This window comes from Populus trichocarpa, chromosome 5 (genome assembly GCF_000002775.5).
Source record: "Populus trichocarpa isolate Nisqually-1 chromosome 5, P.trichocarpa_v4.1, whole genome shotgun sequence".
NCBI classification, from domain to species: domain Eukaryota; kingdom Viridiplantae; phylum Streptophyta; class Magnoliopsida; order Malpighiales; family Salicaceae; genus Populus; species Populus trichocarpa.
The window spans coordinates 9,506,349-9,567,296 of record NC_037289.2 but is presented as its reverse complement, the minus strand read 5'-3'; the positions used below and the strand labels follow the sequence as shown (position 1 = coordinate 9,567,296).

At 31.6% G+C, this 60,948-nt stretch overlaps 4 protein-coding genes, 2 long non-coding RNA genes and 1 pseudogene across 9 annotated transcripts; 3 read left to right on the top strand and 4 right to left on the bottom strand.

The window, feature by feature from the left end:
* Positions 1 to 330: 330 nt before the first annotated feature.
* On the bottom strand, positions 331 to 2,116 carry LOC18099318 (geranylgeranyl pyrophosphate synthase, chloroplastic). The gene has a single exon (XM_006383187.3). It carries the CDS (start codon positions 1,694 to 1,696, stop codon positions 596 to 598), a length of 1,101 nt encoding a protein of 366 aa, XP_006383249.1. The 5' UTR covers positions 1,697 to 2,116; the 3' UTR covers positions 331 to 595.
* A 9,598-nt stretch (positions 2,117 to 11,714) lies between these two features.
* On the bottom strand, positions 11,715 to 16,170 carry LOC18099317 (dolichyl-diphosphooligosaccharide--protein glycosyltransferase 48 kDa subunit). Its single transcript, XM_006383186.3, has 13 exons — positions 15,742 to 16,170; positions 15,455 to 15,591; positions 15,245 to 15,370; positions 15,112 to 15,165; positions 14,904 to 15,017; positions 14,534 to 14,589; positions 14,403 to 14,444; positions 13,572 to 13,647; positions 13,301 to 13,372; positions 13,068 to 13,193; positions 12,868 to 12,972; positions 12,239 to 12,322; positions 11,715 to 12,140 (listed from the first exon to the last, which is right to left on the bottom strand). The coding sequence occupies exons 1-13, from the start codon at positions 16,016 to 16,018 to the stop codon at positions 12,093 to 12,095; spliced, it is 1,317 nt and encodes a 438-aa protein (XP_006383248.2). The 5' UTR covers positions 16,019 to 16,170; the 3' UTR covers positions 11,715 to 12,092.
* Positions 16,171 to 21,217: 5,047 nt separating this feature from the next.
* Positions 21,218 to 22,507, top strand: LOC18099316 (uncharacterized). Its single transcript, XR_002981849.2, has 2 exons — positions 21,218 to 21,432; positions 21,901 to 22,507. It is a non-coding gene; the product is annotated as an uncharacterized LOC18099316 (long non-coding RNA).
* Positions 22,508 to 23,193: 686 nt separating this feature from the next.
* Positions 23,194 to 23,761, bottom strand: LOC18099315 (uncharacterized). The gene is made up of 3 exons (XR_002981850.2): positions 23,500 to 23,761; positions 23,355 to 23,410; positions 23,194 to 23,257 (listed from the first exon to the last, which is right to left on the bottom strand). It is a non-coding gene; the product is annotated as an uncharacterized LOC18099315 (long non-coding RNA).
* A 971-nt stretch (positions 23,762 to 24,732) lies between these two features.
* On the top strand, positions 24,733 to 30,081 carry LOC18099314 (uncharacterized). Of its 3 annotated transcripts, XR_002981791.2 has the most exons (11): positions 24,733 to 25,630; positions 25,720 to 25,775; positions 25,867 to 25,924; positions 26,039 to 26,078; positions 26,611 to 26,709; positions 26,791 to 26,840; positions 27,008 to 27,068; positions 27,334 to 27,425; positions 27,502 to 27,738; positions 29,026 to 29,136; positions 29,220 to 30,081. XR_002981791.2 is itself a non-coding variant. In XM_024600946.2 (10 exons), the coding sequence occupies exons 1-10, from the start codon at positions 25,595 to 25,597 to the stop codon at positions 29,041 to 29,043; spliced, it is 747 nt and encodes a 248-aa protein (XP_024456714.1). In that variant the 5' UTR covers positions 24,733 to 25,594; the 3' UTR covers positions 29,044 to 30,081. The 3 variants fall into 3 exon arrangements, 2 of the variants coding, with proteins under 2 accessions (XP_024456714.1, XP_024456711.1); XM_024600946.2 differs by having other exon boundaries at positions 29,026 to 30,081; XM_024600943.2 differs by lacking the exons at positions 29,026 to 29,136; positions 29,220 to 30,081 and adding an exon at positions 28,108 to 28,434 and having other exon boundaries at positions 24,735 to 25,630.
* Positions 29,057 to 34,505, bottom strand: LOC18099313 (cytochrome P450 CYP72A616-like; annotated as a pseudogene).
* A 16,162-nt stretch (positions 34,506 to 50,667) lies between these two features.
* Positions 50,668 to 53,278, top strand: LOC18099312 (NEDD8-conjugating enzyme Ubc12). Of its 2 annotated transcripts, none has more exons than XM_006383180.3 (6): positions 50,668 to 51,034; positions 51,554 to 51,667; positions 52,210 to 52,318; positions 52,489 to 52,567; positions 52,695 to 52,811; positions 52,923 to 53,278. In XM_006383180.3, exons 2-6 carry the CDS (start codon positions 51,559 to 51,561, stop codon positions 53,058 to 53,060), a joined length of 552 nt encoding a protein of 183 aa, XP_006383242.1. In that variant the 5' UTR covers positions 50,668 to 51,034; positions 51,554 to 51,558; the 3' UTR covers positions 53,061 to 53,278. The 2 variants fall into 2 exon arrangements, with proteins under 2 accessions (XP_006383242.1, XP_052308664.1); XM_052452704.1 differs by lacking the exon at positions 50,668 to 51,034 and adding an exon at positions 51,098 to 51,118.
* The last annotated feature ends 7,670 nt before the right edge of the window (positions 53,279 to 60,948 follow it).

Below are 60,948 nucleotides of genomic sequence, written 5' to 3'. Positions count from 1 at the left end.
CAGGATATGAAAAGGCACACCAGCAGGGGAAATACAACAGAAAAGGAAAACCACTTAAGAATATATCAGAACAGCAAACTTCAAGCTTTCATCAATGCAGAATGCCTCAAAATCTATGAATGCATTCTTCATCTAGACACGTTACAAGAACCAGGAGAGAATTACGTTCTGAAATATAATCTTTGTTTTCTTTGCTTTGCAGTTCTTTAAACACACTGAATAGCTTGACACACTGTCACGAGACATTCTTATTGCAGTTAATGCCTAATGCATTCACTGAATGGACCGCTACTCTTGTAAATGAAAAACATGAAAAGCAAGCAAAAAGAATGACAAAGCAATAACCCCGATTACAAGGGGAAATTCCAGTATTACTAGTACACAAATGATACAACATGCTTGTTTTATGAGCAATGAAAACTTGAGCACGGAGAGAAAACTAAGCTGTCCCTATTGCTATTAATCTGAGTCGCAATGTTGTTACAACCTCTCTGTGACAACATTGATGCAATAAGCTTTCTTTGAAAATTGTAGAGAGAGATCTAGCTTTATACGAAAACAAGGCAACCGAGAAACAATTGAAATACAGCATAAATTAGTTTTGCCTGTAAGCAATGTAATTAGCCAAAGCAATCAACGGAGCCGCCTTCTCTTGATCAAATCCAGCAAGCAACTCCCTAGCTTCGTTAAGCAACTTCTCAGCAAACTCCCTAGACTTCTCAATTCCCATTAACTTAGGATAAGTAACTTTATCCGCAACCAAATCTTTCCCTGCAGTTTTCCCCAATTCTTGTGAAGATTTGGTAACATCAAGAATATCATCCACTACTTGAAACAACAATCCAATACTCCTCGCGTATCGCCTCAATTTCTCAACTTCCTCATCGGTCCCTCCACCTAATATAGCCCCTAAAACAACCGCACCTTCCAACAACTTAGCAGTCTTATGAATATGAATAAATTCAAGCTGTTCTAACCCCACTTCGGACAACCCTTCAGAACAAATATCCACAACTTGTCCAGCAACAAGTCCTTCAGCACCAATCACTTTCGCCAATTCACCAACTGCACGAACAATTCTAAGAGGCGAAACATTGAGTGTAGACACTGCAATATGTTCAAATGCAAATGCCAGTAAAGCATCCCCTGCCAAAACCGCAACATCCTCACCAAAAACAATATGATTGGTGGATTTTCCGCGGCGAAGATCATCATTATCCATGCAAGGAAGATCATCATGTATTAATGACATAGTATGGATCATTTCTACAGCACAAGCAGCAGGCATAGCCATGGATTCAGACCCACCAACAAGCTCACATGCAGCTAGACAAAGCACTGGCCGAACCCTCTTGCCACCAGCCAAAAGAGAGTAACGCATAGACTCATGGATTTTAGCCGGTTCTTTAAGAGTAACAGCAGTATCTAATGCTTTGTTAACAGAATTGGCTTTCTGTATCATATAAGACTTGAAATCAAAAGTGGGTTTGTGTTGATCTTCTTGAAGAGTCTCTTCTTCTGTAAGAACTGCGCAAATTGAAGACATGGGTTTTCTCTGTCTTTGATGTGTTGAAGCGATTTGAAGGGTTTTAAGGCCCGGGGACAAGAAGTTTGACATGGGTCTGGATCTGGATCTTGTTTTTTTGTTGATGATTGAAGTTATCTGAACCCATGGACCCAGATTCACAGAAGTCATTTTTTTTTCTTTTTGCTCTTCTTGTGTGTGTGTGGGTGGGTGTGTGTGTGTGTGGGTGGGTGAGAGAGAGAGAGAGAGAGAGAGATTGCTGCAACTCTGTGAGTGTGAGTTGATCAAACCTATGGGGGATTTGCTTTGGTGGGTATCTATATAACTGTAATAAAAAACTGAAGTGCAAGTGAAAAACAGGTTTGGTTACGTCTGAACAGTAGTGCTAAAGTTCGGCAATAAGAGTTCATCTTAGCAACAAATGCGTGATGACTTTTCTAACAACAAGTACTGAGAAACAAGGTACCCAGAGAAATAGGAGTCTAGAGAGCGATTGGAATCGGAAAATTTAGACAGACAGAGTGGGTGTAGGAACTGTGATGCCTGAGGCTAAGGCCAACGGAAATGAGAAGTGACAAAGATAAGATTTTGGATTGGATTTTATTGGATGGATCTTATAGGACGCATTATCAGAATCTTTCCATAAGCTAGCGTGAATTGTCAGAATTTATTTATTTTTTCTTATTGAGACATTACCGGTTTTTAATTAAATTTAAGAGGTAATTCTACCTCTGGTGCGCAGAGGTTAGTCTAATTCTGTGTTTCCAGATTGGCTTTTCGATTGACATTTTAGAGACATTGGTCCTTGTTGTTTCGGAAATCCTTGTTTTTTTTTAATGTTGAATTTAATTTTCATCACTTTTTAGTTTTTAAATGTTGAGAAATGAGAAAAAAAATTATTAAAAAATTTAAACAACCAATATTTATCTCAATGAATATATCTTCTCAAAATTAAACAATAACATTTTAGTTATTAAGAAAGTTAATATTTATATATATAAAAATATATTCTCGAGAGGAGTTTAAATTCCAAGATATTTCAGAAACAAAAAGGGATATATTTTTCAACCTACTTACAGCCTTGTATTTGTCAATTAAGTACTAATTAGATTGGCTGAAAGGGATAGAAAATGCTACTAAGTATTTGGGAGAAATCATTGAAACTTGAAGAAGATGGTGTAATATTGAAATCCTAATCGTCTGTCTAATCAACACGAAAATTCAACCGCAACCATCACAAGTTCTTAAAAGTGGTGAATTTGACCCTTTCCTAAGAACGATAGGAGTAGAACCTAATCAGATCCGACAACTTAATAACCGTAGTGTTTAAGAATAGAATAATAATTATTTTTTAAAATATTTATTATTTAAAAATATATTAAAATAATATATTTTTTATTTTTTAAAAATTATTTTGATATAGCGGATGATAACAATTTTTGAAAATATAAAAAAATTAATTTAATTTATTTTTTAAATTTATCCAATTTTTATTTGAACCGGGGAAATGGAAATGTTAACCGGGGAAATGGAAGTGCTAAATAACGAGATTTCCTATATATAACTTTACTATGTAAGCTAGTTTTCATGTTTTTTTTTTCAAAATAAATTGTTTTTCATGTTAAAATCTGACCATATTTACGTTGCATACTTAGAACCAACAAATTGTTAGATAATTAAGAAATTAATGGTGACTGTCATTGTGTTTTGCTTGCTTAGGTTGCGTGGTGCGTTGATTTTACTTGAAATATATTAAAATAATATTTTTTTTGTTTTTTTAATTATTTTTAATATTAAAACATAAAAATTATTTAAAAATATAAAAAATTATTTAAAAAAAAAAAAACTTGATTTCAAACACGTTCCATTACACGGAATTAGCCGTCGTGAGAGGAATAGAAAAGTAGTACCGCAATAGATACTCAATAAATAGCTAATCTAACTTTTATTTAATGCATGCAATTTTTTTAACCAATCAGATGAAGATATGAAATAATTGCTTTCCCAGCGTATGCATTTACAATTTGTGGATTCAACACCTGTTCCACGACATGAAAAAACTGCCCCTATCCAGCCGGGACATGTTTCATGCTCATATCATTTATTGGGTTGAAATGTGTTTCATGATTATTATTTTTTTATTTTTAAATTATATTGTTATTAAAAATAATTTATAAAAAATAAAAAATATTATTTTCATGTATTTTCAAGTAAAAAAAACTTTAAAAAACAACTGTTATCACAATTTTAAACACTATTTTAGGCCCCGTTTGTTTACAGGAAAGTAGTTTCCTTTTAGAAAGTGGTTTCTTTGGAAAGTGAATTCTGGAAAAGTAAATTATTTTTTGATATTTGGTAGTGTCATTAAAAGTAAGTTAGAAAACACTTTCTAAAAGGAAACTACTTTCCTGTAATAACTTATTAGTGTTTTATTTTTTTTTCAAGTTCATTAAAATAATAAGGAACAAATCTTACAAATTAAAAAGTTGAATGAGAATGTAATTGAAAAAATCTAATTTCATAAATTATCTCAAATAAAATAAATAATAATCAAAATAATAGAGATCAAATCTAACAGATAAAAAAAAATTAAAAGATGATGAAATTAAAATAATAATAATTATAATTTTATAAATTATTTTAAATAAAATAAGTAACAATAAAATAACGAGGACCAAATTTGATAGATAAAAAATTTCAATTTAAAAAATGATAAGAAAAAAGTAAATAACAATACTAAAAATAAGGATCAAAGTTAATATAAAAATTAAATTAAATCAAATTTTAAGGGATGAATTTGAAAAAAAAAATATTCAAACAAAATACATAGCAATCAAAAGTTTGAGAACCAAATTTGATATAATCAGCAAATAATATAATATTTTTAAATTTTTTATAACTTCTGAAAAGTGTTTTCCGCCCAAAATAAAAGGAAAATGCTTTCCTGGAAATCAAGCCAAATTTTTCTTTAACATAAAAGTGTTTTCTGTTGACTAACTTTTCTAATAGCAAACAAATACAAAAAAGTTTGGAAAATTATTTCTCGAAAACCACCTTCCAAAAAACAAACACACCAAGAGTATATTTGATTTTGCATTCAAAAATCATTTCTGAAAATTTGTTAGTTTTTTCAATTTTAAATTAATTTTTTTATAATCTTGAATTACTTTAATGTGCTGAAAATAAATTTTATAAAATAAAATAAAAATATTATTTTTATATATTTTTATATAAAAAAAATTGTAAACACAATCGTATAATCAAATCAAATCGTATCATATTCCTGAACACTAATTTAATACATGAAATTGATTTGACAAAGTCAAGACCTGTTTTTGGTGGAATAGCTTGAGCCGCAGCCGATAACAAATACGGCTTCAATTAATGACGGAGGACATCGAACTAATACGTACGTTCAGTAGTCAGTAGCTATAAATGTTTGGTGTTATCTGAAAATTCAATTTTGGATGGAAGTTTCAGGATAATATGGAAGCATTTACTTGAAGGAGATGAGCACCTGTCCACATGTACTATATTATAAATTATAAATTATAATTAAAACTAAAAAAAATGGAGAGTTATGTCCCCAAGACACAGTACACCATGAATGAAACAGTTAATTCCCTGTTTCTTTTTTACTCATGAAAAAAAAAAAAAAAAACTTTGCCTGTAGGATGAAGGCATGATTGTTTTCTCAATAGAGATATTTTGATATTTTTAAATTTATTTAGAACAAAATAGGTATTTGTCTTTAAATTTCTACGTAGATTATCATAAATATCTTTAATGTTAATACATTGTTTTGTGTTATTTAGAGGTATATTTATATTTTTACTTATAAAGTGCACGGTAAAGTTACTAATCTAGCCTTATAAATAAAAAAATCCTTTGGCCAGCTAGGAGGAGTATTTGCCTCTTATCCTTTATATTTGCGATAAAAATATCTCATTGTACTTAGGTTTTAGTTTTTTACATGCCTTAGATTTAAGGGTATTTTTGTTACTGTAGCATTGGTTTTTTTTGTTGTTATTTGGTAAAGTAATGGTTATTTTGATCTTTTAATAAATTAAAAGGATTTAAAAAAACACTAGCGAGTGCTGAGCACACGTCAGCTCGTCAACTGCTCCTTCTTCTTTAGACGACACATGCGGTTGATTCTAGTAACTAAAAATGATATTATGGGATGTCATTAGATTTGTCTCGGTGTTTTCTCCGTATTGAGGTGGCGTGCGTAGAAAATAGAGCTCTGGTTTTGCTTCAACAAACATTTATTTTTCTTTTTTTTCCTCTCTCCCTTGATTCTTGCGCCCTACCCTATAATTTTTCAAATCAGCCCTTTTGCTTCTTTTTGTTTTTTATTTTGTCCCTGATCTTTTGGTTGATATTTGTTTTATTTCAAATAACTTATGAAAATCAAAATTTGCTTTAATTTCATCCTCATTTGAATTTTTTTTTACTTTTCTTTGTTTTTTGATTTAGTTCTTAGTTTTTTGGCTAATATTTTTTTTATTTGAAATAACTTATTTTCATTTCAATTTCATCCTTTTTGATTTTTTTTTTAATTTGACTTATTTAATTCTCGTTTTTTTAATTGCTATTTATGTCATTTAAGATAATTTTTATAGTGTAACTTTTTTGGCAATTTCACCAACGATCATTTTTTCCTATTAGATTTTATCTTTTCCTTTGATTGTTTTTTCCTTTTACTTTGCTAAAGTTTTTAGTTTGGTTTTTTTACATTCAATTTTATCCTTCAACATTAAATTGATTTGAATTTAAGCTTCCTGGTTAACCTCATATTGAAATTTCACATATTTCAATTTGGAAAACTAACCCAGCTTAAAAACATTTGTTAAGGGTTGCTTTTTCTTTTTATTGTTCTTTTAAGCTAATGTTTTTTTTTAATATATTTTATCTTTTTATTTTTATTTTACTGGAGATTAAACTCATTATTTTTTTTTTAATTTGGTTGAGTTATCTGAGATCTTTTTATGTTTTGTTCCATTCTATATATATTTTCTAAAAAAAAAGTTTTAAATTAAATATAATTGATTGATTGAATATAAATGGATATCCACTACATTATGTTTTATTCTGTTTGTTTTTATAGGCTATTGCTCTAGTAAACCATGTAATTGTTTTTGATGTCGTCTTGCATTCTTTTGCAGTTGAGTTTAAACCAACTCAGCAAGTTCTTTTGGTTGTGGATGATGTTGACAATAGAGTGTTTTTTTTAATTTTAAATTAATTTTTTTAAAATTTTAAATTATTTTAATATATTAAAATTAAATTTTATAAAATAAAAATATTATTTTAATATATTTTTAAATAAAAAATTATATTTAAAAACCACCACCAACCAATCTTATCGTACGAACACTAATTTAATACATTAAATTGATAACAAATAAGGCTTTAATTATTGATGGAACTGATACGCACGTACAGTAGTTAGTAGCTATAAATAATAAATGTTTGGTGTTATCTGAAAAATTCAATTTTGAATGGAAGTTTCTGGATAATAAGGCAGCATTTACTTGAAGGAGATGAGAAAACAGACAAAACATAAAGCACCAGTACACATGCACATGCATAGTTATTAAACCTAGTCTGGGTTGACCGGTCAAGGAACAGATCTTGGGTTTCATGAATCAACCCGAATCAACTCAGGTTAACCCAGAAAAATTAAAATTTTAATATTTTATATGAAAAAATTAAGAAAATCCATGTAAATATAGGCTATATATATTATAAATAATGAAGTTTAAAAGAATATTTTAAAAAGTTTTTTTTATCTCACATTAAAAAGATATTATGTTAAACTTTGAAGTTAAAGTATTTAAATCAAAAAAGTTTCTTATCCCACATTGAAAAAACATAGTTTTTTTCTTGTGAACATAGAATATATATACTAATGGGTTTCAAATCTCACATTGAAAAAAAATAATTTTTTTCTTGAGAACATAGAGTATATACTAATGAGTTTCAAATCTCATATTGAAAAAACATAGTTTTTTTTTCTTGTGAACATAGAGTATATATACTAATGAGTTTTCAATCCCACATTGAAAAAATATAACTTTTTTCTTGAGAACATAGAGTATATATTCTAATGGATTTCTAATCCCACATTGAAAAATATAGTTTTTTTCATAGAGTATATATACTAATGAGTTTCCAATTCTACATTGGAAAAATATAATTTTTTTCTTGGGAACATAGAGTATATATACTAATGGGTTTCAAATCTCACATTAAAAAGATACTATGTTATCCTTTTAAGTTGAAGTATTTAAATCAAAAAGTTTTTTATCCCACATTGAAAAAACATAATTTCTTTCTTGGGAACATAAAGTATATATACCAATGGGTTTCAAATCCCACATTTGAAAAAAAAAAAAACACCGAGTCTTGGTCGGGTCTCGCCCGAGTCACTAGTTAACCCGCCGGGTCGACCGGGTTTGACCGGGTCGTTGCACTGACCAGTCTTTTAACAAACCCGGACCGGTCCAACCCCTGGGTTGACCTGCAAGGCCGGTCCGAGTTTAATAACTATGTACACATGTACTATATTATAAATTATAAATTATAAATAAAACTATAAAAAGATGGAGAATTCTGTTCCGCAAGACATAGTACACCATGAATGAAACAATTCATTCCCTATTTCTTTTTTACTCATGAAAAAAAAAACTTTTTCCTAAAAGAATGAAGGCATTATTATTTTCTCAATAGAGATATTTTAATATTTTTAAATTAATTTAGAACAAAATAAGTATTTGTCTTTAAATTTGCACTATAGATTATCATAAATATCTTTAATGTTAATACATTGTTTAGTGTTATTTAGAGGTAAATTTATAGGTAAAGTTATCAATCTAGCCACATAAATAAAAAAAACCTTTGGCCAGCTAGAAGGAGTGTTTGCGTCTTATCCTCTGTATTTGCACAATAAAAATACATCATTGCCTTTGGGTTTTAGTTTTTTACTTGCCTTAGATTTGAGGGTTTTTTTGTTACTATAGTATTGGTTTTTTTGTTGTTATTAGGTAAAGTATGGGTTAGTTTTATCTTTTAATAAATTAAAAGGATTTAAAAAAAACACTAGCGTGTGTTGGGCACGCGTAAACTCATCAACTGCTCCTTCTTTGAACGGTACGTGCAGTTGATTCTAGCAATTGAAAATGTCATTTTGGAACGTCATTAGATCCGTCTCGATGTTTACTCCATGTTAAGGTGGAACATGTAGAAAACGGAGCTCCTGTTTCGCTTTGAGGACATTTTTTTTCTTTTTTTCCTCTCCCCCCTCGATTCTTATGCCTTGCCCTATAATTTTTCAAATTAGCCCTTTAGCTTCTCTTTGTTTTTGATTTTGTCCTTAATCTTCTGGCTGATATTTGTTTTATTTCAAATAACTTATGAAAATCAAATTTTGCTTTAATTTCATCCTCATTTGATTTTTTTTTTGCTTTTCTTTGTTTTTTGATTTAGTCCTTGGTTTTTTTGTTAATATTTTTTTATTTGAAAAAAATTATGAAAATTGAAACTTGTTTCAATTTTGATTTTTTTTAAAAATTCATCTTATTTAATCCTTATTCTTTTAATTGCTATTTATGTCATCTGAGATAATTTTTATAGTGTAACTCTTTTGGAAATTTCACCATTGATCATTTCTTTTCTATCAGATTTTATCCTTATTCTCTTTATTGTTTTTTTTTCTTTTTGCTTTGTTAAATTTTTTAATTTGGTTTTTTTGTTACACTCAATTTTATTCTTCAATATTAAGTTGATTTGGATTTAAACTTCTTGGTTAACCTTATTTTGAAATTTCACATATTCCAATTTGAAAATTAACCCAGCTTAAAGACATTTGCTAGTGGTTGCTTTTTCTTTTTATTGTTCTTTTAAGCTAATGTTATATATATATATATATATATATATATATATATATATATATATATATTATCTTTTAATTTTTATTTTATTGGAGATTAAGCTCATTATTTTTTTTAATATGCTTTTTACATCCTTTGTTTTTTTTTTTGGCTGAGTTATCTAGAGTCTTTTTATATTTTGTTCCTTTATAGCTATATGTTATCAAAATATTTTTTTCTTTAATTAAATATAATTGATTGATTGAATATAAATAGATATTCACTTCATTGTGTTTTATTCTGTTTGTTTTTATAGGGTATTGCTCTAGCAAACCATTTAACTTTTCTCGATGTCGTCTTGCATCCTTTTGCAGTTGAGTTTAAACCAACTCAACAAGGTTTTTTGGTTGTGGATGATGTCGACAATAGAGTGGTGGTAAGTCTCTAATGATTTTTTCTTTCTTCTCCTTGCATGTATGATATTGATGACTTATTTTTTATTTATTATTGACAGGTGTTTTTTTACAATTCATTTTATGTTGTTGCCTTTGATTTAAATAAGATATTAAATTAATGGATCTTATTGGATATAATTAAGTTAATCACCCGAGTATTGGGTTCTTCTTGCTTCTTTCATAACACAATCGTCTCGCGGCGTAGCGCGGATTCCAAGTCTAGTCTATAACTATATTTAAAAAATATTAGAAATTTTGTCAAAATATTTTATTTAATAAAAATATTCTTAAACTTTAGAAACCATATTGAATATAGCAGAAAAAGTTTTCTTCGCAAATACAATACAAATAAAAAAATAGGAATTTGTCAAAACATTTGATTTGGTAAAACTCCCTTAAAACTTTAGAAATCATGACCTATATTTGAGAGGATTTTATTGGTACATATAAAAATTATTTTATTACCTTAAAAAACACATGCTCTTGATAAATGATGTTCCTCGTACTCGAATCAATTTCTTTTTTCATTATCTAGGAAACTTCTTTATCACTATATAGGAAAAAACATACGAACTATCATGAGGTTTTTTCCTTTTCTTTTATTCCTATTATATATATAGCCGTTTGCCATGCAATGTTAGGAATCAATTTCCTTCTTTATTCTCTAGGAAAGAGAAGAGGAAAACTTTCATATTCCCTTTAATCCCATTTCAATAATTTCTTAATTGATATTGGTGTATTATATATTCGGTTATGATGCATAGCTAATTAGGCTTGCTACTTTTTTTCCTAGTGTTTATAACTTCATCAATTGACACTATAGTTAAAAAGCTCGGACCGCCTTAACTGGTTAACCCGAGACCTGGATGATCTAAAACTTAAATCAATCTGAATTCATACAAAATTCTATTGAGAAATTAGCTTAATTAAATCTAAGTGACCTACCGAGTTAACTCAAGATCGAGTAATTTGGCAAAACCCAAATAAAACCCTACTTATTTTTTAAATGTCACCATTTTGATTCCAGGATAAAGCCCTACTCAGGCAACCACACGCAGAGGGAAAAAAAACCTTTCTTCCCATGAAAATTGTCCCTCCTCTTTTCCCATCAATTCAAGCTTATTCTTTCCGATCCACACGCAAAAGAGTACCTGCCTTCAATTTCCAGCAAGTTAACTTCTTCTTTCATCTTCTCCTTGTATATGTGTGTGTGTGTGTGTGTGTGTGTGTGTGTGTGTGTGTGTGTCTGTGGTTGGCTTTCGGGATTGATCTGATCTTGATCGATCATTTGAGGATTGTTCTTATTTAGTTTTGGCGTATGGAATTTAATTAACTTGTGTATGTTATGATTTGTAGCAACTTGCCTGGACAAGTTTTCAAAGTAGAATTTTTTTCATTTGTTTATTAATTGAAAATAAGTTTTTTATTTATTTTAGCTAAAAAAAAATGGCAAGTTAATGTAACCAAGTAGAGTTTCGATACAAACATATTCATATATATATATATATATATATATATATATATATATATATATATATATATATATATATATATATATATTTATTATTCTTTTTCACGCATTCATGTTACCACTAGAAGAAAACTCGAGTAATTAGCGATGCATGAGATTTTTTTGGGAAAAAAAATATTTCCATGATTAATTTTATTTTTTTCTAGTTTTGTTTTCTTATTATGTATTATAATGCTTTTCTAGTTTTCTCCTATTTGAATGGAATAATTTTCATAGTTTATTTTTTCTATTTAAAATTATTAAGCTAAAATATAAAGGCACTAAAAAGCCCATTTTCCAAAGAGTGCCTAGAGACCTTTCAAAGAGGGAAAGAAAAATTGACTTGAGACTTGGTACTATCACTGGCAAATTTATTAGACCAGAATCTAGATGTTTGTTTATGTAGTAAAACTGTGTCGGGCCTATAATTTTCTGGCTCTGGTGCTCGTCAACAGTTTTCTTCACGGAGAACGAGAGAGACATTTCGATACCAATGCTCTCTGGCCTTGCGGTTTGTTGTAGGAAAGCTCCAACTACCTGACCAAGGTTCAAGCTTTGGCACCACCTCAGAAGAGCCATACTAATGCCGGATAATTTTACTACAATAAATTCTTCCTAAATAATGAAACTGAGGGGGAAAACTGTTACAAGGCCCTCGATATATTCTCAGTGTATATCAGAAAGAACCATCTTCATAGCAGTGCAATCCTCTCTATTACAATAGGGCCTCACTTGTGGTATAGGTAGACAAAGCTGAAGATAAAGAACCCGGCCATCTGCCAACGACAGGAGAATATGTGATTAGCATGCACACATGCAAATACTATATGTTCACAAAACAATAATATTCCAGTTTCTTTTTTATAGAAAATACCATAGTAAAAGAAGCCCCATAATAGGGGAAAGCAGCTGTAATGAATCTCTCATATTCATTGTGTCTGAAGGGCCGAACTGGAATCTGCATTCACAATTTCAATTGGTTTTTTAACTGTCTTTCAGGCCATCCACCACTATAATGAAGAATTCTGTGCGGAGGATATATTAACAACATACAATAATAGATGCAGGAATCTTCATAAAAACAATTCACATTTTATAAATTGAAGCAATACAATTTGCAATCAATTGCTTCTTTGGGATTCGTTATCGTTGTCCCATGAATAGATCTTTGGACAGGTCAGCACACAATAATATTTCTCAAAGTGCTTTTCCCCAAATGAGCATAATTATGTCCTTCCAGCAAAAAAATTAAGCAACTGAATTGATATAGCTGCACCACTTCTACTATCTATTAAGTCAGTACACTGCACCCGAACTAACCATCCAAATTCCTTTTTATAAGACATCCCAAATATGTTAAATTTGGCTATATCACTATCATCAAATTGCAGCCAGCACTTTTAACATCAATCATAATCACACCAGTCAATCCACTACAGTAAACCAGGTAAGTTGCTAAGTTGATTAAGTGAAGGAAAAATTATCCAAGTCCAAGAAGCTTACCTGTTTGGAGAGAGACAGGCTAGTATATCCAAGCCTGTGATACTCAACCTTAAACTGGAAAACCCCATAAACATCAGGAACCTTGAATGATGTATGATACAAGCCCTGCAAAACCCGGTGCAAAAAAGATCAGACGTTGGCATGGGGCATGTTTGTAACTTGCAAGGTAAAATGAAAATGGGACCCTAGGAAAAGTGTACCTTCTTGTCATTTGATAGGGTTTTCAACACATAAGGGCTCATCATGTAAAGCTGGACCTGGACATCATTGGCCACATATGGTTCCCAGCTCTTTCCAGACCATTCATATATCTCAACAGAAAAATCCTGCACTCATATACAAGTTCAGGGTGATTGTCAATACTCTCTCTCATCAGTAGCTTCTCCAAACAAAATTTCAAATAACTAAATGAGTGCACAGCTTGACAAATTACCAGATCATCTTTGATCCTATACATTGCTGGCTCATCTGTTTCCCCAGCTTTGTTGTGTCTAAGATTCACAGCCTGGAGGCAACTTGATATTATACAACAGATGAAAATGCAACAAAACACAATCAAGTGAAAGAAAGAAAGAAATCCTAAAAGTTGCCATTATATCAACAACCTAAAGAATATTCTTTAGCATGTCTCAGAATGTTGCAATATAATTACACATTAGCCAGACAAACATAGTAACTCAAGACGACTGGAATAAAAACCTAACCTTCAGATGACCTCTTACATGGAAGACCCATTTGCTAAGTTCAGTCACAAACTGCTCGTTACCAGATTTATCATATCTGTCAACACATGGTCACAAATAACGTGACTTTCTTCCCTTAAAAAATCAGAATATATGAATTTCTGTTCACAAGCTAAACAATTGGCCAGCAGAGGGAAAAATAGGCAAGTGGATGAAAATTAACAAAACCATCCAACCAAAAAATTTCCCCAACAAAATGAGCAATGACCCCCCCACCCCCACCCGACACACACACACTCCCTCTCTCCCAATGTGAACTCAAAATCAATTACACTCTCTTTCATGAGCATGCAAACACAAACATCATGGCTTTGTGGATCTTCAGGGAAACTATGCCTCATCTTATTGCAAACATATGCATATTGAGAATGGGAATCGACCAAGAATAAATAGAAGATATATGGGCCCGGAGCTCTTACCACAACCAACTGCGGCCTTGACATATAAAAAAGTGAATACACATTGTGTGTTTGTGTGATGTAAAAATGAAACTTGCAAATAAAGTTTGCGACATGTATTCATATAACGCTATCAACATGACACAAGCCTAGGAAAAGTCTTGATGATGTAGAGGAAGGTGATTTCCTTGTACTCTTCAAAATGCATTAAGCCAATGACCATTAGTTTTCCTATTCTCAGTCGTTTGTACTATACCTAGGCACAAAGAGATGACATATCATTTATGCAGCAACGATTCCTTATTGAACGTTGTGAAACAACACGTTTTATAAAACCTTAGCAGCCCAAAATAGATGTAAACTAAAAAAAAAGTTTGACAAGAACTTCACTTACTTTCTTGGACTCCCAGCTTTCTGTACGCTTGATCTGAAAAATCTGAATCACACAGAGATATTTCAACAAATATGAAACAAATAATTGCTAGAGAAATACTGGAGTTGAAAAACCATCATATGATTGCATACCGGTTACTAAACATATCTAATGAACCTGTAATCATAATCCGAGCATTGTTTCTAGCCTGCATTATGTAAAAATTGTCAACAAGAAGAAATCTCGCTCAAATTTATTACTTTTTTTTTTTATTAAAACCTCAGCTAAGAGCAGGTGTTCATAACACAGACACCCACCATGACATGCAAAAGTCATACATACATGGGAGCATGTATGGGATTCAAGGGAAACATAAGGAAGGATAGCTAGAGATAAATGGAATGGTCAGAAAACCAAATTAAAATAAATCATAAAATACAGCACAACAAACCAATGTTCTTCAGCTGTTTTATGTGTGATGAGAGAAAAGGAGCAACATTTTGATGGAGATAGCTAAGTTACCTGCACTACTGAAACTAACGAGATGGAAGATCCAGTTACTGATGGAGGACTTGACAATTTGGAGCTTGGATTAGCTGAATAAGCCAAAGGAGATGCAGAAAGGACTTTCAATACCTATACATCATGACACATAACCCAGCAAACCCATTGAAACTTCTTCATCAGGCTACATTAACATAGAAATAAACCAGGACACATTTGACCTTACCAGGGTATTCGCTGCATTTAAAGAATGTGCAATCCCTTTAAAGAGCACAGGAGCCTGTTTAATCCAAATTCCATAAAAATCTTAAACCTCCCAAGGAATTGACGTAACGAATGAAAAGATCAAACAAACTAACCTCAATTTTCTTTTTTCCAAGCAGCACATCAGATTCGATATAATCATCGGCAGCAATCAATGTATGATCACCCTCAGTCTCAGAGATAGCATAACTTTTATGGTCAATAACCAAGGCAGATGGATCCTACAATATAAGGTAAACTCAATACACAAAATAAATAAAATAAAATGACAAAAACATCCAATGCATCATAAATTCTACACCAACCTCATCGAAATCAACCCCACATTCAGTAGCTAGACTCTTAATCAAATCAGAAGAGGAACTATCCGCCGCAATAATCAAATCATGACCCGAGTCAACAAAGTCAAGAACAGCAGCTAAATCCAATGCACCGCCAAATCCTAAAAAAAAAATCCCAAATTACAAATTATTCCAAGAAAACCAAAAAAACAAATTCGTAACAAAACCCATTCTCTCAAAACGGAAACTGAACCATAAAAATCATAACTTGATAACAACAAACAACAATTTGTTTGGATTCAACAACTTACTTTCGATTGAAGGAGAGAAGAGAATTAAGCCATCATATAAGTACTGGCCATAACGTTGAACGGCGAGTTTTGGGTCATCAGCAAGCTTGAAATCAAGATCGAAACCACGAGATTTAAGAGAATTGAAGAAGATTGAGTGGGAAGATTTGAGTGACAAGTCGTCGAGGAGGACTAAGAGGCGACAATCTGTTGGGGAATCTGTGGAGAAAGAGAGGGAGAGAATGGGAAGGAGTGTGACCGATAGAACTGTTAAGATCGAGAAATTGTTTCTTCCCATTTTTGCAGTCTTGGCTGCCTAAGTGAGAGAGAGAGAGAGAGAGAGAGAGGCTGAGGGTTTACCAAGCGTGGGGGGAGACGTTGAAGGACTGTGGAAACTGGATTTTGAGAGTTTCGATTGGGAGAGAGAGTACACATTGGTGTTCTTTTTTATGAAACGTTTCGCACGGAAGTTTTCTTATTAGGGCAAACATCAAATACACCCCAAACTATTGGGTTAGTATCAATTTTACATCCAAACTATTTGTTATATCAAACAGTGCATGTGCATTGTAGCATCCCTCGTAATTCATTGTAGACTATTTTTTTTTTTTTTTCATTTTGATTATCAAACTGGTCTTGTTTTATTTTATCCTTTTGTGTTTTATTTTATGTGTTTTTTCAATTAATGGTTTCTATTATTTGCATTTTATTAAGATGTGAAAGTTTTGATAAGATTTTAGAGCTTGATTTTGGATTAATTTAATGAGTTATGGTTTTAATTTGTAGTCTTAAGACATGATTAAAAAAATAAGGACCAAGTTGAGAAAAAACAGAGTGATTTATCTCAAATTCACATAAAAAAGTTATCTTTAGTTGTATATTCTGTGTTGACTTTGTTTTAGCTCTTTTTAGTTTTAGAATCTTAGTTTTTTAAGAGAGAAAGTTCTTGGTTAACTATATTTCGACTATGAAAAAAATCATTTTTTATGTCGATAAGATTCATTTGACGAGAAGAGTTTAATTGAGGATTTTTTTATACCCTTCATCTTACAAAAAAAAAAAGTAGATCGAGGTTGAGAAAGATTATTTTGGTTTAATTTTGTGTTTTTGGACTAATTTAGGAGTGTTTTCAATTAAGAGATTGGTTTGTTGGTGTTCTAACGATGTTTATTAGGTATTATTTAGTGAACATAAGCTAAAAATGATTTTTTAGGTGCAAGAAACTCCACCCTGATTTTTTGAACACATCTCTAGTAGTTGGAATGTGGACAAAGAGACGACAAGTCATCTATCACAATAAACAACGTGTCGTATGTTTTTTTCTTTTTAAAGAAAGGATAGACAACATGCTTGAACCAAGGAAAAAGAAAGCAGGGGCTTGGCCTTGTAGGCCCTTGGGCATGTCCTTTTTTAATAGGCTAAGTGGGTTGGCTAACTCAAGTCCAGGCTGAAATGCCTAGTTTTTATTTTACCTTTAACTTCTTTTTTTAATTTAAATTGAAAATTATTAAAATAAATAAATTAGAAATATATTTGATATATTATTTTAATAAATACCGTTCAACTTTTACTTTGTTTTTTAATAAGATTATAACATTCTTTTTATAACATTAGCATGCGTTTTTTTTATATAACTCTTAACAATTTGTTTTCTTAAATTTTACTCAGTTTCTTTGATGCAAATGTCTATTTTTTGTATCATATAATTAAATAAAAAATATATTCTAAAAAACATCTCATTCAACCCAACTAAGTACATGATCTGAGTCGTGGATTTCACGGGTTAACTTGACTTAATCCAAAATATCATCATCTTAATATTTAAAAAATATGGAATGACATCATTTTTTCCCTTTAGTTTAAATTGAAATTTATTGAAATAGATTAATTAAAAATATATTTAGGATATTATTTTATTAAATACAGTTCAGGTTTTACGTTATTTTTTAATAAAATCATAGTATTCTTTTTTATAATATTAGCAAGCGCTATTTCAATTCAACCATTAATGATTTTTTGATTAAAATTTATCCAATTACTTTCTTCAGGATGCCTATTTTTAGTATCGTATAATAGAATGTAAAATAGATTTTTTTTTATCAAACCCAAATAAATCCATGACTTGAGTCGTGAGTTTTGAGAGTGAACTTGAATTAACCTGAATCGATCCAAAATGTTGTCATCTATTTTTTTTATAAAGTAAAACAACATTGTATTGAAATATTTCTTTTTTAATTTCAAACTAAGCTTTGAATGGGTTAACCGATTCACATTTGAATGACTTAACAACACCCTCTCAAAACAGGGCCCGTCCTAGTGGGTCTTCAATTTTTAATTGAAATTAATTAAAATAAATCAATCAAGGATGTATTTCAGATATTATTTTATAAAATATTATTTAGTTTTTAGTTTTTTTTAATAAGATTATAACTTTCTTTAATACTAGCAAGCTCTCTTTTTATACAACCATTCATAATATTTTTTAGGGTTTTTTCTTAGATTTTATTCGATCGTTTTTACATGTCTATTTTTATTATCATATTATTAAATAAAAAAATAATTCTAAAAAAGATTTCTTAAACTCATTTGGATCTATGAACTATGTAACGGGTAACTCGAGTCAATTCAAAACATTGTTATTTTAATTTTTTTTAAAAAGGTGAAAACGACGTCATATTGATAATTTTTTATTTAAATTAGGTTTTACAAGGTAAATCAGGTCATATTTGGACTCACCATGTCAAATGGATCATATCAAGCTAACTCCAATACTATTTAATTCAAAATCCAAACTAGGCAAGGGACCACGTCAAAGGACCAACTCAAATTAAAAAGAAAATAAAGAGTTATACTAGTAACTTATTTTGTTTCAATTGAAATAGAAGTATTACTTTTTAAAAAAAACTATTGACATACAATTAAATAAAAAAATAAATAGCTTGACATGACATAATATAATGTTTATTTATTCATATCTATCTCTCAACTTTGTATTTAGTCTTTAATTATTGTTAACAAAAATTTTTAACATGTATCAATACATATAATTATCAATTAATTTTATTAAATGTACATGTTAGATTTTCAATTCACAATTAAAGATTTTCTCAGTTTAAATTTTTTTATCAATATCTATATATTATTTTTTTATATTAAGAATAACTTTTAATTTAACCCAAAATAAAGCAAAGTACATGTAAGTTGACTAGTGCATAACTATTTTCTTTTGCCTAAACAATAATAATAAGGAATAGAAAATATAATTTTTTAAAATATGAGTTAGCGTCTCAATCTATTTGTATATAATAGTATTCATATTTTTATATTTAATTGAGCTAATTTTAATATTCGTTAACTTTTTAATATATCATTGAACAAGATATTTAAAAATAAACCAAATAAACCATCAAAATCTGCAATGTAACTTGTACAAGAAAGTCCTTATTTTATTTACAAAAATATTTTGAGAATAAAAAATAATATACAAATTAAGTAATTAGTTCTGTTAATTGACTTAAAAATCTTACGAAAACTTAATATATATATATATATATATATATATATATATATATATATATATATATATATATATATATATATGAGATTAAAAGATAGATTGAAGAATTTAATATAATATTATATAAAAAACTAAGGGTTCTTGGTGATTCATTATGGAGCAAGATATATTGGATTGCGGATTGTAATAATATTTTTACCCTTTACATTGAAAGCTAAAGAAGTCCAAAATAAGGGGCAAAATGATCATTTTACAAGGTTTAAATGGCATTAACAAATTGAATGGGGTAAATCAAATTTTTTTTTTCTTCCAAGAACAATATAAAGACTCAATAATCCTTAAAAAGCAAAAGAAAAAAAAAAGAGTTGGCATTAGAGAGTTATTTTATCTTTTTATTTTTTTCAAAACAACAAAACAACTTAATTACCCTTAAAATAAAATTAAGCTTTCGCACAAGAGTTTTGTTGTTTTTTCGGTTTTTTTTAAATAATAAAATTATAAATTTATTCATAAAATTTAAAAACTAAGGTTGTTGTCTTAAAATCATTTTCGTTCTTTTCTTATGATTTTTCTGTTATTATCAATTTCAACTGGGGACAATATAGTAACTTAACAATATGAATATTATTAAAAAAAATGATTAATATGTTGACGACACTTGTCTCGTTAGGCATTGTCATCTTGTGAAGAAAAACCACCCTCAACCAAGTCTTCAAAAGTGTATAGTAGCGTCGATGCTGATGAAACGACACGTGTGTTGATATATGTGGCGGTTCAACAACGATGAATATTTTACCTTTCCTCTTTTCTCTCTCTCCTAACCTTGAGATCCATGTTTGCTTTTTTTAAATTCAATTGTCATCCAATTTGTATTTATTTCAATTTTGACCATCAATAATATGATTGTTATTTATGTTAATTTTAATGTTTTTTGAAGTTTATTATTTTATGATTTTTTCCCTGAACATTTTATTTTATTTCATTTTATTTTTTTATCTAATTTGATTCTCATTTTTTAATTGCTATTTTTATCTTTTTTCTTGATTTTTTAAAATTTTATCCCTCAATATTTTGATTTCATTTAATTTTTGTATCCAAATTTGGTTCTCATTCTCTTGCTTGCTATTTATTTTATTTTCTTGATTTTTTAATTTAATCCCTAATTAATTAATTTCATTTAATTTTTATATCAAATTCGGTCCTTATTGTTTTAATTGTTATTTGTTTTTTTTAATCTCTTATGATTGGTAAGTTTACTTCATTATCTCTTCATGTTTTCCTTCTACAAGGTAATTTCGGGCTCATGATTGGAGTCACTGATTTTGAATATTATACTGGTTTAAGTTCAATTTTTTTAAATTTTTTGTTACAAATTGATTTTTTAAAATTTTTTAATTTGATATTGGTATATTGACCTTAAGCTTTGTGGTTTGTTCTGCTTTTCTTTTTGTGAGATTATTCAAATCTCATATTCTAAATAGCGAGTTAGTCGAATTAACATTTTTTTTTTGGGTTGATTTGGGTTTTTTCTCAATATTTTGAAATTGATTTTTTCTCTTTTATCATTTGACATTAAATTATTGATTTTTGAGCTTTGTGATTTTTTTGCTTTTCTTTCTGTTAGGTTATCTCGAGTGCATTTTAGTCAAATTAATTCGGGTTAACTTATATTTTTTTCTGTATTTTTTTATTAATTTAACTTTGATATTTTTTAAATTTAATTTTTTTCATTTCGATTTCATATCTCACGTGACAAGTTAGTTAACTTAGGTAGATACAAGTTTTTTTTTTGAAATTCTTTTTGAAATTTATTTTATTTTATTATTTGATATTAAATTATTGAGCTTTGAGGTCTATGAAATATTTTATTTTTTTAAGAAATTATTTAAATTTGATATCTTGAATCAGTTGTTAGTAAAGTTATACCAAATTAAGTTAAGTTATTATCACCTAAACATTTTTTCTTTACATTAAAAATAATCGATCCGGCCAGCGATAACACTTTACTTTATATTATGAAAGACCGATAATTGCTTTCCTAGGAATTGGTTTCCCAGCAAAACAAACAAGGCACTAGCTGCTGCTGAATTAGGTCTTGGGTTCTATAACTTCTGTATCAACTCGGGGACTTTCAGTTGCGAGTTGGGAAAGTTACCCCAACTCATTCCGACAACTTGAGAGGAATTATTATGGAGGTAATAATGAGCTTAATTTCATCTTAATTTTCTTGCATCAACCATTGGAGTTGTTTTGCTTTTGATATGTTAGTATGATAAACTTTAGGACTTGATTTAGCATGCCTTCTTGCATACTGTTGGATCTGAATGTTAAAGTGGTAGGATTGGTGCACTTGTATCCACTGTTGTCACCAGTACATGGAGCTAGCTGCTTAATGCCTATTAGAAACCAATTTGTGGCGAAGTTTTTCTAATTAACCTTTGTTAGAATATGCTGTAGACCATGAAATGCTAGCTGAAGTTGAGTTTTTGCCAGAGGATGTCAATTCCAGTCCTGGCTGATAGAAAGGATTTGGCATGCTAAAATACTAGCCTAATTTTGGTTAATAATGTGTGTATATGAAGTGTCAAATGAGATTGGTCGCTAATTCTCTCATATCTAATTTTGGTTTATATTGCTTAAACATTTTGCTTGTTTTGTTGAAGGTGGAGTATCTTCCTTTGTCATCAATGGACAAATCCAGGCAAGTCATGGAAGAGTTTGTTGATATATGGCAAGAAGCCATCTCAAAAAGATCATTACCAGGCCATTTCATGCATATGGAACCAAACTTCGTGGGGTACGGTCTCTCAGATCACTATGCTACTGTCATGGCTCAACTAATTGCGACTCAGTCAGTACAAGCCGCGAGAAACTAGGGAACATTAAAACATCACTGCATCCTTCATCCAGGTTTCTATCAGGTGTTGTTAGATCCTATTGTCATGGCTTCTGTTAGTATTTGTTTTTGTACCATGGAAGTTTTGGCTCGTTCTGAAATAATTAGATGTTAAGGTTCTAAAAGAAGGATGCAGCTGAACGCTGTGGTGAAAACATTGTTTTCTGAAGCACATATTCCTTCGGAGTTCTGCATCTGGATCTGCAATTTGCTAAGTTGGTTGTGATGACAGATGAGAGGCTTTAACTAGAACATGGTTTCATGCAAAGTAAGCCCTTAGATTGCTGTGCGCTGAAAATAGGTGGCCCAAATTGGCACAAATCCTATTGTTTCCTTTTAGTTATTTATCCATCAAATTGCGCTAATTCATTTTATTTCCATCTAATTTCTCATCAAGAACACACACACACTTGCCGCTTTCATTCATTATTTCCAGAGCTAAGATACCACAGTTTTATTTCAAGAACACGATGTGTTATTTCTCTCTCTAGTAGAGTTCTTGATACAGAAAAGCCATCGCCCCTGCCAACCATAAGATGGTATAGTTTCCAGGATTGTGCTATGGCCTAACATCATTATGTTTAAAAATTAGTGGGGACTAAGTGAATGATTCATAAACAAGAAACAAATTATAATGTAGCCAGGATTTGTCAATCCATTGGCTGTTTTAAAGTGGATTAATAGCAAAGACAGAGATACAAACACTAGAAGTTGGGGAACGCATGCATTTGACAGACACAAACTTGAAAATAAAATACACAGGATGAGAAAAATAGCTGGATTTCTTTCATAAACAGCTCGAGAGATTGTGATGACAACCGAATCCCAAAACACAAAGTGAGATGACAAAATACTTAAATTATGATATCAATCCACGAGTACACAATCCACTTTATTAAGAAAGGGACTTACCTTTCTTTCCGTTTGTAATCTTTTGCTTTAGGGACCTTTTCTGATGAAAGATGCAGAGAAATCACATATAAAAAAACCGAAAAATAAGGAAATTGAATCAAATAATTCACAGGTTTCGTAATAAAAGGAAATAACAAAATTGAGGAATACATGCCTGGAATTGCTTCATCAAGTTCATGGCCTGTAGAGTATCCACATTCTCCACCTTTTCACTGCAAGCAACGAACATATTCGAAAATATGACACAACTAAAAAAAATCATCCAAGCAAGCGCATTACTAATGGGGATTAACCAAAATGACATATTACGTTTTAACTTCCGGCTTTGGAACTCGGCGTGGAGGAGCTTCAGGCATAAACCTATACTGCAACACGATCAGATTAAACAAATCATCAGCAAAAGAATACACAGGAAGTTCATGAGGAAGTAAATTAAAATGGAATTGGGGCAGACCTTCCTCTGGGCATCTTGTGGAGGTTTGGACTCCATATATTTAAGAATCCAACCGATAAAACTTGTAGCTAGCAAAAATAGGAAGAAAGTTTAAGCAATCAGTAAACTACAATCAAAAGGTGAATAAGGAAAGAGAACAGATGATAGATTCATATTCATATATATAAATACACAGACAGAGTTAGAGAGAGAGAGTAAAAGAAGAAGAGAATGAAAGGGGCGGTTAAAGCTAGTAAGTTTGTAAGTATAGGGGAAGAGGTGGTGTCAGCCAATGACCTGAAAGCGGCCAACACGAAACTTCGAGTCTTGCGAGTTTAAGGTCACATTACTAACGTGGAATATTTTTGCTTCTTTAAACGACGCCGTGCAATCTTTCATTTTTACAAACCACACTGCGTACGAGACGACCTCATAAGAATTAATTAGCATGGTACTGTTCATGGGTGCTTTGAGAACAGTTTCCATGTCTGCAATTTCTTTCCTTTTTCTGCAATCATTCATGCTAGTCCTTTTTTTTTTCTCCCCTCATCCTTGCATCTTTTGGCTGGTTTTGTGTGCAAGCTGTCACCTCCTTTCATGCTAAATGATCAGCTACAATTCACCTCTTTTTTTCCCCCATGGGTGCTTTGAGAACAGTTTCCATGTCTGCAATTTCTTTCCTTTTTCTGCAATCATTCATGCTAGTCCATTTGTTTTTCTCCCCTCATCCTTGCATCTTTTGGCTGGTTTTGTGTGCAAGCTGTCACCTCCTTTCATGCTAAATGATCAGCTACAATTCACCTCTTTTTTTCCCCAACACATACGGTCACGATGAAGGAACATTATAGTTGGTCTCCAAGTCTAAACAGCTGGTTTTGCAAGGGAAAAAAAAAAAGAAACGAATGTGTGGCACGAGCATAGGACCTCAAGGCTAATATAAAAGATTATAGATATATAAAAAATTATAAATATAGAAATTGATTGGTGCTGGTTATTGAAAATAATTACTGCAATATAAAAGATTATAGATATAGAAATTGTTGGAGCTGTTTATAAAAGATAATTTCTGTAATTATTCTTATAATATTTTCTTGAATAGCAGGTATATTGGTTTATATATAAATAAACTTACAGCCATATGAAAAGGGAGACTGGGGGGATTTTAAAGCAGAGAAATTGAGGGAGGGAAACATATATATATATATAAAACCTAAATCTAAACCCTCTCTAGAGGAGCCAGCCGCCCCCCCCTTCATTTAAAAAAAAGAAGGGAAAAGCAGAGACCCCCCACTGGCTTCTGTTTTTGGCTCTTTTCACAGACCTTCCCCTTTCCTCAGCAAAGTTTTCCCTTCCCCTCAGTAAAAAAAACAGCCCATCAACACAAATTTTCAGACTCTCTCTCGGCCACCCACCTTCAGCCACACACTGCCCTTTCCATCTCCATTCTCAAAACCGAAACAGATCTTCCCTCTATCACCCGAACAGCCAGAAAACCAAAGCCTCATCCTCTCCTTCTTTCTTTTGGCTTCTCCCCATCACCACCAGATTCTCCCCCACGGTCCAGCAACCTTTCTTAAGACCAGCCAAAACCGTGATCCACAAGCCGCGTCAGGAGCTTTGCTTCACATTCCAAACAGACAGTTCTTCTCTGAGTTCTGCACTAGAACGCAGCCGTCTCCAGCTTCAACAGCTGCGTCGTCTTCAGCTCTGGCAGCCATCGCTGACTCGCAGCCCCTCAACCACTGGAAGCAGGTACTAGCCGCAGCAGCAATCCAGTAGTGCGACCAGTCTCGTCTCTGCACCAGCAGCTGGTCCAGTCGTCTCTCTTGCCATATCTCTTCCCCATCGTACTCTGCACCGGGAGCAAGAAGCAGCAGGGGTGCGCGGTCATCACCAGTCATTGCAATTCCCCAGCCACTTTGAGCACGCAAGCCAGCAGCAGCAGAGGGGATTTTTTTACTTCGGCCATAGGTTACTCCTCCAGCAGCATCCTTCTTTTCCCTGCAGAGGTTGCACTGGTCGTAGCAACACCGAAGGGCCACCATAGAGACAATCATCTTTCAGCCAGCAAACCTGTCTCCACACGCCAAGTTTTATCGGTTGGATTCTTAAATATATGGAGTCCAAACCTCCACAAGATGGCCAGAGGAAGGTCTGCCCCAATTTCATTTTAATTTACTTCCTCTTAAACTTCCTATGTATTCTTTTGCTGATGATTTGTTTAATCTGATCGTGTTGCAGTATAGGTTTATGCCTAAAGCTCCTCCACGCCGACTTTCAAAGCCGGAAGTTAAAACGTAATATGTCATTTTGGTTAATCCCATTAGTAATTGTTTCTTTGGATGATTTTTTTTAGTTATGTCATATTTTTGAATATGTTCGTTGCAGTGAAAAGGTGGAGAATGTGGATACTCTACAGGCCATGAACTTGATGAAGCAATTCCAGGCATGTATTCCTCAATTTTGTTATTTCCTTTTATTAAGAAACTAGTGAATTATTTGATTTAATTTCCTTTTTTTTTGGTTTTTTTATATTTGATTTCTCTGCATCTTTCATTAGGAAAGGTCCCTAAAGCAAAAGATTACAAACGAAAAGAAAGGTAAGTCCCTTTCTTAATAAAGTGGATTGTATACTCGTGGATTGACATCATAATTTAAGTATTTTGTCATCTCACTTTCTGTTTTGGGATTCGTTTATCATCACAATCTCTCGAGTTGTTTATGAAAGAAATCCAGCTATTTTTCTCATACTGTGTATTTTGTTCTCAAGTTTGTGCCTCTTGATCTGTCAAATGCATACGTGCCCCAACTTCTAGTGTTTGCATCTCTGTCTTTGTTATTAATCCACTTTAAAGCAGCCAATGGATTGACAAATCCTGGCTACATTATAATTTGTTTCTTGTTTATGAATCATTCACTTAGTCCCACTAATTTTTAAACATAATGATGTTAGGCCATCGCACAATCCTGGAAACTATACCATTTTATGGTTGGTAGGGGCGATGATTATTTCTGTATCAAGAACTCTACTAGAGAGAGAAATAGCACATCGTGTTCTTGAAATAAAACTGTGTGGTTTCTTAGCTCTGGAAATATGAAAATTAATTCCTTGATCTGTTGATTTAAATACAGTGCAGAAACCTGACATTGCATTTGGTCCTGGAGCTGCTGCAACTAAGCCCTTTCCAAGCTGGAGTACAATTAACAGAGATCAGGGTTCATCTTCCAATGGTATGCTATCTTTGGATTCACTATTTTCTTATTTGCTACCAATGATGTGTACAAGTGCTTTTAAACTGCCTTTTTTTGCAGGTAATGCCGATGCTCCAGGCCTGAGAGAGAAAGAATACATTGAACCATGGGTAGGTGAACCATGACTCAGCCTTGCAAGCCTCATCACACTCTGTAGATTCTTTTTTCCTGTTCTAAGCTTTTTCCAACTTTTCCTCCTCCCTCTCTCTCACACACCAAGTCTGTTTGTGTGCAACTGTCTACTAAGTTACGTTCGCTTTTTATTTATGTACTACAGGATTATTACAGTAATTATCCCGTGAGTCTCCCTATGAGGAGGCCATATTCAGGAAATTCAGGTAATTTTGAGATTTATTTTTAAAAGGAAAAGAATTACATAACTCAAGAACATGGGATAACTGTGATATAGAACTTTGAATGGTTGCATGCATTTTGAAATGATCAAGGCATTGCCTAGTTACCTAATTGGTTCAAAACTTCTGGTTACTGGTTTGAGTTATCCCCAGTCGTTTCTTTATTTCTGCTCTTTTCTGGGAGTCAGGCTCCCTTTGTGATGGTTTGCACTTTGTTCTGTACAGTTATGCTAACTCATATATCTTACAGCAATTCTTGACGAAGAGGAATTTGGGGAGGTGTCCGAAGCTGCAACATATGATGAAAATTCAACAAATTCTGCGGTGGAGCTTGGTTTGATGGTTTGTAAATTGATAATTAAAGATTCCATAGTACTGCTGCTATTATTCCTTAAACTTTCTGAGTTTTGGTTTGTAGGAGGAAAATGTTGAAGCAAGTATGCTCTTTGTTCAGTTACCACCAACTATGCCCATGATAAAGCGATCAGCTACAGCAGTTGGCCCTGAGGTTAAGGAAAGCTCTAGGCCATCAGGAGGTGCACGTGCAATTGAGAAGACTTGCAGATTAGATGAGTTACCAGCGGGCTACATGGGTAAAGTGCTAGTGTACAGGAGCGGTGCTGTTAAGCTGAAGCTTGGGGATACCCTTTATGATGTGAGTCATTTATAATGTTTAGCCCCCTCAAAAATAAATAAAATGAAGAGTGCAGTTACACCGATGAATGAAGAATCATTTTGGTCTGGAAAAAGTTTATTGTCTTACTTCTGTGGACATGCTAATAACTTAAAAGTTACATAAGTAATTTTTTTCTCTTTTTGGAGCAAAAACTACCCACGACTAAAACTCAACCATTAGAAACCTTTGTTGGACAAAATCTACGCAAATTGCATGAGAACTTTTTTGATTACTATATTGTGATGAAGTTTCAAGTTTTCGTGGTATCTGAGTTTCTGCAAATAAAATCTGCATGCTGATACACATTTTACATTTAAATAAGTGATCTAATTGTTGAATTCGATGCAGGTCTCCCCAGGTATGAATTCTATATTTGCTCAAGATGTTGTAGCTATTAATAGAGGAGAGGAAACTTGTTGTGTGGTAGCGGAGATTGAGAAGCGTGTTACCCTAATCCCTGATGTGGATGCCATTACAAGTAGAGTCGCAGAAATGTGATAGTATCATTGGTTTATCCTATATAAGATGAAACTGCAATCTACCTTTTGTTTTCCTTCCCAAAAGAAGCTGTTATTTAACATTCCTTCATGAGAAACTATCAGATGAATAAAGATAACAAGTTGCTGTATGAATTACTCGTTTAAGAGAAAATTAATTGATGAAGTGAATCTGGTAGTTAATTGGTTTTGATTGTGATTCTTATATTTTGTTTGTCGACGAATTTTGAATTTAGATCATAAATTTCTAATGTAAAACGCTAAGTGAAATTAGACCTTTTTTTCTCATGTCAAGTCGAGTCAAATTGCGTTGATGAAAACTTATAAACCACATTTGACTATGAAGCACTTCTTCTACTTGGTTTTTTTAACACATGCATTTTGAAATTCAAATGATGTATGCTTACATGATTCCTCAACAGGGAATCTCTTATTGTTGACAATGCATGGAATCATGTTTTGAGATAGCTGATGTTAGAGATTCAGTTTCTTTACATGATTCCTCAACAGGGAATCTCTTAATGAAGAAAGTAGAAAGTTCGGGCTGCTATTATACTTCTGTAAAAAAAATGGCACACTGAATTGCTTAAACTTTGGGAAGTTATAGTTAATAGAAACAAACAAGGCAAAAAACTAGGATCTATTTAACTGATAGAATAGTCTTGAACACAATAATACAAGTTTTGTTGGAATTATTTGTAGAAATCAGCATGTGGAAATATTACAACACCGCAACATGACAGAAAGAAAGACCTATTCTGCAATGCAGCGAAAATCACACCTTTGAAAGAGTTTACAACTCAGAGTTGATGTATTATTATTTGAGCACCATGCTGTGGTTGAAGTATCATAACAGTACGAGGAGCATGGATGTAGGAAGGTGAGAGATTGAATTCGAAATTCTGCAGAATCATTGCCAAAGCCATCTTGGCTTCTAACATGGCAAAGTTTCGGCCAATACAGGTTCTGGGGCTCCATCCAAAGGGAAAGAGTGCTAGTTGGTCTTTAGATGCCCTTGAAACTCCGAGGAATCTCTCTGTTCTGAATTCTTCTACATCATCACCCCAGAGTTCAGGATCATGATGAATGAGCAGCATAGGAAGCGTAAGGTCGACACGTGCAGGAAGATGGATGTTTCCTATCCTGGTTTCCTTGTAAGTATGTTGGTATAGAGAAATCACTGGCGGATATAACCTTAAGACTTCATTAAGTATCATGTTTACCTGCAGTTAAATATAACAGAAATAGTATTTGATCAAAGAGGTTAGTAACTGGGAGAAAAGTGCAGCAGCCTGAGAAATTCCATCACAAATTAACATGAAAAGTCGCATGAGAAAGCTTTTTTTTGTGTGTAGACATCTCTGTGAAGCTCCTCAGGAGGACAAAAGGGAAAGGGTATCCAATTAATGGGAAATTACTCACAATCTTGAGATGGATCAAAGCTTCAAAATTGGGTTCTTTCTGCCCACAAACTTGTAGAACTTCCTCCCTAGCCATTTCTTGCCATTCTGGGTGCAGAGCTAGTACTATCATTGCCCATGTTAACCAGCTCGAGGTTGTTTCTTTCCCAGCCAGGTAGCACTGCTTGCATTCCTCTATTACTTCTTCAATACTCAAGTCATCCCTTATTGTTCCGCTTGCATTTTCTGGTAGATTGTTCTGTCATTAGATTGCAAGAGCATGCCTAGCAAGTCATCATCATCGGATTGTCCAGTTCTCATCCCGTACTCTTTCCTTTGAATCAAATCTCTAATCATTGATACGATCTCTTTGTTCATCATCGTCGGAAAGAAGATCTAGTTTACCTAGTCAATGAATTCCTCTATGCTGTCAAATTGCTCTCTTCTTATAAAATATTAGAAATATCTAAGTTAAGAGATTGTGGAAAAAAGATTTAAACAAAGTACAAAAAAATGGAAAGATAGGAATGTAAGACCTCATCTATAAACCTGGAAAGGTCAATAGCTGAAATATTTATTGCGGGCTATCAGATGATCTTCCTAAAAGTCCTTTTCTTTTCTATATAAATCTTTTTAGATCTACAAAGTCCTATCACCTCTTCTCAAAGAAAGACAACATGTCTATTGACCAACTATCTCTTTTAAAATCTCTTAAGTTTTTAATACAAGATTACATATTAAAGACTTGGGGGCAATCGATGAGTTAATTTTTGATAAAGATTTTTATTTATAAAAAATTTTCTTAAATAAAATGGGCTTGACAAAAATGCCAGACCCAAAGAAAACATGGACTTGGTAGTCGGTTAAGTTCAAGGAAACGTGGATTTGAAGAACATTCTAGACCTAAAAAACTTGAACTTGGTAGTTAGCAAAGTCCAAAATAATATAGGTTCAACAAACATGACAGTCCTAAAGAACTTGGACTTGATAGTCATCCAAGTCCAAGGTATCGTGGATCTAGCAAACATGCCAGACCCAAAGAACTTGGATATTACCAAGTTCTAAGGCTGTATGTCTGATCCTAGACGATCCTCTACAATATAAGTATTAAAGACATGATAAATCGCTATGCCTCTCCATCTAGAATAATCGTTCATATTAATATAATAATTTCCCTATACTTATAGGTATGTATATGGTCTTTTTAAGGGATATACCATACTTATTATCTCATTAATGATATATAAGAAATATTTGCCTCCCATTAATATTGCTGAGAGCAGAGGAGTTTCCAATCTTTCTTTTCTTTGAAAAAGACAAGGTTCAGAGGGTATAAATACCCTCGAACTATCTAGGTAAAATGCTCATAACTTTTTATCTATTAAGATAAAAGATATATAAATTTCAGATCATTAATCAACTTAAAATTCAAGAACAAATATCTTTGTTCCTTGAATTTAAGACTCTTTTAAATCATTTAATGTCTTAAGTCATTTTATACATTTCCCATAAATATAATGACTTTATTATTAGATGATCTTTAAGTTCTCCTATCAGGACTGTTTTTGCAGGTATTTTATAGGTATTGCAGTTTCTGTTATTAGCCTGAAGTCCTTTTAATTAAGAAGAAGAAATCTAAGCACTTGAATATATTAATTAACCACTATCCCAAACACTAAATAATCTTTTAATTATATATCTTAAATTTTGAAACATCATCAACATACAAATTTATATTTTTATTTCGTCTGGGGTTTTATGTGAAATAAGTCAAGAATTTTCACCCTTATCCTTATAATTTCTTTTTTTTTGTTGGACCTTTTAACTTAAGGTTTTTATTTGTATTATTTCACTGGAGATCTTCTTCAATTTTCCCTGTTGAAAATACTTAGACATTTTTCTTTCCACTTAATTGTTTTTTGAGTCCATCGTAACATTGCGCTGGTCAATTATGTAGTTTTTCCAAAGCGAAAACGCACGTGAAAAACGGAATAGGAACATAAGAGAGGCGCTCCTTGAGTTTGATATTATGATCTCTTTGTTCAATTTCCTTCTTCTTCGATTCTTTTTTGTCGGAGCAAATCTGTACAAGACAATTAATTAGAAACAAATGCTACAGATAATTGCTAACCTCTTATTTCTAACATCGAAGGCTTGTAATTAGTACCTGAAACCGGGAATGTACAAGGTCTGCATAGCTTCCAAAACCAAAAAAAATCAGTTCTTTATGAAGCTCAAATAACCTCTTCCCTTCTTCATAATTGCTTCCAAATGCAGCCCTTGAAATGATATCCATAGTGAGGTTTTGAAGTTCAGGCCATACATCCACTTCACAACTTTCTTGATGATTGACCATCTTCTTCCATTGCTCAATCATCTTGCTACAACTGATTTAGAATGCCGGTAGCATCCTCTTTAAGAGAAATTTCCAAGAATAATTTAGTACACTAGCAATGATGGGATGAATTAGTGCTCTGCAGTCAATTATGTCAGTAATTAAGCATATAAGATTAGTTAAGTTCAAGGTATTGGAAACAAAATACAGTAGTTTTTCTAGGTGGAAAGCAGGATTGATTATCCTTCTGTGTCTCGCCTACCCCTCACCCTCTTGACATGCCAGTCCTTTGAGAGAATTAGAATAAGTGGGGTTAATGGTGGCTTTCCAAAGTGACCTAGCTTGTTAGAAAGAATCTCTTTCATCAGTTCAGGATCCATGATGACCAGCCTTGGTGTCATCACAGCCCAAAACATTGATATCTTTCCCGTCAAAAGAAAGAAAAAACTAGGGGTAATTATTTTTCGGTTCGGTTTTTACATAAAACAATTAACCAAACCAACATTATGAATTTTAAAATTTTAAAACCAAAATCGGTTTAAACCGATTGGTTTCGGTTCGGTTTAGTTTTTGTTGTTCAAAAACCGGTAAAACTGAAAAGCAAATCTCGGTGCCCAGTGCCCACAAACTACAAGCAAATCTCGGTTTCTGTTGTTCAGGAAAATAGATATGCCCAGTGCCCACAAATTACAAGCAAATCTCGATGTCCAGTGTGCAAATCTCAATGTCCAGTGTCCACAAATTACAAGCAAATCTCGATTTCTGTTGTTCAAGAAAACATATCTGCCCACAAACTACAAGCAAATTATAACACAATAAAAAAAAAACAAAAACCCACAAGATGCAGAGATGAACTTGAATCTTAATCATAAAAAAGCCATCTCTTTTTTTATCTACCCATGTAGTTTGATTAAAGTAAATGTTGATGCAGAGGTGAACTTAAAGAGAGGAGAGATAGAGAGAAAAGAAGTAGCCAGAAGTGGGGGGCTACGGGGAGAAATGAGAGGTAGAGAGAAAAAGAGAGAAAAAGGGAGAAGGGGGGGCTGTGAGAAGATGATGAGAGGCAGAGAATTAGGGGGAGGGGCGGCGGCTGCTGAATGTTACTTTAGATCTAGGGTTTTTCCTATTTATATTTGCATTTTTTTAAGTGCTGGCATGGTTGAACCGGTTCGGTTCGGTTCAATCGGTTTCAGACTTTGAAAATCGAAACCGAACCGAACCGAAACTTTTTTGTGATTTTTTAATCGGTTAATTCGGTTTTTTTTCGGTTATTTTTTTCTGGTTTTTTCAGTTTAATCAGTTTATCGATTTTTTTGCTTACCCCTAGAAAAAAAACTCTTCCACCCACGAAAACCAATTCGCATGCTCCACCCTCTATTAAGCTCGCCATATATAAAAGTGCTATCTATTTACCATATTTCTTGACATTATTAAGTGTAAATGGATCAACACGTGGAATAATCTCATTGGTTAGATTGTTTGGTTCTGCTGAATGTTACTTTAGATCTAGGGTTTTTCTTATTTATACGTGCTTTTTTTTAAGTGCTGGCATGGTTGAACCGGACCGGTTCGGTGTGGTTCGGTTCGGTTCAATCGGTTTCAGACTTTGAAAATCGAAACCGAACCGAACCAGAACTTTTTTGTGATTTTTTAATCGGTTAATTCGGTTATTTTTTTCTGGTTTTTTCAGTTTAATCAGTTTATCGATTTTTTTACTTACCCCTAGAAAAAACTCTTCCACCCACGAAAACCAATTCGCATGCTCCACCCTCTATTAAGCTCGCCATATATAAAAGTGCTATCTGTTTACCATATTTCTTGACATTATTAAGTGTAAATGGATCAACACGTGGAATAATCTCATTGGTTAGATTGTTTGGTTCTGCTGAATGTTACTTTAGATCTAGGGTTTTTCTTATTTATACTTGCTTTTTTTTAAGTGCTGGCATGGTTGAACCGATTCAGTTTAATCGGTTTCAGACTTTAAAATCAAAACCGAACCAAACCGAAATTTTTTTGTAATTTTTTAATCGATTAATTTGATTTTTTTTTTCAGTTTAATCAGTTTATTGATTTTTTTCTCATCCGTAGAAAAAACTCTTCCACCCACGAAAACCAATTCACACCCTCTATTAAGCTCGCCATATATAAAAGTGCTATCTGTTTACCATATTTCTTGACATTATTAAGTGTAAATGGATCAACACATGGAATAATCTCATTGGTTAGATTGTTTGGTTCTCACCATGCTTTAGTTATCAGCTTCGATTATTTTTATGTTATAAAAAGATGTTTTTTTTAAAAATAATTTTATTTATTTCAAATTAATTTTTTTTGGTATTTTTATATTATTTTGATGTGTTGGTATTAAAAATAATTTTTTTAAAATAAAAAAAATATTATTTTAATATATTACCATTCTAACAAAATCACGTAAGGTGTGCCTCTTATCCCTTGTTGCTTTAACTTATTCTCTGACCACCTGGGTTTCCACCAAATGGAGTATGAAACCATGGCAGCTACATAAAAGTGATATAATAATCCTCAAAGAAAGACCTGATCAGAAATAAAAAACAAGGTCATCCATCCTCGTTGCCTAGCAAGGTCAGGATAAGCTAACCAAGAAGACATGCAGCCGCTAAAACCAGTCCCTGTTGTCTATAACCATCTGCTTCTTTCCCTTGAGTTCCTCTGAAAGTTGATTCCAGTTGGGCGTGAGGGCGTTAGCATACTAGGATTTACCACAATCTCCTGTGTTGCGGATTCAGGATAGAAAATACAAAAACAACAAGTTGAAAAAAAAAAGAAGATAAAATTATATTTAGTAGTGATGATAAGATAAAGTATTTGTTTATGTATTCTATTTGGATATGGTAAATAAGACAAAATAAAATATAAAAAAATATTTTTTTACCCTTAATAAGTATTGTTGTCAAACTTATATATTTAAAAAATAATTAGATATTTTTTGTTTATATTAGTTTATATTGAGTGTTGAAATTGGAATTGAGAGTTTTTTTACAAGGATATTTTAGAAATAAAAAATAAAAAATATTGTTCCTGGAGACATGTCTCCTCTGTATTTTCTGTCTTGAAAGTAAATAAATTCACTTCTGTCTCTTTTGTCTTAGAACAATAACTAAACAATACCTTAGTATTTAATTAAAACTCAAGTTCACTATAGAAGTATAACTAGGGATGATAATGAGTACCCGCAGATCAGATTTCTCGATATTCATACCTTATCAATTATCGATCAAGTAAAAAGTTTAGATCTTTATAAACCATTCATCGGATTTCAGGTATCCAAGCTATCCAATGAGTATTATATATATATATATATATATATATATATATATATATATATATATATATATATATTGTTTTATGTTTATCACTTCCGAGATCAGCTCGAATCGAAGAGCGAATTCGACCAGAAGTTTACGACTTGATAGAATCAAATCCCAAAACAATTAATTTGTGCGAATGAGTTAACTTTATGGATTTGAACCAGAAGTGATCAGCAAGAACCATATGACGTGCCATGTATTCTCCCAGAGCTCTAGAAGTCTAGTTTCTGGAGAATTTTATGGTTCTTAATTATGAGTTTCATGGAAGAAGTTACATCCATTTTAGGATTATTGGTACAATATTGTTGAAATTATGCATGGTTTTCCTCTCTTAATTTGAAAGAGGAAAGCACATTAAACCTTGAGTCCTAATTCAATTAGAAAACAAAATCCATAATTAAGAGATATTTAATAATTCATAAATTTATCTTGGAGAGGAGGTAAAATCCATAATAAACAAAATAATCTAAAAAAATAATAATATCTATGTTTATTCTTTTAATGAGTAATGAATTAATATAAAAAGATCAAGCTACCCCCGTATCTCAGCCTTCTAACTTTTTCACCAAGGGGTATAAAGATAAATTTACAATAAATTGTGCTGTGTCTATCACTATTCACCATGCATTTATACTTTATAGAGTTTTGTTTAATAAAAATTGCTTTTCTAGACGGACGACATCGAATCAAATTTGCCAGTAAAAGGAAGTAATGTCATCTATCTCTTGAAGTTACATTTTAACATTCTCTAGAAGGAGTTGCAATAAGTCGTGTCCAAAGTCCAAACGACAAGATTCGTCTCGGATCTTTGATATTGACATTACTATATATTTTGTTTACCTTTCACCATAACTTCGAAACCACGAATGCATATCTAAAATTGGTTTCAGTTTTTTATTTTATAGATATATACTAGTTGGATGCCGGCGCGACGCGGTGAGCTTACTTTTTATTTTTATAAAACTACAGTAAAAATTTATAATATAAAAAATAATTTTTTAATATTAATAATAATTAAATATTAATTATAAAAGAAAAATAATATTTATAACCCACTTTATTATATTAACACATGTGGTTGGGCGCGGCGCGGCCGGCCCAACTTGGGGTTGCGCGGGGACGCGTCCGGACCTGAGCGTCACGTGGTGGTGGGGTTGCTATAGCCAATCGGGCCCTTTGCCAAGACCCAAGCTCTAGGTGGCGCTTGGGTTTGCCCCTTGCATTGGAGTCGCCCAAGCGCTAGGTGGCGATCGGGAGTGCCCAAGAGTCACGTGGCGCATGGGTCATGGCAAAGGGCCCAATTATCTTGGGTCTGAGGCGGACCTGATTGTCTTGGGTCCGACGTTATATACCCAGCTCAATGGGTTTGACGTGACCCAATTCTATTGGGTCCTGATGAAGGATTTTAAATATTTTAATTTTTACTATAATTAAAAGTATTACTATAAAAATAGTATTTTTTGTGTTATAAATATTTTAATTTTTATTATAATTAAAAGTATTAATATCAAAAATAGTTTTATTTGTATAATGAATAGCATTTGCGTTAAAAAATATTATTATTGTTATTAAAATTTAAAATATTCGTATAAAAATAGTATTATTTGTGCTATAAATATTATTATTTTATTTATAATTGATAGTATGAATACTAAAAATATTATCAGTTGTGGTATAAATAATACTATTTTTATTATAAGTAATAATATTATAATAAAAATGGGAAGCGTCATGTGGCGGTTGGGCAGCCATAGCCAATTGGGCCTTTTGCCAAGACCCAAGCGCTAGGTGGCGCTTGGGTTTGCCCCTCACATTGGAGCCGCCCAAGCGCCAAGTGGCGCTCGGGTTTTCCCAAGCACCATGTGGCTCTGGGGTTGCCATAGCCAATCATGCATTTTGCCAAAACACAAGCGCCAGGTGGCGCTGGGGTTTGCCCCGCGCAAGGGCCGGGCAACCTAAGCGCCACCTATTCTTGCGTGGGTAATGCCAGCGCCAAGTGCCCGCTCTCCATGGCCTGCAACCCCACCAAAACTTATGCTGACCATTTTCTCCCAAACTAACCCTTCAATGTCAAATGCACCCCAGTGAAAGACAACCCCATCCCTTCCCTGTTGCCCTTGCAACTCTTTATGTTAAGAGCTGAGCTGCCATTACACTGCTTCAATCCACAATGCTTTGTATCTGTAAACAGTAACAGGCAGTGAGTCCATTTAGTATATTTTGTAATATGCTTACCTAAGTACAAATTATTATTTTTATTTCTCTCCGCATCAAATTAAAAAAGATTTGAGAGGTGGATCATTTTAGGTAAACACATAGACAATGGTGACTTGGAGAAACGATTTATTGCCAATAATTGAATTCCACTTAACTTTTGATTCAAAACACTAATATTTAGTCAATTCAATTCAAAACAAGTAGGGAATGCAATTGGATTCTATTGCAGAAGTGGTTACAAACCTTCTCTACTATGGATTCTTGTTGAAATCCAAATTTGGAACTTGAAACATGGTTTTATTTGACACGATAAAAACAAGTTGCTAACGCGTGCAACACATGTGATGATCTTTGTGCCATTCAAATGGTGCGTGAGGTTCTTTTCAATTATCAAAATCATGCTTTTGTGCATCGTTGGGAGTGGTGAGTCGTGCTTTATCTGGCGGTGTGATGCGTGTTTACAGAGGAGGTTTGGTTGGGCTACGGTGAATTTTTCTCTCATTTCTCTCTTTTTTCTCTCATTTCCTAGAAATTCACGCCTAACCTTTCAAAAAATAATTGTGTCATCCAGTTTGTAATTTTATCGATTTTGGCCTCCTTTTGATTATTGTTTATTTGACTTTTGATGCTTTTTGAAGTTTTTTTTTTCAATTTCATCACTGGATATTTTATTCAATTTGATTTTTTTTCCGATTTGGTCACACTACTTTTGATTGCTCTATTTCTATGTTTTATACTTTTCTTGATTATTATTTATTTGCAATTTAGTCCATTCTGATTTTAGTGCATTTGTTTTCTTAATCCATTTTTGGTCCATATTATTTTGATTTCTATATTCTTATCATTTTCTTGATTTATCTTTTTTTTTTCAATCTTGTCCCTCAACATTTAATTTCATTTGATTTTTTTTATCCAGTTTCAGTCCTCATTTCAATTACTTTTTTTATCCTTTTCTTAGTTTTTTTTTTGTTTTTCAATTTAGCCCCTGATTATTTTCTTGCATTTTGTTTTTATACCATATTTGGTTTGTATTGTTTGAGTTTTAAATTATTTTACGGTTGGATATTTTACTTTGTTATTTTTTTATTATTGCCTTCCAACAAGTCAATCCTTTATTAAAAAATGATTTCTTTTTCAAATTCATAATTTGATAATTGATTATTAAGCCCTTGTCTTCTTTATTTGATCAACTTTTCTTTTTGTTGTGTTATCCTGATCTTATATCCCGGGTAATAGGTTAATCAAGTTAACCATGATTGACTTGATTTTTTCCCTTATTTTTTAACAAATTGATTTATTTTTACTATTTTATCATTTGGTGTTAAATTATTGGCCCTTGAGCTATGTGATTTTTTCACTTTTACATATATATTATTTTTATTGCTCAATTATGACTTAGATTATAATCACTTAACCGAAAATATTAAATACTATTTGAAATGATGTCATTTATTATATAATAAAAGTATATTTTTGGATGGAAATATAAAAACTTAAAATTAGATGGAAATCCCTAGTTAAGAATTTCTGATTTTATATGGTTTAAACTAAATAATCATCCCTGCTTCACTACGAATCAAGTAAAAAAAAATAGAATGTAAAAAAAAATGTATTCTAGCATTGTTAATATGTTTTATAATGACAAGAAAAAAATTGATTGTAAACTCAAAATTAATGCATATGTTTAATAAAATAAATAGAGAATTATATGTACTAATAAATGTTAAAAAAATATTTTAATGTTAGCTAATAACTAAGTTTTTAAGTTGAAAAACATACACATATTAAGATATTTAATCTTGTATTACGGCGGGCTTTTTAAATTTTTTCATTGAAATAAACTAATTCTTCCTTTTTTATTAACATCTTTAATTCCAATAAAGAAAATATAACATTTTGCTCAATTTCATGTATTTATTAAAAAATCAAAAGCAATAAGAGGATGTGTGAAAAAAAGACTTGAACAATTTAAAATAAAATAAAAAGGTTATCTTTCTAACAAAAACCTCATTGTCTTATTAATGTGCTTAATTGTTTTTGGAAATTTTTTACTATAATATTTATTTTTTAGACAACATCCTATTATTATTCCAAAATCAAGTTTCACTTATAAATAAATAACATTATGATAATTTTAATGCAAGTGTATTAAAAAAAATAAGAATAATATAAAGCAATGTCTTTAAACCTAACCCAGTAGATCAGTCTCGAAACCTTCCGACTTGATTTCTTGCCTAGCCTATGTATTAAATTAAATTGTGTAAGGGTTGGTCTAATATGGCCTAATCGACTAGGTAAGTCCAAAGCCATCAGGGGAGACCGGTAAAAACCTGATATGACTTAATTTTTTTTAAGGATAACATAATTTTTAAAAAATATCAAGACGATAACATTTTGGATCTACTTAGATTAATCTATGTTAATATGTTAAACTCATGACTCAGCTCATGGACCCAAAGAAGTTTAATAACTACATCTTTTAAAAACTATTTTTATTTAATCATATGATATTAAAAATAAACACTCGCAAATGACTAAAGTCTTAAGATTCTTAATGACTCTACCTAAATAAGCAATTATTAGTGAAAATAGGATCTTGGTTAGTCATATCACCCTTTGATAGTCCATATAACTTTATTACATTTTGAGAGAAGACTTGAGATACCTTGGAAGCTATATAGGGATGCATTAAAGCCATGAAATGTGCATACTTAGATAATCTATTCCCAACCACTAAGATCATAATGTAGTGGTTGTAGGATAACAACCCTTTTATAAAATTCATAGAAACTTATGACCACAGTCTTTCTAGTATTAGTAGTGGTTGTAGTAATCCTAGTGGTTTGGCTTTTTTGTTTCGGCACGTTGTTAAACTTTATATTAGTTGATGGAGTCCTTAACTTTAAATCTCATATATGTTAAAGAATCAATTCAACTCAAAAGCTTAAACTTTTAGATGAGGCTCCAAGATATGATTTATATTATTCTTCAACATACCCCCTCAAGTGAAAGTTGCACAAGCTTACACTACCGTGTGCTTAATTTTTAAATAGAATGGGGGTGGTGAGATTCAAATTCTTAACTGCTTGGTCAATAAAGTTTTGATACTTTATTCAAGAACCATCTTAACCTAGTAGCTTAAGCTATTAGGTGAGGTCCCAAGATCTGATTTATATAATTCTTTAACACACCCCCTCAAGTGAAAACCATTTGGGTTTGAAACTTGCACAAACTCACACTACCTTGTGTTTAATTTTTATTAATTAGAATGGGGATGGTGAGACTTGAACTCGTAACCGCTTGGTCAAAAAGGCTCTAATACTATGTCAAAAAACTATTTCAACCTAAAAGCTTAAGCTATTAAGTGAGGCTTCAATATATTATTTATATTATTCTATAACAATATCCACCTAATAAAAATTCCTCTTAGCTTGCCTCAATGTTTTTTCATAACTTGAATGGCTTGTTATATAGGTTTCATGTATATATTGCATGATAGTTGGCTTGAGAGAACATTTTTTACTTGGGTAAATTTAGCCTTTGTATAGCAATAATCTTTCTAAATTCTGAAATATTAGGACACCCACAATGACTTTTTTCATTTGTTGAAAAATTTATTGTATTTTCTTATCCTTATCAAAGCTTGCCTTAAGCTTATCTACCTAGCTTACTAGTGGGATAATAATGGCCTAAAGTTTCCCTTCATCCTCTTATCTTATCCTCCTAGATAAGTTATTTGCCACACAACTTTCCTTTAGAACCTTATATTCAACCATAAAGTCATAAGTAAATATCTTTGTGATCCATTTTTGTTGAATTAGGGTTCCTACCTTTTATTCCAACAAATGTTTAAAGCTATACTAGTTGATTTTTATGCAAAATAAATTTCCTAACAAATAAGGCCTTTATTTTTGGACTTCCATTACTATAACTAGGAGCTCGTTTTCATATGTAGATAGGAATAACTCCTCACATTTGAGTTCTTTACTCAGGTATGAAATGAGCATTTCTTCTTATATAAATATTACCCCAACACCCTTACCCAATGCATCATATTCCATCATAAAATGTTTAGCGAGATTAGGTAAAGCTAAAACTAATAGGCTAGTGAATGTCCTTTTAAAGCCTAAAAAGGCTTCCTCGATTATTCTATTCTAACTAAAACCTTCATTTTTGAGAAACTTGGTTAATAAACCTATAATAGTCCCATATCATTTTATAACGTTTAACAATAACCCCCTAAGAACCTATAAAGAGACTTAATATTGTTGAGTCAAGACCATATTATCATGGCTTTTATATTTTTTAGGTCAGCTTTAATCTGTTCAACCAAAACTATATGGCCCAAGTACTCCACTTCCTGATAAAAAAATCTATATTTAGACATTTTAGCGTACAACTTATATTGTGCCAACATTTTTAAGATAATACTTAAGTAACTTATATGATCTATTTTTTTTTATTATAGATAAGTATATCATCAAAGAATACTAAAACAAATTTGAGTAGGAATAGTTCATTAAACATTAAAATATGAAAGGGGGATTAGTTACCCCAAAAAAGATTAAGAGGAATTCATAGTGACCTTTATAGGTTTGCAATGTCATCTTTGAAATATCTTATAGTCTAACCTTGATTTGATGGTACCTTGAACTTAAGTCTAGTTTATAGAAGAATTGTGACACATATAACTCATCTAGTATCTCTTCAACCATTAGGATGGGAAACTCATCCTTCATTATTTCTTTACTAAGAGCTTTATAATCAATACATATTCACCATGAACTATTTTTCTTTTATACTAATAAACTAGGGATGAGAATGGGCTTTAGTTAGGGTGAATTATTTCCATATTTAATAGCTCTTTATTTTTACCTTTAACTTTTAGTAATATGTGAGCGCGGCGTCGTGGCTACCCTTCTGGGATCGGAAGATTGATGTCGGGGTCTTTGTTTTGTGAATAAGGGAGTCGCCACCTAATATTATGGTCACTAGGAAATCTAACTGGTCTTTCAGAGATTTTAAGGCAAGGGATTTGTTGCGTAAAGGGAAGGTTTTAGCACCCCTAATACGCTCTATCTAAGGTAAGCTGCTTGGTATTTGGTTTGCCTTATGATTGCTATGGTGTTGGTGTTCTCTAATCAATTTTCCTAGGATATGTTTGCTATGATGAATGGACTTGGGTTCAAAGTCTAAAAGAAAGAACCCTTGGTCAATGTGGATCACACCCTTAGATATGTCTACAAAGTACCAAGGAGAACCAATGCAGATCTCTTGAAATCTGTGTTTGATTCAGACTAAATTTATAACCTATGATTTAAGAGATAGTTAAGATAGAAATCCAAGGAGATTCAATGTGCTTTAAAAGCTCATTTTTCTCTTAGTATTTCAAGTGTTCGCGACTCATAAATTGCAAGGAAGATGAACAAAAAAAACTAAGTTAGAAATCTAAGGAAATTCAAGGTGCTTTAAAAGCCCTTTTTTGCCTTAATATTTCATACTTTCACTGCTCGTAAACCGTGGAGTCAAAATTTGAATGTCCCCAATTATAATTGAGGCTTCTTTCAAGAATGTATGATGACTTATTATTTCTAGAAAAATATTTTGGATATTAACCACTTAGAGTTTCTTTATCCAAATATTAACAGTGAATAATAACAAATTATTCCCAATAATATTTTAGATATTCATCCCTTAGGGATTTCTTTATTCAAACATTAACGGTGAATAATAGTTGAATTCTCCCCAAAATAAGATTTTTATATTTTTTGGAATATTGGCCAACACCCTTTGGAGTTTTACAAACATGTTATAAAATCCAGAATGCAAGAAAATAATTTTTTTGTGTTTCAGAAATCCATGCTAAAACAATTTTTCTTTTAAAACTTGGAATATTTGTTTTTTAAAAAAACGTTCAAAACATGTTAGGGTGTTGGCCGTATGCAACACACAAGAAAAATATTTTTTTAGACATATATATATATATACACACAAAAAAAAACCATAAAATAAATACACAAAAAACCAACGATTTTACTCGTTTTTTAGGGGCTGGGTCCAGCTTGGTCCATGTGGCTGGGCTGAACTCATCAGGCCTAGCCAGGTCACTGGCCCAAACCAGTGACCCGGCTGGGCACAAAGGCATGCTTGAGTTTCCTCACGCGTGCCTTGCCTGGTTACTATTCAAGTGAATTATAATTCACTTGAACAATAACAAATGCAACCAAAAATGCATACAAAGCTGGGAAGAACATACCTGGAGGCGGCAATGAAGTCGAAGATGGTAATGGCGTGCTCTAGACAACGCTTCTGTTTTTCTTCTCTGCGTGTTGCTGGTTTTTTTATGTTCTCTCTAGTTTTCTTGCTTTTGCCTTCGTTGGTTTTTGGTTCTCTATTTTCTTGTCTCCTCTGTATTTTTACTTTCCGTCTCCCTGCTTCTTTGTCTTCGTTTTTTTCTCTGCCCCCCGTTCAATGAAGGCTTTAGATAGTAGTTCCCCGGATCAAAGAAAAAACTCCCCTGTTATCTATATTTTTCTCTCCTATCTTTTTCTCTGTTTTTTTGTTTCCTTGCTCCCTTTTTTCTCTCTGTATCTTCGTTCCTGTGAAGACTTTCACAGTCGAAAAGATGAACCCATGTTCTCTGCGTTTTCTCTCTACTCCCTTTGTCTCTTCTTTTTGTTTCCCTGTTCTTTTTCTCTTCTATTGCCCGACTCTCTCTCCTTTTTTCTTTTTCTCCTCTTTCTCTCTTCTTTTCTTTTCCTTTTTTTCATCCCCTTTCTCCTCCTAGCAGAGGAGGTTTATATAGCCTAATCATAACTCTTATTAGGAAACGAATATTACATTAATTCTAGGATGTAATCTCGGGTGATCAAATAAAGCAAAAATAGGAAACTAAAATATCCTGATTGATTCTATGCTGGTTCCAGTGATTTCTTTCCAACATTAACACATCATCCCAACCATCCATGTTAGGGATAAAATCCCAGCCATTAGATGATGGTGATGGTGAGGTTCCTCTCTTCATGTCATTTTGCAGCTGTCACAGATGAGGTGCAAAAGCTACTGTCTCTTTTGGATTAAAGCTGAACACGTGATCTGCAGCTCCAAAATCAAGCGAGAGAATCATGGAAGCTAGCAGGAAGTTGCAGAGAAAAGGAAAGAAATCAGACGGGGAGGGTTGTGCAGAGAAAAGGAAAGAATTACAGGCGGGGAGGGGTAATGTTCAAAACACAAATGAACAGTACCATGCTGCAAAGTCTTATTTCCTTATCTGGCGTGGTGGAATTCCTGTCATTTTTTGATGATCCAGTCCCCCTCTTCAGCTTCTTAAAACCTAACCAATTTCCTTCTAATTTCATATTCAATTAAATCCCTCATTTTAGCACTTTTCAATTCAGTCATTGGTCCAAAAAAAAATCCTTTAAATTGACCCGTAATCCCTCGAATCAGACCTGCAAACTCGGGCTATACCCTTCTCGTAGCAGGATTCTCTACCTTTCCACCAGATGTTCAAACGGGAATATCTTGAGCTTATGGTATCAAAATCAAGCGATTCAAAAGCCTAAATTCATCAGCACGTACATGACTATAACTTTCATAAAGGATTCAAAGTGAGATAAATTCGTTTTGAAGAATAGAATCTGGCTGCAATCTGCTTGGTCAAAAGGATCTTCAAATCTGATTCGAAAACTAAAAATGTTGAGCATCTCAATATGACTGAGAGTCTGACATAAGAACAATGAGCTCTAGGACCTAATAAAGGTGCATGGCAATTCTGTAATATGTCATGAATGACGAAATATAGCTGGGATGGTCAGATATTGCACGAAACCAAGTCAGAATCAAAGTCTAAGTTGGAACAAAATTAGTCTTACAACAGAATTGTGACCGCAACAGAATCATTTTTTTTAATGCAAATTCTAAGGGATTTATCCAAACTTAAAGGCCAGATAAATAAGGGACGAGTTAACATCACGGAGACTCCTAATTAATCTAAAAATCCTGACGATTTTGGCAACGAAGGGGAAGGATAAAAAGAGTAGAAAACAGCTGGAACAAGATTTGAAAAACATTCCTTTCTTCTTTGTTTTTGTTAATTTTTCATCAACCATGAACTAAACTTCTGTATTTGGTTCAAGAGGGATACACGCCATCTCCAGCACGTGGGGCCCAAAAATGAGTAACAACAATATGGATAACAATGACATTAATCAAAGTAGTTAGTTCCTTTCACATAATTGAATGATCGATACTTTGAATAGGTGGTAACCCTTAGGCTCTTCGAATACTATTATATACTCTTGTAATAACTTTTTCACTAGGATTGGTAAGTTACTGCTAGGTTTGGGCTTTGTTCCTAAGCCCTATATCTACAATGGTATGTCGTTAGTCTTCCCTTTTAACTCTTAGATAAAATCAAGCCCACTATCAGTCTTGAATTATTGAACTCTAAGGTCCTTTAAGTTTAACCGTAGTGTATTATACTTAAATTCCATGGTCAACTCTATTAAATCCATTAAGATTAATCCCAATTCCGTTAGCCATTATATTTCCAAGACCATGTCACACCCTTCTAATTGGATTATAAGAGTACTGGACTTAATTCTTGCATAACTATCTTAACTTAAAAATCATAGTATCATCTGCAAGTTTTACCCTAAGGTTTGGCGTGCCATTGTGTCCACTCCAACCTTCCTTGTAAACTTAAGGTAGATGATGTTGTAAGTGCTTTTAGTATCCATGAGCATTATCACTGGATGATTGTTAATCCTTGCCTAGATTCTTATAGTTTTAGGATTATAACTCCTTACCATAACATGTACATAAATTTTAAGCTCATCATTGGTAAGACAGGTTCCTCTAAGTCAATCAAATTACTTATTTTTTATCCCACACCTCTTCAACTTCCTCCTATGTTTCCTCTATTAGAAATAATCATAGGCCTTCATACTTGTGACATTGACTCTATTTGTTTTCTCTCATTTGAACCAAAGTCAAACTATTTACTACCAAATTAGGCTTGGGCTCATTTCCAAGTTGGACTAGTAGAAGAGTCATTCCTTGAAGCCAACTACATATTAGCTTTCAACTCTTACAAATCATTATAAGATTCTCTTTCTACACTCTTGCTAACCAGTGTGCTACAACTAAATTTTAAAGGTTTAACATTCTAACTCGTATCTTAATCTCTTCTTTATAGCCATCTAGAAAACAACATAGTTGATGGTTATTTAACAATCCTCTAATTGAATTATAAATCAATTTAAATTGAGTTTTATAACTCTTAATAATTAAAACCTGTTTAAGTTACTTAATGCCTCAATGAGGTCATTGAGGTTAAGGCTCTGAATCAATATGTAGAGCCTTTATGAATGATTCCCAGCTCGTAATTGCTCATGTTTCTTCTATCTTCTTAAATAAAACTATAAATTGTCCCTTTATATGAAAATTTGTCATTAATATCCCATATTGTGGATTAGTGTTATGGTAATTGAAAAACAGGTTTGCTTAATACACACCATCCAATAGGGGTATCCCAATTAAAACATAAGAACTCTAGCTTCATAGCCCTTAACTAGATCTAATTATCATTATGTTGATATGCATCATGCCTTTAATGACCATTGGCTGATGCTATGGGTTGTTGGGTAGAGATTTCATAGGCTTCTTTCTTTGAGCCTTTGAGATATGGTCCATCTTGGTATAAATATGTTGCAACTACTGCACAAGCTCCTTAAAAACCTATTATTATGTTTGCAAGTGTTGTTGCTACTTTATATTATTTGTTGTTTTAATCAATTGCGACATTTGAGTTCTATTTGTCATGGACAATCAAACTTTAAAATTAAATTAAAACGATTCAAAAAAAAATTCATGTTAAGAAAGAATTAATCCTTACTTATTTAACAATTGAAATAATATCAATACCATAGTGAAGGAAAAAAAGGAAAAAGTTATTTCTTGGACTGATTTGAGGTAGTTTGGGCCTCCCAAAAGCTAAAGTATTGAGATTCTCAATTATCCCTTCTAAATAAACTATCTTTACTTAAATAGATAGAATAACAACATTAGATAATGTATTTTGACTTTCAATTGATATTAAATTATTGGACTTATAATCTAATCACCCCATTCTCCTTAGAAAACTATTATTTTTAACAATGGAAGTTGGTTGTTTTCCACTTCATCCATGCAATACAATCCTTCTCTCATTTCATTGCACACCATCCATATTTTTGTCCTGGTCTCTCCCTCTCAATCTTACCCTTTTTTTCTCCTTCGGTATTTTTTTTATATATGTATCAGGGATACACTTCTAGACGCCTCTCACTCACGAGCAACCACTCTATAAAGTCAAACCACGAGGGAGAACCCACCAACACAAGATCTACCAACAAGCACACACTTGTGTATTGGTTTGAAATGCAAGAGTTGGTTTGTAACTGTTGCACAAGCTCCTTAAAAACCTATTATTTCATATTAGCGTAGAAAATAACCAAATCTCAAAATAAGATTTATTTCCTATACATGTCATATGCACTTATGTCATTATAAAACAAATGAAATCATGTACAATTTGTGAGTTTTTTTTTTAATTTCTTTTAATAAATTCTCCTTGTAAAATTATAGAAAATAATTTATTTGTCATCATTTGATTTGGCACCAAAAATCAATACTTTGAAGGGTTAATTGATAAATGTATATTCTTTACATTATTCTCATCTTAAGTTTAAGAAAAAAATCTCGATAAAAAAAAAGTTTCTATCATTGCACCAAATACGAGTCACCTATATAAGACTCATCAATTTTAATACGGGTATATGAAAGATGACAAATGTGATATTACATAAAAACTAAAACTAAAATAATAGATTAAAACAAAATGTGAAAGCACTATATTATTAAAGCTTACCTCCATTTTTATTAATGGATGACATTGTTACTTGAACAATGTTGAGTTTTTTTTTTTAATATTTTTGACATTGAACTTTATTTTTTAGCTATTTCATAGTTGAGTTATGTTGGCATCATTTTATGTGTTGGAATTTGCCCTTCTTTACATATTATCATGTGTGCAAAATATATGAGAATACCTTGATATTAAATTAAAAGTCAATATTGTGAAATAAAATTTTAGATATAGTTAAAAAAATTGAAAGAACAAAGACCATATTTTAAAAAAAATTACATTAAACATTCTAAGATTTGTTCTAGATCGCACTTTCTCTTCCACATTTGAAAAATTAAGCACTATATACTATTGTTAATATAATTAATAACATTTTATATACCGAGTTAAGAATGCATGAAACCAGTCAATAAAAAAATTAAAATATATTAACAAAGAAAACAAAGAAAAAAATAAAAAAACATTTTAGTCACCACAACCTCTCTCTCCTAAACCATAGATCAACCATTAGCCTCTATCATCTTTCGCCCATTATAAACTAAGGCCACTTCCTTCAGTAAGATAGCCAGATAGATGGTTTTTGTAAAGCAAGAGATTAATAATCTTATAATTGTTTAACCAAGGCAAGTTAAAGTTATAAGTTTGGCAGGTTGCTTTTTTTTTTTATTGAATCACTTTGAATATTCCAAATGAGTTAATGCTAAAGAAATACTCCTATTTATTATGGATTTTTTTTTTATATTTATTGATAGATTTTGATTTTGAAAATTAAAAGAGGCTTTAGATAGAAGTTGAAGAATTAGAAATTTTAGTTTAAGATAAAGAAAAAATAATTAGGGATTTTGGTTTAAGAGAGAGAAGAGAAATCCGAGTTGTTAATATAAATGGGTCTTTTTTGTCTTTTTATCAAAATTTATAAGTTGATTTTGACTCGGTATATAAATTGTAATTTTTTAAATGTGATAGGAAAAGTATAATTTAGAACTTAGAATGTTTGTGTAATTTTCTCTTAAAAAATGAACCTTTAATTTTTGCTGTGAAAATGACACGAAAATCTTTAGTGTGATCTCTAAAATTTTTATTTTTTCATATATGGTTCTTGTTGTTTTAGAATTTTATATTTTGGCTTTAAAATATATTTTTTCATGTCTCAATCTCTAGAGTAAAGAGGGAAAGTTACTAGAAAATAAGGAGGAAGGAGAAAAAGTTTGGCCAACCATATTTCAATTATAAAAAAGTCGATCTTGATGTTAATAAATTCGATTTAGGAAATGGATTTCAATTAATATATTTTTCCCTTCCAGCACAAAAAAAAAACAAATTGTGACTTGTTAAGGGTTTTTATAATTGGTTTGATTTTTTATTTTTCATATGATTAGATGGTGTTTTAGAGTTAAAAACAATTTTATTAACATTTCTAAGATTTTCTTGAGGTATTTTTATGTTGAAATATGTTTAAAATTAGATTTTTTAGCTTAAAAAACAAACGATATGATGTTGGCGTCTATTTTATTAAAACAAAAGAAAGCCAAGCGCACCAATCTAGCTTTCCAAGCCTAACAATGTTTGGCTTGTTTCTTTAAAGGGAATTTTTTTATTTATTTTTTTTAATTGATATTTTTTGTTTTTATAAAAAAATTCTTCAAAACAAAGTACTAAGATGATGTTTATAAAATCATTCAGTAATGCTATAATCTTTAAATAAGATTATATCTTTTTATAAGATTATTAATTATTTTATGAATAATTATATATGAATTTAATATCCAAAGTTTTTAAAAAATTTCTTAGGTATATTTATTGAGAATAAATTTTATATATATATATATATATATATATATATTTTAATTAAACATTTTTAATTTTTTTTATACATACGCATAAAAAAGATTAAGTTATGAGATATATATATATAGAAATTATGATAAGTTTTTATTTAAGAAACCTTATTTCTAATGAAAAAAAAAACATGTTTATATTTAGAAAAAGAATTATACGAGTAAAATTTTTTTGACTAAAAATATATTTTTATTCAAGAATATAAATTATTAGAATTGTTCTGAATATTTATTTTGATTATCATAAAATTAAATAAAAAATAGTTTTTGAAAATGGCTCAACGACATCTTGCAGGAAAAAAACTAGTTTTAAATCTGAAATGTGTTGGCATGTGCAGAAAAGGACAGAAACCCCTAATTTTACCAGATGCCTTTGATGGGGAAGTAGTAGCATGAGGGCGAATTGAGAGTAAAATTGCTTAATTTTGATCTTAGAACTCTTAGTTGAAATACTTTTTAAAGTTTGAGGACTTTAGGAAAGGTTGTCCTTTATTGGTTGATTTATTTATTTTTTGTTGTGCCTTTGCAAGAATACGAAGAAACCTTTACTACTCATAAATAATTTGCATAAGCATATGTAGGTGTTTTGTGCGAAGAAACAATTCCGCTTCCCCCTCATTTTATAGAAAGCCTTTTCTCTTCTCTCACTCCCTTGTAAATCAATCAATCAATCAAAGCACACAAAAACTTTTCTTCCTTTTCTCTGTGGATTTTCCTCGAACAGATAAGGTACCTTTATAATATCTCTCTTCCTTTAATTTCTCTCATTTTAGATTTTCTACTTAGGCGTTTTGATTTCTGGGTTTTGTGTAGGTATTTTGTTTTTGTTATTATTTGGTTTTTTGTGTGATTGCAAGTTTAAAAGTCTTAATTTTTTTTGTGTTTTCAATAATTTGGCAAACCCCTTTATTTTCTTTTGCCTAAATCTAGACTTGAATATAAAAGATTGCGATCTATTTGAAAAAATGTATCATTTTTAACTTGAGAATATCTGATTGTTGAATTAGTGAATGACACTAGGATTCATGTGTTCTTTGATTATTTTTTTGGGGTCCTTTTGTGGTTAGAGCAAATCCTTAGAATATTTAAGTGGGTGTTTTTCTATTTTGATTGATTGGTCAATAGTTTTGTGTGTGATTGTGATTTGTGTTGTTAAGGTAAGTTGATGTTTTTAAGATTGTTGATGCGCATGATCTTTGTCATAATCTTAAGGGTTTTTCTGGCTGATTGTTTTTTTTTCTATGTCAGGAGCTATGATTCGGCTATTTAAAGTGAAGGAAAAGCAGAGAGAACTTGCTGAAAATGCTAATGGTGGTGTACCGATCAAGAAGCAAACTGCTGGAGAATTGCGTCTTCATAAGGGTTTGTCTCTTGTAGTTAGTAATTCCACTGTTTTATTTTGTTCTGTTTTAATTTCTCTCGTTTAAGTTGTTGATGATGAAAATGTGTCTTGTTGTCGTGTTTGCTTGCTAGTTTAAAAAATGTTTCTCAACCCAAGTAAGTTTACAATTTTGTGATAAATTTTTGTAACTTTGATGTACAAGGAGAGGAAGATTATAACAGATCAGTTAGATGATTTCTCCTGCACAGGAAGGTTTTTTTCTCGCTCTTCTTGGGTTAAGAAAGAGGTCTATTGTAGTGTCTTAAGTATCTCCCTGGTTCAAAGAAGCCTGCACACATGGCATATAAATTGATCTTTCATTCAATCTTCTTGCACCTCCCATTAGACCCTTTTACTTGACATAATAAACTCCATAAGAGATTAACAGGGTGCTCGTGGGTTTGACTAGCATGATAACTACTATTACATAAACTAGATAATCTTGGAAGTTGACAGCAGTTCTTATGTGGTGTTATCTTATTGACTTTCTTACCCTTTTCCTGTATTATATCACATGTTGCAGATATTTCTGAGTTGAACCTACCTACATCATGCAACATGATGTTCCCCAATGGCAAGGACGACCTTATGAACTTTGAGGTTTCTATCCGACCAGATGAAGGATATTATTTGTAATGAACTTTCTCTGAAGCTTTCTCTAGGATATATTTGAATGGGTTCTTTTGGACTAATGAAAAATCTTCCTTAGCGCATGAGTTTCTTGCTATATGAATCCAAAAGACTGCGTTTTTTCTTTTCTAGGAAGATTATCTCAACTTCGTGCTTTCTTTTGTGTTTGCAGAGGTGGAATGTTTTTGTTCTCTTTTCAAGTTTCACCAATCTATCCACATGAAGCACCGAAAGTTAAGTGCAAGACCAAGGTACTTCATTAAGACCTTGCATTTCTAAATTAATTCATGATGTTTTAATGTTCTATACATGATTAAAAAAATTGACATTTTACTGATCTGCTTAAGATGGCCTTTATACGTTGTGTCCATCTCGCAGGTCTACCATCCAAACATCGATTTAGAAGGAAATGTCTGCCTCAATATCTTGCGAGAAGATTGGAAACCTGTCCTCAGTGTAAACACTATCATTTACGGATTATATCATCTCTTCACGGTATTATATAGTGTGTTCAACTGTCAAGTACATCTCCGTGATTTTGTAGGCAATTGGTATCCCTGACCTATTAATATTAATTCCTTTTCCTTCAATTAAATTTCCATTCAGGAACCAAATTGCGAGGATCCTCTTAATCATGATGCTGCTGCAGTGTTGAGGGATAACCCTAAGATGTTTGAATCTCATGTGAGAAGGGCTTTGGCAGGCGGGTATGTGGGGCAAACCTTCTTTCCACGATGTATTTAGGTTGTGTGTGGTGATACAAAGTGCCAATTCAGATATGTTATCAATGCTTGAATACCCGTGGTTGTAAAATTTATCTGCAACTTACACCGTCATCCTTTATTATTTTTGTGGTGGAGTTGGGCACCATGCAACTGAAACACAAACATAAACTGTATGCTAATGCAACTCTTGGATGCGATTTGTATTGATTTGTTAAATTAGATATTTCAACTAGTTAACTGACCAGCATTTCACTATGGGTAAGAAACAAAATTACGCAAAAAAAAGAAGAAGTTAAAGCATTGTTAACATGATTTTCTAGCAGACAAAAAAAATTAAACCATGAAATAAAAATTATAATGTATATTTTTAACAAAAAGAATTATATGCACTACTAATAAATGTTAAAAGTATATTTTACTGCAAATCAAATATTAAGTTGTGAAGTTGAGAGATAAGCATAGATAACAAAGATGTGTTAGATGTTTGAGTAATAATTATTTTAATATGATTTTTTAAAATATTAAGATGATAAAATCTTCAAGTTATTTAAGTTAATTTTGATTAACTTGTAAAACTTTTGATTTAGATTGTGATTTGGATTATAGACAATTGAAGCTTAGAAAAGAAACTAAAAAAACAATGGCTTAGTGCTTGAGCTTTTAAAATAAATCTAAGAGCTTAGTCTTTTTTTCTTTATAAACTAGGCAAGTAACATGTTATTTGTCTAATTTTTTTTATTTAAAATAAAATAAGACAACGCTATGTCTCTGATTCATCTCCGGCCGCCTTAGGTGGCTAAAAAGTTGAGCTTTTGATTTCTTAGACCAAAATTTCTACTACCTCGATCTTCATCCTCATATGACGATACATCTCATCATCAATATAAAAAGGACGAGGGGAAGAAGGCGCTCTTGATATACAATAAAATGTGCCCCAATAGTGGTTCCACACGTCAGAGGTGGTGGCAACGTGTAAACCCCATAGGCACTAGTGTTTCACCTAATTTTAGCAACTTACAAAGGTTGTTTTCAAGCTTCTAATATATTTTATTGTTTATTTTGAGCAATTTTCCATGTATTATTGATTTTTATGCATATTATGATGAAATATTTGAAGTGTTGGGGTTCACATCTTTATGTGGCAACCATGGGAATCCTAAAAGCATAAAAATGTCGATGATTTATTTTTCAAGTTGCAATAAAAGTTTTTCTCTTTCTTTTTTTAACTAAAGAATCAACCCTAAGGTTGTGATTAGATATTTGAAGTATTGAGATTTACACCGTTGTGTGGCAAATCGTGTGAACCCTAAATGTATGAAGTTGCCAAAGATTTATTTTTCAAGTTGCAACAAAAGTTTTTTTCTTTTTTGTAACAAAAGAATCGACCCATGGGCAATAATATCCTTATAAGGGTTTTTATTCTCTAGAAGTAGTGTCTTTGATTGTTTTTTTTTCCTGGTAAAAAAAATACAAATCATGTAAATATTTTCTTTCTAATATCTTTGTGTAAATATTACTTGGTCATTGTTTTTTTTTTTTCTCAATGTGTGAATATTTTGGTCTTGCAATATGGTTCTTCTTATTGTTATGAGTAGATTTCAGTTGAGTCAACCCCAATCAAGTATGAGTGGTGGTTTTTGGGCTCATTTCAAACTTAACAAAATAAAATGGGCCAAGACCCAATCAACATCTGTATTTAAAAAAAGTGAGGATTAGGCTATGTTTCCTTACTTAGATACAAAATTATTGTTTTAGGTTTTTAGTAGACTTTTACCACAAATGCACATATACTAGTTTAGATAAACTCTTAACATATAAACATGAGAGGTATGTTTTATCATTAAAAACAATTGTGAAACAACTTACCTTATATATAATGTTTTTTTTTTATGATTTTCATCTTTCTTTTAACATAACCAACCATTTACCTAGAATATCCGAAAGATTAGTTAGGGTTTTTAATTACCATAAAACTAAGTGACGACCTTTTTATTTTCTTCTATTTTACCCTTGTCATCCTAATCACTTCATCAAGATGTCCTTTACAATAGAAGTTACCAATTAGTTCAAACCACATGGTAAAAATAAACACCACTGTAGTCCATAATATGAAACAAACAATGCTCTACATGATAATTATCTGAAATGTTCACTTTCATAACAACTTTTGTTTTTATCTAGGACTATGTCCAAATTGATGATGTATAAGAATTTTCCTTTTCTATCAGCTCATCCCTGTAGCCATAAAAATCTAAATTGCCAAATCAAAAGAGGGTTGAGACAGTGAGTTCCTCATCATCTATTTGCACAAAATAAAGAAGGTTATATTACAACAAAGACTTCTTTTTTCATTAAATAAAATTTTGATTTATGTAGATTATAATAAAAAATGAAACATGTAAAGAAACTAAATGATAAAAAATTGATAGGCACCTTAAATAATTATCACTAGTGTCGTGGTTGATACCTAAATTTTTCCTTAAACCAATCGTAAATACAAAAACAAGAAATCAAATTAGTAAAATCAATGATGTCATCATGATTAAGGCTAACATGAGACGTATAATGACAAGTCAAATCCAAAAAGAAGTCTAGACATGTTAAATTAATGACCTTTTTTACAACAATAGCCATAACATTTGATAAAATAGTTGGATTGGGTTGCAAGCTACCCAAACATGTTCTAAAGATCATGTTCCTTATGGAAATAACAAGACAGGGTCATTTGAGTTTGGTCGCATTCCTAAATCCGGTTCAAAAGTTACTGTTGAAGATTTTTCTTTATTTTTCTTGTTGTTTTAAGATTCCTATCTTAGTTAACTTTTATAATTTTATTTGGTTTACATTTTTATACCTAAGCCGGTTTGGCTCTTATTTAATCCATCTTGTATTTTTTTTTTATCAAAAGAGATTGATTATTTAGATTACTAACTTTTTATAATATATTAGAGTTTTCTCTATAATTAAAGGTTGTAATCTTTGGGCTTCAAAAACTCTAATTATATCCCTTTTTTATTATACACTATGTTAATTGGTATTAGAGAATGTGATCTCTTAGAATAACAATCAATTAATAATTTAGCTTACCTTAGATAGAGTGTATTATGGGTGATGTGTTTTTCCCTTGCATAACTAGTTCCCTTATCAAACTCTTGCAGACCATAATTTTCCTAGTGACTATGATATTAGGTGGTGACTCCCTCAAATCATAACTTTATAATGAAACCCAAACCCCTTCATTCCAAGAGGCAGCTCCACTATTCAACACCGTACACGTCATGACAACGAAGTTAAAATGATTAAGCAGGTTTTGATTTCATTTTTAATTGGGAGATATTCTGATGAGGTATTGTGTGATGTGGTTCCTATGCATACAAGTCATTTATTATTAGGTTATTCTTGGCAATTCGACAAGAAAGCAATGCATGACATGTTTAGGAATATGTATACTATTATAAAAGATGGTAAAAACATCACTTTTGTACCATTATCTTCCAAACAAATATATGGTGATCAGATTAAATTGAAAAGAAGAAGTGAGGTCGTGGGGAGAGGAAGTTCAAGCAAGGAACATGTTGAGAGAATAAAGTCAGATTTGGCCATTAATGAATTAAAATTTAATTTAGCCAAAAGTTGAGGTAAAAAAAGAGGAGAGAAGAAAGTAAGTGTGTGAAATGAGAACACTATGGAAAAATGAAAGAAACAACCTAATTTTTATGCAAGAGATTGTGAGATTAAATCTGGTTTTTATGCTAACAAGTTGATGATTATACTTGTGTATAAAAAGGCTTATTTTAATGCTAACGACCTTGATTTTTATGCTTCTAATGTAATTGTTTCTTTATTGTATGAATTTAATAATGTTTTTATCGAAGATATTCCAAGTGGTTTACTACTAATAAGGAGAATTGAACATCAAATAGACCTTGTACCTAAAGCTACAATTCCAAATCGACTACCCTACTGAAGTAATCATGACGAGACAAAGGAACTTCAAAAGAAAATGAAAAAGTTGATGTCAAAAGAGGCACAAATGCGAAAGCATGAGTCCATGTGCTATTTTGATCTTACTTATGCCTAAAAAGGATGGAACTTTAGGGATGTATGTTAATTGTTGTGCCATCAATAACATAACTATAAAGTATAGACATTTTATCCTTAGGCGTTACTTTAGATGAGTTGCATAGATCTTGTGTATTTTAAAAATTGATTTGAAAAGTGGATATCATCAAATTAGAATGAAAGAAGGTAATGAATGAAAAACTGCATTTAAGACTTAAGTATGGATTGTATAAATGGTTAGGCATGCTTTTTGAACTTACAAATGCACCTAGTACGTTTATGAGATTGATGATTTATGTGGTGCGTGCATTCATTGGCAAATTTATAGTTGTGTATTTGATGATATATTGATCTGTAATAAGAACTTGAATGGGGATTTTGAACATTTACGTAATGTACTTAATGTGTTGTGTAAAGAACAAATATATGTTAATCTTAAGAAGTGTACCTTTTGCATGGAAAAGATTATCTTTCTCGTTTATATTGTAAGTGCACAAGGTATTAAAATGGATAAGAAGAAGGTTAAGACATCCAAGAATGGACTACACCTAAATCATTTACTAAGGTAAGAAGCTTTCATGACTTAAATAGTTTTTATGGGCATTTTATTAAGAATCTTTGTACACTAGCTACACTTTTAACTAAAATTATGAAAAAGTCTATTGGATTTAAATGGGGAACTGAAAATGATAATACATTTAATTTGTTGAAAGAAAAATTATGTTTTATTTGTGTTTTATCTTTACCTGAATCTACAAAAGCTTTTGAGATTGAATGTGATCCATCACAAATAGGTATTAGAGTTGTTTTAATACAAGATAAAAGGCATATTGTCTACTTTAATAAAAAGCTCAATGGCACAACCTTGAATTACCTAACATATGATAAAGAGCTTTATGCACCGGTGATGACTTTAGAGATGTGGCAACATTACCTATGGCTATATGAATTCATGATTCATTTAGGTTATGGATCATTAAAGCATTTAAAAGGGCAAGGTAAACCCAATCGACAACATGCCAAATGGGTGGATTTCATTGAAACCTTCTCATACGTGATCAAATACAAGCAAGGTAAGAAAACATTGTGGTTGATGCGTTGTCACAATTAAATGAATGTTCTTTATTCTACTCTAAATGCTAAGATGTTAGGATTTGAGCATGTGAAGGAATTGTGTGTGAATGATAACGACTTTGATAATGTTTATCATGCAAGTGAGAATTCAATTTTTGGACAAATTTATAGACTTAATGGATATCTATTTAAAAAGAATAGATTGTGTGTTCTAGTGAGTTCTATATGTGAATTGCTTATTTGTAAAGCACATGAAGATGGTTTAATGAGATATTTTGGTGTTGCTAAGACTTTGGATGTGTTGAGAAGAATTTTTATTGGCTTAAGATGAAAAAGGATATATAACGCATATGTGATAAATGCATTACATGTAGAGAAGTTAAGTCTAAGGTCCAACTACATGGTTTATATACTCTTTTGCCTAAACACTCTAGGTAGATATTTCAATGGACTTTGTTTTAGGTTTACCTGAGTCAAAAAATGGTAGAGATTCTATGTTGTAGTTGTTGATAGGTTTTCAAAGATGATGAATTTTATAGCATATCATAAATTTGATGGTATAACTAATATAGTAGACTTGCTCTTTAAGGAGATAGTACAACTTCATAGGGTTCATATGAGCATAGTTTTTAGATTATGATGTTAAGTTTCTTAGTTACTTTTGGAAGTCTTTGTATGGAAAGTTGGGAACTAAGTTATTATTTTCGATTCCATGTCATCCATAAAGGGATGGACAAATAGAAGTAGTAAATAAGACCTTAACTATATTTTTACATATTGTCATTCAAGATAACCTTAAAAGTTTTAAGGATTATTTGTCATTCATTGAGTTTATTTATAGTCATAATGTGTATTTTACTAATGATTTTCACCATTTGAGAGTTTGTAACTTTAATCCATTGAATCCATTAGATTTGATTCCTTTATGTATTGATGAAAGGGCTAGTTTTGATGGTAATAGAAAAACACAAATGGTAAAGGCATTTCATGAAAGTGTAAGACAACATATCAAGAAGAAGAATGACCAATATATATCTAAGAATTGTTTTTTAACTAGGTAATTGGATTTGAGTGCATATACGCAATAAGAGGTCTTTAACCCATCAAAAATCAAAATTGCAACCACAAAGAGATAGGTCATTCCAAATCCTTGAAAGGATCAATAACAATGCCTACAAAATGAGTATGGTGTTAATACTACTTTCAATGTTTTTTTATCTCACTTTGTTTAATGTAGGTAACGATTTGAGGTTGAATCCTTTTAAGGAGAGAGAGAAAGGATGATACATACTAACCTACCAACAAAAGGATCCACTAGAGGTGCCAATTGAGACAATGACAAGGTTAATGGCCAAGAAACTAAAAGAGACACTGAATGTGTTTGTTCAATATATTTGAGTTAATGCAGACTTTAAAAAGGCTACAAAACCTATAAGGCATCCCATAATTAATTTAATTCAAGTGCAATAAGGATTCAATTCATCCATACCATGGGCTTAGGGCTGAAGGCTAATTAGGTAGCCATGTTGGGCTACTTTCTATGCTCTACAAGGATCCTAGTTGGTAGCAATAATTTTCCTAAAAAATCAAGGATATTTTGGCAGTAAGGGAGGAAGTTTCCTAGTCTTACAAGGAGAATATATGATCAGCTACACCTTTTTTTTTTTTGAAGATGATTATTTAAGGGCATAGTTAAATTATCCTAGCCAAAAAAGAAAATAAACATTTAGATTTGATTTTCCTATCTTATTTGGAATCTCTAAGGGGCAGAAATATGATCCTAGAGAGACTAGGACATTAAATTCGGCCATACACCTATTTAAGTTAGAGAATTATACTATCTAAGGTTATTTTGTTACATTATGTGCGGTAAGTTTGGTTTCACATACCAAACTTATTATTTTTATTATTTCTACTTAGATTTTGGGTTTATTTAATTTATTCTAGGTAATTGTAAGTGGGTCCAAGTCATCCCACAACATTTGGGTCCATTAGTATTATTTGTGGAGTATAAATACTCCACTGTAAAAACTTATTTCAGTTTTGATAATTATTGATTTTCTACCGTGTATATTTTTTGTGTATGTGAGGATGCTCACATTCTTTAGTTCTCTAAAGATTTGATTTTGACTTATTGAAGAACAACTATCTTTATAACATCTTTCTTATACTTCTCGTTCACGATTTGCCAATTATTGGGTAGGGGTTTATTCCAATAGTATTAATGCTTTGATTCAGATAATTTCTATGTTGCATTTTCTATCAAACTTGATTTTTGACTTTCCAAGATTGTGTCGAACCATGATTGTAGGTTTCTAGATCAATATATCCATGAGATTCACATTATATACCATATAATTGACTTCATTAAATTACAGGTGTATATATCAAAACTAAATTTATTTTCACTTGAGATTGATCTTAAATAAATCATTCAAATTCAAATTGATAAATTTATAAGAAATTAGTTTTTTTTTTAATCTCTCTTAAGACATGAATTATAAATGATAATGCGAAGAACAAAATTACTTATCAATCAAGTTAATCATCTAAAATATTATTTGAATTTCAAATATAAAAAGCTTCTTTAACAGATTAGTAGATTGATACATGTATGTGCAAAAGCAATGCTACAAGCACTATAACCTAAAACATTATGGTTGCATTTTAAAAAATATTTTTTTGTTAGAATATGAATATATATATATATATATATATATATATATATATATATTGCCTTGATAATTCAATAAAATGATATGATTAAACTA

Coding starts and splice junctions, on each gene's coding strand:
- LOC18099318 (XM_006383187.3), bottom strand. CDS start 1,696: ATGACTTCTGTGAATCTGGGTCCATGGGTTCAGATAACTTCAATCATC.
- LOC18099317 (XM_006383186.3), bottom strand. CDS start 16,018: ATGGGAAGAAACAATTTCTCGATCTTAACAGTTCTATCGGTCACACTC. Junction 15,592..15,741: donor CTTCTCTCCTTCAATCGAAA/GTAAGTTGTTGA, acceptor TTTTTTTTTTAG/GATTTGGCGGTGCATTGGAT. Junction 12,323..12,867: donor GCCTGTCTCTCTCCAAACAG/GTAAGCTTCTTG, acceptor TTGTGAATGCAG/ATTCCAGTTCGGCCCTTCAG.
- LOC18099314 (XM_024600943.2), top strand. CDS start 25,595: ATGGAGTCCAAACCTCCACAAGATGGCCAGAGGAAG. Junction 25,631..25,719: donor CACAAGATGGCCAGAGGAAG/GTCTGCCCCAAT, acceptor ATCGTGTTGCAG/TATAGGTTTATGCCTAAAGC. Junction 25,925..26,038: donor ACTTGATGAAGCAATTCCAG/GCATGTATTCCT, acceptor ATCTTTCATTAG/GAAAGGTCCCTAAAGCAAAA.
- LOC18099312 (XM_006383180.3), top strand. CDS start 51,559: ATGATTCGGCTATTTAAAGTGAAGGAAAAGCAGAGAGAACTTGCTGAA. Junction 51,668..52,209: donor AGAATTGCGTCTTCATAAGG/GTTTGTCTCTTG, acceptor CACATGTTGCAG/ATATTTCTGAGTTGAACCTA. Junction 52,568..52,694: donor AAGTTAAGTGCAAGACCAAG/GTACTTCATTAA, acceptor TCCATCTCGCAG/GTCTACCATCCAAACATCGA.